At 45.2% G+C, this 66,250-nt stretch overlaps 1 protein-coding gene across 2 annotated transcripts; it reads right to left on the bottom strand.

The window, feature by feature from the left end:
• Positions 1-36,567: 36,567 nt before the first annotated feature.
• LOC126534436 (cystatin-2-like) lies at positions 36,568-52,168 on the bottom strand. 2 transcript variants are annotated; one of them, XM_050181713.3, is made up of 4 exons: positions 52,062-52,168; positions 47,180-47,404; positions 39,600-39,704; positions 36,568-36,776 (listed from the first exon to the last, which is right to left on the bottom strand). In XM_050181713.3, the coding sequence occupies exons 2-4, from the start codon at positions 47,396-47,398 to the stop codon at positions 36,678-36,680; spliced, it is 423 nt and encodes a 140-aa protein (XP_050037670.2). In that variant the 5' UTR covers positions 47,399-47,404; positions 52,062-52,168; the 3' UTR covers positions 36,568-36,677. The 2 variants fall into 2 exon arrangements, with proteins under 2 accessions (XP_050037670.2, XP_072145300.1); XM_072289199.1 differs by lacking the exon at positions 52,062-52,168 and having other exon boundaries at positions 47,180-47,990.
• Positions 52,169-66,250: the final 14,082 nt, after the last annotated feature.

The raw sequence follows: 66,250 nt of genomic DNA, 5'->3' as shown, positions 1-66,250 counted from the left end.
TCTGGGTTGTCCGGTTGGACAAGGACGCCGCAAAGACTGAAGACTTGGCTTCCGCCTTAGGAAAGGAGGCTCATGTGCTGCTAGTCTCCCGGCCCCCCCCCTTCCGTTAACCCCAGCAAAACCTTTGAATAAAGTTTTCTCTCTCTGTCTCTTTCTCTATCTGGTACATGGGGTTCTCAAATACGGCCCCCTGTGATTTACTTTTGGCATGTCCAGACTGATCGCAAACCTAGGTTATTTAGTTAGGTCTTTCATCCTATTGGACAGTCTGTTCGTTCATTGATCCCTTTCATTTGGTGCGTACCGTACCAGGTTGATGTCAAAGTTACCCAAAGCTTCCATTCATCCGCGGCTTTAAGCTTCCTCTAGATGCTAGGGGCAACCTGCTTGTTAATGTTGTTATTGAAACAGCGTACTGTAATTGCAAACAGTGCTTCGTTATAATTTGCACGGTTTCTAATGCTTAGGAAAATTTCAGCATATTCCATTTCAATCATTTATTAGATAATGAACTCCTTTAAGATGTCACTCTATAAGTGTCCTTTTGGAGTCTACTTTGCTCTGTGCAGTGGCAAACGTTTTACTATAAACAGAATACAGTCTGTTGCACACATAGGGAAAAACTTGGAGAGCATTGCATGTGCTGCGGCGAGCGCTGGAGTTGGGTCGCAGCAGTACCTCGTGCAGGCGCCGACGCTCGAGGCGCGGAATATCTGCGTCGTGTGCTGCGGTGGCTCACGGCTGGCCACATTGTCGGGAAGCGTGCTTCGGTCAAGGGCAGTGAGCCGATTTTATCGTAACTGCGGCGACTGAGCCGATATTATTTACTAAGCATCGTGCGACGCCAGCCTCAGAGCCTGCAGTGGCGATAATGGAGTTCCGCAAACTTCATTTGACACCATGCCTCGTTTGTACTTTCGATAGGCCGGGGCACTGATTGTGTGCACGTATATTTCGTCACTGTGTGGGGTACCGTAATAGGCAGTGAAAGAAAGACATACCAAAATGTGTGCGTAACGCGCTCAGTCTTTATTTGACTCGAAAGGAAATCAAAGCACTCAACAATGATAACTACGGGAGTCAAACACGGTGAAACAAACGGATACAAAAAAATGAATGTTTCAGGTCAAGACAATGAGCAGGAAGTGATTCTTCTAGACAATAGTTCATTACACCAGACAGATCCTGCCCGCCGGAGGGGATGTGGACGAACTTCACTATCTCCTCATGTCCCCAGCGCCGGCGATGACAGCGCTAATTCAGGAGTACCGTGAAGTGTAGTCTCACTACGTCAGTGATGTGTTCATTCGGAGCACGTCTCACTCGCTGACGATGGTAGACCGAAGCCTATACACGGACGACTGATAGAGAGGATGGTGTGCCAGCGATACTTTCAACGAGCCCCATACATGCTCTATGATGTTGAGGTCCAGTGATTGGGGCGACCACTCCAGGACAGGGACGGCGCGCTCTTCAAGGAGTTATTTTACAACACGAGCAGTGTGGATCGGCGACCTATCGTCTTGGAATATATGGTATCATTCAGGGAACACACCGTCAAGAATGAACGTAATCAGTATATGATCAATGAACTTGCCTTCAAGGCGTATCAATTGGCGTCGAACTACGCTTAGTAAAGAGCATCGGCTCAGTTCACGCAGTAACGATGAAGTCCGCGCACTGCCTCTGACAGTAGCACGCTGCCCGTCAATGCGGCCAGAGAGTACCACCGTAGGAGACGATGCACATGATGACTCCGGACCTTGAGCGTCTGCGCCTGCGCGAGCTGCTGCCGCAGCCAGACTCCAGCCGCCGGCTCATCGTGATGCAATGCACTCCGAATTTACCCTAATTGTGAAACAGTCAGTACAGCCTATAGCTTCCCTCTGCTAATGAGTTGCTGACGCCAGCAGTCATTTTAGCGCGGATCTGTTAGGCGCTCCTGTTAGCGTCGGCGTCCTACCTAGACGGCGCAACCGAGCGAACGAGAACAGCAAACGACGAAAGCGAACAGGAGCACAGCGAGAAAGAATAATGCGCCACGAGGAAAGCGTAGATAGAGGCCACAGTGAAAGCATGAGGCGGAGAAGGAGCGGAGGGCAGGCGGCATGCGCATACGCTGAGTTGGCGGCGGCCGCAGTCACGGGAGATGGAAATAATAGGAGGGAGCATGCCGGCAATGCCATTGAATGCGTTGTGGCAGCCCAACTAGTGATAAATCATCGTGTCCTGCGGTAGGTTTTAGTACTCCCTGTTGATTATTTTTCGATACATCTTCGAAACCATTTCAAGCTCTTCAAATAAACAAAGACATGGCTACCACAAAGGTTCTTTCGCTTAAGGCCACGCTCAAGTTTCTGGATTGTGGCATCGAATCGCAGTGTTGTCCTATGCGTGTCCGTAGGGCGAGCAGCATTAGAGTGAATGCCTCTGAAACACGTCGGAAGTTGAAAGAACATGTTGCACGCCTCTCCAAAAGGTGCGCGGTGTTGCTGTACTGCTGACTGCTTTTGCGGCAAGTGTGCGCTGCGGTTCGTATTACAGTAAATTGCGTAATAATGTCTTTTGTCATTTCAGAAGTTAAGCACGCATATCGCTCACTTATAGAGGGAGGCTAAGAACTCTTGTGTAAGTTGGTCAGTTCTTGTGTGAGGGAAAAAGCAAACTTTAGTTTGAGTTGGAGTGCACCTTTTTCTTTCATTCGCCGATACACTCTCAAAAGCAGAGCCGGTATCGCAGGAGTGATATAGCCCATTTACTCTTCAAAGGGTTGTTTTACTGTGGCAAAATATCGAGTGGAGTCAAATGCATTGTTCACTCGATTAGCAAGGAGAGAGTGAAATGCGCTTTTCGCTCTGCCGTTCTGAGAGACTTGAATGCCTGTTCTACTCTTCCGGCAATAGAGAACAAAACGTAGCGTAAGCTTGTGCTTCAACTGTAGTAGGCTGGCACCGAACACGGCGATGCATCACTCACGCAGGCTGAGCAAAGAAGACACCGTTTTACTTCTAACAGGCAGCCACAGATCGAAGGAACGCGGAGCCAGATCAGTACTTTTTCGCTCGGAGTCGCCCCACCGCGCGCGCACAAAACGTCGCGGAAGAGCACAGCACCGTAGAAAGGTGATTCATTCAGCGAGCAGCAACTAAGGCCATCCAGGGGATGTCTTGTGTCAGCCGTCTCGCATCGCCGCAAAAAGAGGACAGTCGTTCGTCATCCGTTGGATATAGCAAGAAATTCTCCAAGGTAAGTAAATTCTAGCTTACGTGCACATCCTGCATATATGACATGCTATCGCCAGGAAGACGTCACGGCGCTTCACCTACGCGATTGACAATGGACTAGGCAAGCGCGCTGTGTCTCTCGATGTCAATCGAAAAAGCCAGTCGTTGCGGCAACTTCATGTGAGTTCATCACTTGCCGCTATTCGTAAGATCTCTGAAAATCGCAAACGCTGCGAGCACCTTAGTATGCTCAGTAACACCTGAGGCGAGAGGACGCTTAAAATGGGTTGTTCACCAGCCCATGATTCCGAACTTATGCGGAGCGTGCTTAGCATGCGTTATGTGTGTTTAAATTTCTTCAGTTTAGCAGTCTGCTGTCTACGGAATGCTGATGAAATAAGGAGTCACATAACAGGTGTACTTTTTCTGGCGGCATGATTTCGTTATAAATGAGCCGTGCATTTGACGGCGTCTTTCGCTCATGAGTAATCTGCTACCGCTGAAGTTACGTGCAGCGCCATTGCTAGTTAGAAAGTTTGCCGCAGGCTTTCAGTTGCATGCTGCAAAATGTCAGCTGGGCGCGTCATCCTGAACTTACTCAAAAGGCACGATCAATTTATGTTTTATGCTCAATAAAGTATAAACCCCATGCAAGCGAGCTTGCGCGGGACAGCGTCAAGCGATGCGATGGGGATGGCGGTCGCGTTCACTCGTCGCCTAAAAGTCGTACTCCGTGCGAGGGACGATATTGTGCGACGTCTCGCCGGTGTTCCCGCTATGAGGGCTGCGTACTTGCGTCGAAACTAGCGTGACGCGTGCCTTAGTAAGTTAAGTTGATGTATTTTACCGTAAAAAGCAGCTTAAAATATTTCTGGAGGACTTGCATTAGGTTCTTATCCTTGCACGTAGAAAAATTCAAGCGTTTGCTCGTTCCATGCGACAATCTGTAGTACTTGATTGATGTACATCCAGTTCCGGCTTCGCGCTTTTGGCTAGTCGCTCATAGCACATACGGGCGACGAGCGACGAATTCTAGATTTCTAGAACCAAGCGATCTCTTCAAGCGACGGCTCGTTTTGTCGCTCGAAGCCATCGCTCATTGGCGTTGCGCACAAAATCGCTTTCCTGGGGTTTAGCCCTCAGAATGAACTGTTTTTGTTCATGTACTGAAATGGTCTGATTGTCGCATTTTATGTCTCCGGTGGCGGTTTTCCAGCAAGGTGCAAATCTGAAAGGGTGCTTATGTGTACAAAATCAGTCTATTGTCAAGCAGCGCGTTATGCATCGACATCGAATATAATGGTTCCTCGGTGGAATTACAATTCCAGAGGCGCTATCCATACGATTACTGTTTTGGACAAAGCCTGTGCATTTGCTAGTATGAGTTGGCGTTTCAGGGTTATGTCATATGGACAGTTAAATCCCCTTTCCTCTCGCGGTTGCAAGCGTGATGTGTGCATTTTGCTACTGCATGGTAGATCAAAATCTGTTTAATATGTTCAGTGGATAAATAAAATATCAAAATAAAACGTTGCTTTAATTCTGTGTTACCAGTCGTCTGTCGTACACAAAAGAAAGAGTTGGTCTAATAAACTAATAACTGCGATCTAACTGCAACTTTGGCATGCCCTCAAGAATGTAAAATTTTATATTTCATACTGCAGCAGTAGTCGAGTCAGTCAAAAATGAGCTTCATTGCGCACCTCACAAACGAAAATAAGTCATGCTTTTTAGTAAGCTTATATGCAGGCCACGCTGAACAGTTTCTTGTTAGTATTGAACTGTGGGTAAGCTTGCCATAAGCTTGCCCACACACGTAAGCTTGCCGGACAGGCCGCCATTGGAATATGAACCTGGCAACGTTTAACGCTAGAACGTTATCTAGTGAGGCGATTCTAGCAGTGCTATTGGAGGAATTAGAGGGCAGTAAATGGGATATAATAGGGCTCAGTGAAGTTAGGAGGCCAAAAGAAGCATATACAGTGCTAAAAAGCAGGCACTTCCTGTGCTACCGGGGCTTAGCGGAGAGACGAGAACTAGGAATCGGATTCCTGAATAATAAGAATATACCTGGTAAAATACAGGAATTCTATAGCATTACCGAAAGGGTGGCAGGTCTTGCTGTGAAACTTAATAAGAGGTACAAAGTGAAGGTTGTATAGGTCTACACCCCTACATCAAGTCATGATGACCAGGAAGACGAAAGCTTCTATGAAGACGTGGAATCGGCGATGGGTAGAGTGAAAACAAAATACACTATACTAATGGGCGACTTTAATGCCAAGGTAGGCAAGAAGCAAGCTGGAGACAAGGCAGTGGGGGAATATGGCATAGGCACTAGGAATAGCAGGGGAGAGTTATTAGTAGAGTTTGCGGAACAGAATAATATGCGGATAATGAATACCTTCTTCCGCAAGCGGGATAGCTGAAAGTGGACGTGGAGGAGCCCGAACGGCGAGACTAGAAATGAAATAGACTTCATACTCTGCGCTAACCCTGGCAATATACATGATGTGGACGTGCTCGGCAAGGTGCGCTGCAGTGACCACAGGATGGTAAGAACTCGAATCAGCCTAGACCTGAGGAGGGAACGGAAGAAACTGGTGCATAAGAAGCCGATCAATGAGTTAGCGGTAAGAGGGAAAATAGAGGAATTCCAGATCAAGCTACAGATCAGGTATTCGGCTTTAACTCAGGAAGAGGACCTTAATGTTGAAGCAATGAACGATAATATTGTGGGCATCATTAAGGAGTGTGCAATGGAAGTCGGAGGTAACTCCGTTAAGCAGGATACCAGTAAACTATCGCAGGAGACGAAAGATGGGATCAAGAAACGCCAATGTATGAAAGCTTCTAACCCTACAGCTAGAATAGAACTGGCAGAACTTTCGAAGTTAATCAACAAGCGTAAGACAGCTGACATAAGGAAGTATAATACGGACAGAATTGAACATGCTCTCAGGAACGGAGGAAGTCTAAAAGCAGTGAAGTTGAAACTAGGAATTGGCAAGAATCAGATGTATGCTTTAAGAGACGAAGCCGGCAATATCATTACTAATATGGATGAGATAGTTCAAATGGCTGAGGAGTTCTATAGAGATTTATACAGTACCAGTGGCACCCACGACGATAATAGAAGAGAAAATAGTCTAGAGGAATTCGAAATCCTACAGGTAACACCGGAAGAAGTAAAGAAAGCCTTGGGAGATATGCAAAGAGGGAAGGCAGCGGGGGAGGATCAGGTAACAGCAGATTTGTTGAAGGATGGTGGACAGATTGTTCTAGAGAAACTGGCCACCCTGTATACGAAATGCCTCATGACCTCGAGCGTAGCGGAATGTTGGAAGAACGCTAACATAATCCTAATCCATAAGAAAGGGGACGCCAAAGACTTGAAAAATTATAGACCGATCAGCTTACTGTCAGTTGCCTACAAAGTATTTACTAAGGTAATCGCAAACAGAATCAGGAACACCTTAGACTTCTGTCAACCAAAGGACCAGGCAGGATTCCGTAAAGGCTAGTGAACAATAGACCATATTCACACTATCAATCAGGTGATAGAGAATTGTGCGGAATATAACCAACCCTTATATATAGCTTTCATTGATTATGAAAAAGCGTTTGATTCTGTCGAAATCTCAGCAGTCATGGAGACATTACGGAACGAGGGTGTAGACGAGCCGTATGTAAAAATACTGAAAGATATTTATAGCGGCTCCACAGCCACCGAAGTTCTCCATAAAGAAAGCAACAAAATCCCAATAAAGAAAGGCGTCAGGCAGGGACATACAATCTCTCCAATGCTACTCACAGCGTGTTTACAGGAGGTATTCAGAGACCTGGATTGGGAAGAATTGGGGATAAAAGTTAGTGGAGAATACCTTAGTAACTTGCGATTCGCTGATGACATTGCCTTGCTTAGTAACTCAGGGGACCAATTGCAATGCATGCTCACTGACCTGGAGAGGCAAAGCAGAAGAGTGGGTCTAAAAATTAATCTGCAGGAAACTAAAGTAATGTTTAACAGTCTCGGAAGAGAACAGCAATTTATAATAGGTAGCGAGGCACTGGAAGTGGTAAGGGAATACATCTACTTAGGGCAGGTAGTGACGGCGGATCCGGATCATGAGATGGAAATAATCAGAAGAATAAGAATGGGCTGGGGTGCGTTTGGCAGGCATTCTCAGATCATGAACAGCAGGTTGCCATTATCCCTCAAGAGAAAAGTGTATAATAGCTGTGTCTTACCAGTACTCACCTACGGGGCAGAAACCTGGAGGCTTACGAAAAGGGTTCTACTCAAATTGAGGACGACGCAACGAGCTATGGAAAGAAGAATGATAGGTGTAACGTTAAGGGATAAGAAAAGAGCAGATTGGGTGAGGGAACAAAAACGAGTTAATGACATCTTAGTTGAAATCAAGAAGAAGAAATGGGCATGGGCAGGACATGTAATGAGGAGGGAAGATAACCGATGGTCATTAAGGGTTACGGACTGGATTTCAATGGAAGGGAAGCGTAGCAGGGGGCAGCAGAAAGTTAGGTGGGCGAATGAGATTATGAATTTTGCGGGGACGACATGGCCACAATGAGTACATGATCGGGGTTGTTGGAGAAGTATGGGAGAGGCCTTTGCCCTGCAGCATCTCCCAATGATCCCACAATGACCGATATTCACATCTCACAATGAGCGATATTGCATTTAATAATACGGGTAATACATTGGTGCTGAACGAGGGTGAACTGTCGGTTATTCCTTTTGTCTTTAAATCTAAAAGTTGAAGTTAGTTTAGCAGTTGACTGTTGCAGTCATTTAGGTGTTTCGTGTGCACTTCAGTAGGAAGACTAAGAGCTGTGACTTTCTTTCAGTGCCGCGACCTTATTTCTTGACTGTCTTGATGTTGTTTTACAATATGCCCTTGTGCTGAATTTTGCGGACGATACTTTTCAGGCGCCCGGTTCATATAACGCAAGGCCACTGCAAGGACACAAGGATGTCAAAGAGCCAGCCCAGCGCGACTCCGCATAGTGCAGAGGAACGCCCACCAAAGAATCACAATAGATTTTCATTTCAATTTGGACGCGAGAACTAGAACATGGGTATATTTGGTGTACAATTTCTCTAAATGTCAACAAAACTTTTAAAATACAGAATGTCACAGCAAGATGAAAATTATCAATTGCTCTGGGTAGTCATCTTAACATGGTATATTTATGTAATGTCTCTGATGGGAAAGTCAAGACGAGATATGCTCTCTGGAGACAAACACGTAGGAGCAAGTGTCATTGAAAAACTAGAAATGTGTTTAAAAAAAGCTGATTACTTTTGTGAGAAGTGACTGCTCCTTTGTATTGCCTCTCAAAATATATATCCATGTGATAAAAAAAAATAGAGGTACAATACAATTGCATACTTGCTCAGCTACATAATATGCACTTGCAATGAGCATGGGGCCTGTGTTCACTATAAAGAGCAACAGCTCATGCTTGGTTAGGTGCTTAGATAATTTAACTGCATATGAATGCGAGGGTTGCAAATACAAACCACTGTCATTGAGTATTTTAAATGCTGACATGAAGCAGACATTTCCATGTCTTCCCTTTGATCTAATTTTACACATCATTTTAGATGTTTAGCTCCCTATTAGGTTCTAGAAAAGGGAAGCATTGGGGGAACAATATCCCAGGTTGAAGAAGTCGTTATCGTTTACCTGCATGCTCACGAAACCAGTTCATTAGAACCGCTTGTATCAGCCGAAGCAAAAGCAAGAAGCAATTAAGGCCTTTAACTGTGTACACCCTAGTGTGCACCTTACGTCTTTGAAGCCACATAATCGATCTCATTTGATAATTAGTTTATAAATGTAAAATTGTGGTTTCCCCTTCTGTGAAATAGTTATATGATAGCTTCGGGCAGTTATTTGATATTTTGATTTGGGTGACTCAATCTATTGTGCAACCAAGTATGCTAGAGGAGGCAAAGATTTGTTCGCTGCATAGAACAGAGCATTTGAGTGTAACACTTGTTCATCAATTGACATATGTGAACATATGGTGCTAATCAAACAAAAGACCCTTAGTTTGATGGATTCTGCAGACGTAATATTTATAAGTCAAAATAAAATAAAAGATATTGCCGCAGGTGGTAAATTTCTGGACTTAAGATGGAGTGCACAGTGAAGCGATGTATTCAACTTCCCAGGCACATATGTACTTTTTTTTAGACAAAGGTAAGATCCTGTGAAGCGTAAAAAGTTTTCTTACTTGATCGCATCTTGACCGCTTCAGCAGGAAAAAAAAAGCTTTGGTTTGAGGCAGCTGGCTCATTGTGCAAGTATAGGCATAGCCACATGCAAAATCAACGTGCATTGAAGGGATATGTGAAACAGGATCGTGCCTTTCCCAATTTATGATTTGCTTCTTTGGTTGTCTGTTTCGCGCTCTTCCCTGCCTGCACTTATGTCGCCTTTGATGTATCATTTTCATCACATCTGATTTGTAGTTCATATCTGCAGCCATGCTTTACTTTATTTAGACTGCATTTTCAACCAGTCACAATAATTGATCATGTAATTATGCAGGCTGCTCCTCAGAAGTGCTGCATTCTTACCGTAATGGGAATGAAATGCTACCATATATGACAAGAAATTTGATGCGCAAGATATTAGTGCCAATGCTCCTTTATTGCCAATGCTACACACTAGTAAATATTGTAAATTTAATTTTATTTATTTGTCGTAAAGTGGAACGGATCAATTTCAACAGCACCAGGAAACTACATTCGTGAAGAGGCCAACAGTTACAAAATATGATAGGCATCTGTACCGCTTTGAGACCGGGCAGGATATTGTTGCAGAACCACGAAAAAACGCGCTTTGAAAAAATGGGGTGCAGCCCCTGCATGAATAACTTTATATGAAATATAAGCAAATATAGCTAGATTTGCGGCCTTACACGAGAATGCAACACATTTGTAAATGCACTGTACTCTCATTCAGAAACATCCATACGCTGTAGAGGACGTTACAAAATGAGCCGCTGTCTTCGAATATGGAACACAAATAATGCTCCTTGCAAAATTTATCTACGTTACCAGCCCTATGCTTGGCAGCTCATCTGGTAACCTCGTCCATATAAGTGTATACGTTTTGTGCAAGAAATGCGTTCTCTGGCCAGTAATGAGGCGTATTTTTCTCTTCCGTCGTATTGACAATAATTTGTGAGTTTGCAGACGTTTGTTCTATGTTTAACTTTCCATTGGATACATTATTTTTGAGAAGGTCGAGCCATCGGATATAAAGGGTATTTCTACACTGTAATACTGATGAAACTTTAGAGAATACAGCTATGTTTTATTGCAAGATAAGTGGTAAAGTTCATGGGCATCATTGTAACTTGATTTTATGTGTTTGGCAGTATGTTTCTCAAATCATTATTCACTTTGTCAGATCAATAACGATGTTGACCGTTTAAGGAAGAAACTTTCATTTAAGTAACTCGGCGACTCCAGATTACGTGCAGATCACCAAGCATAGGTTCACGAGCGGCCTATGAAGGAATCAAATATTCCCACATGTAAATGTTGCGAATCCCTTCTTACGTGACCATGACTCAACATCGTGCTTTCACAATGGGAATATCACTAGCACTCTGTCGTGAAAGAGTACAAGCGCTCTGTTGTGGGGAGTAGGAACACTCGGTTTGGAGGGGTAGAAGTACTCAGTTTGGAGAAGCAGGAGTACTCGGTCTAGGGGAGCACTATTACCCTTCTGGGGAGAGTACTAGCACTCGGCGGAAGAGTACTAGCACTCCTTTGGGGTGGAGTAATTAAACTCTGTGAGGAGGAGTTATTCCACTCAATCTCAAAGGGAGTCGATTTACTATCGAAAACAGAGTGAAATATGGGGTAAGCAGATACTCCCTCGAAGAAAGAACTCGAAACTTTCTTTCTTTTTAGAGTGTACATGGTATGTTTAACCCGCCGTGGTTGCTTAGTGGCCATGGTGTTAGGCTACTAAGCATCAGATCGCGGGATCGAATCCCGACCACGGCGGCCGCATTTTGACGGGGACAAAATGCAGAACCACTTGTGCACTTAGGTTTAAGTGCACGTTGAAGAAATTCGGCTGGTGCAAATTATTCTGGAGTCCTCCACTGCGGTGCGCCTCATAATGCGATTGTGGTTTTGGCACGTAAATCACCATAATTTTTTTGTATTAAGATCTTATGTGTCCGATGACCTACCGCTTGTTCGTGTTCGCAGTACGCAGTGTTCGAAGCAGGGCCTATGCTTGGGAACGCAGCGGAGACTGCATGACCCGGCCGCATGTGGATCTGAAACGCCAAAAGCTGGAACAAGCGTTGTTTGCAGTTGCTCCCGCTTTTTTTTGGGATCAGATAAATTGACAACGCATCGCGTTTCACGAGAGAAGAGCATAGCACCTACAGAGCATATGCAACTCACCGTTTCTTGCGGAAGTGAGCGTCATCTGAGGCAATAAGATCCACCGAGTTTGGGCTGCAAGGATAACTCTCCTACCGCAATGCGATCAATCGCATGCATGCAAATCCTCATGCGTAAGATGCCACTTATCTATCGACAATGCAAATGTATAATGCTCGCATAACAGGGCAAAGTACACACGGGCAAAGCCTCGGTCACAAATGTGCTGAATATATATTGCTTATTATCCCTCACAACGGTCTGTTTACTTTGGCCGAAGTATATATAACGTGTAGCCTAAACCCGCTGACGTTGGACTGTGCACCTCTCACATCTCGCGCAAAGTGCGGAACATATGCCTTGCGGGAAACGACCGAAGCGTAACAAGCATTCAGAGAAAAAACTGAACAGACATACAGGCAGAGCATGTCAGCAGCCATGGAGGCTTCCATTTGAGTAGCTAGCAGCGGCCGGCCGAGCGCACACCGAATAAACGCTACCGGTAACCAAACGGGCCCACAAATCTTGAATTTCCTCCGTGATCTCGACACAAGAGGTGACGTGTTGCGCCACCACTGTGGCTTCACAGAGCGTTCGCTTGTCAATGCTGGCTGCGTGACGTAATGCTCCCTCCTATCTTTTTTCTTCCTCCATGGCCACAGCCGCCGCAGCCACGGGGCCGATCTTAACTGCGCTTCCGAAGAGGATCTGAGGGGGGTGGGTGGCGGGTAGCATGAGTAGGGGATTGCTACGCTCGTCCGTGGCGTCGTGACTCTGCGGCACCAGCTTGTGTGACGGGGATCACTACTTCTGCCAGAGGTGACGGCGAGTGGCTCCTTGTGTGACGCTCTTTTAGGTATTGTCGCCTCTGCCACTTGTGGCACGATTTCCACGCGATGAAGTGCCACTCTCATCGTTGGTGGAAGGAAAGCGTGTGAAGAAGAGTGTAGGGTCGCCAAAGACGGGGAACGCTGGCTACGATATGGAGCCAGAGTAAGGCCCGTCGTCTGCATAGAAACAAATTGCCCTTCTCACTGCGTTCTCTTCATAACATATACTGTGTACCTATACAATCATAGTACGAAATGATGACACTTGAAATGAACACACGTATAAAGCTGCGCTCAAATGGGTGGTATTTTTTCTCTATATTATGAGCTTGCCAAGAACAGCGGTCAGCTGCGGGGCTCATGGTGGCCTATTTTGTTTCCACCTGCAGCTGCCGCAATATTATGAGGACTCTATAGAACACGCGAGCATGCTCAACTAAGCAGCACGTTCACAAAACCCAAGTAGTCTTGATCAGTAATCCGCAGTGCTAACGTAACGAATGCAAGCAAGAGTGTCAGGCTGAAATCGAAGAGCCATCTCGGTAGGGAGATATAATTCGCGCTCCACGTGTACATATATCTATTGAAAACGCATGCGCATGGGAACCAACGAAAGAGCTGCGATAAGAAGTGCAACTTCACTTCAAGACAAGGAGCGAGAACTATTCGCTAACAAAAGGAGCAACCGATTCTTAAACGTTTTTAAAGGGAAGCTTTATTTGCCTCTTCCTTCGTCTTCCCCACTGCTGCTGTTCATGCTGCTACTGTTGGGACACCGCCTCGGGGGATGGTTCAGACCGTGTGTATACATGTCAGGAGCGAGACAAAAACGAAAGACGAGGCGAAAAGCTCGTTTGGATCCCACCGTATCGAATGTGCGCAATATGTTCTGGAGGCCGCTGCGCATCGTCACATTAGTGTTTTGACAGGTGTAATTATTCGTGACGCCCCTCAACAGCGTTGCAGAAAGTACAGCGCTTGATTTTCTACTAACGTGCGAGCCAAGAGGGGACGTAGACAGAACAGAGGAGAGGAGGGGGGAGAAAAGGCAGTTGCGATACAATGGGGGCGGGGATAGGGAAAGGGTGGACTGAGAAGGCAAGAAAGCGCTACTGCTATACACACGACAGTGGCTGGGGGGAAGCTGGATAAAGGTTAGCTCAAGGCGCGGTACAGTGCATTTCTTCTATTTCTGAGAAATAAACACCGTGCAAATATCTCAAGCGGAAAACTTACGCATGGCGTGCAGGAGCAGAGCCGTATTAATTAAAGCGCACCGCAGAGTACAGATGGCGCTACGGAAGTAGTCGCACCTAAAATCAACACTTCTGTGACCGCCGCGGTTGATTTGTGGCAATGGCATTGCACGAGGTCGCGGATCCGATCCCGATCGCGGCAGACGCATTTCGAGGGGGCTGAAATAGAAAACGCACGTGAACTTGCATTTTGCATAGGTTAAATAACACCACGGTGTTAAAAGTAATCCGGAGTTCAGCGCCACGGCGTACCTCATAATCCGATTGTGGGTTGGTACGATCATCCCCTTAATCCAATTTAAGTTTAATACTTTTGTAACGATGCGATGTGCCACGTGAGGTAATGACAATGCGCAACCCTTTCCGAGGTTATTAAATACGGCGCACAACACCTCAAACAAACACCTCTCCTTGTGTGCTCTTTGTACTACTCAGACAAGCAGAAGTGGTGGATGCATCGTAACGCTTAACTATAACGCATCACTCTCGTGCTATAAGCGTTGCAGAAATTAAACTTCCGCCACAAACCACACGGCTAAGTATCGTCTGTCAAAGCAACCACCACAGAAAGCTTAGCTTACATCGAGAAACGTGGAATCTGCATAATTTTTTTCTCATTTCTATTTAAGCAACCGTCTTCTCCAACATGTTAGGGTCACGGCAATGATGAGGATGTATAGCATTCTACTACTCGACTTTCCATGCGCAACAAACACAAACACTGGCTTCAAGAAGAGCGGCGTTTAATTGGTTGGCATCGGTCGTTTTCACTTGCTAAGGTGTTAGGCCCTTGGAGTTTATCATGGAGTTACGAAAACATTTCAACGGTCGTGTAAGGACGCCAAAGTTTTTGAGAAACTCTATCTTAATGCCTTTTGCCTCATTCGTGCATTTAAAACATATGCATGCGCAGACAACCATGGACTTGGTTTCAATATAGAGCTTCCTAAAACGGACTTTCAGTCGTAGTGTGTTAGGGGTTCTTACTTTTTGTTGAAGCACTGCACGCGTTTGCAGTTATTTAAGTTTTGTATGCCATATCAGCAATGCAGCGCAATAGAGCTGGTGCCGCCTGCAAATAAGTGTGAGTCCTTGAATTACCCAATTCGTGGACTTACACTTAGTTTATCTTTATCCTATATTATCAGTGAAACGCAAAAGGATAGCCACCGCCAGCAAATGGCGACACCAATTCCTATGTTTATTTTTTATTGGCCAGCTGCCTATTACAAAAGCTCACGTACTACTAGGCGCCGTGTGCCAAAAGGATGTCCCGCATTTGCCAACATGGCCCTGAGTGCCGCTAGCTAACTCTCCCAGTGTCAAATCACGTACACACGAACGAAGTGTTGCATAAAAGCAACAGTCACTGCCATAGCTAAATAGGCAAGGCTACGCACGTTTGGTGCATAGCATGATGCTTCGGCGAGGGGTTTTCCGTCCACAATCACCTCATGCTACTTCATCACTTCATCTTGATTTACATAATTGCAGTATGTACGCAACTATGGAGGTAACTGAGTGGTAAAGAAAAAAAGAAAAGCCGTGCTGAACACTGTTGCGGCATCATTGAAGGCATTGTCGTCCGCTCTCAAACACCGATAATTTACAACAATAGGAAGAACGGTGATGTGAGTGCGGGTCATGACGAAAACGGGGGCGGTGCACCCACTGCATTTACCTAGGGAGCAATCGTGAATAAATGTGAAGGAAATGAGCAGTTAGAAACCCGCACACGCTGAGAATCAGGCGTCCTATGTCATGATGCGATAGCCGGAAGACATAGCGCCCCAAATACCACAGTAGGTCACGCTCATTTGTCTCTCGTTACCTGCCCGCAGTTTCTGTTACGTTGCAGATAGTTACGGAATCAAGAGTAACACGATCGGGAATTCTTTAGCAAGAACACGAGTCGGCCATAGTGGATACCACCTCATCCTAATACCACCTACGTTATTTGAAGCTCGGCTCCAGATGGCTTTCTCAAACTTTCCTTCTGGCGTTCGCAAGTGCAAGCTTTGATCTAGACGTCGGCAGCATCTACTAATCCCATCTGGTCCATTAGTGGCAGCCTGCGTAGAACGTGGAAGACTACATGCCATTAAGTCATTGTCCGCAGAGTCTTGACACGCGGGTAGGACCGAATAAAAAATTGAGTGGGCACCTGGCACACAGCCAGGCGCAACAAAATTTGCGTTTCGAGCTTTCCTGGCTCCTGACAATATGACTGCGATTGTTTGAGCCCTACGGCTATAGATACTAACAAATGACAAATAAAAGGCGGTATCCACACGTCGTCGTGCTTACTACTCACCGACTTCATTCGATGATAAACATGGGCGAAAAATCACTTTTAGCATGGAAGAAAGTTTATATGTACCGGGTGCGCAAAGCATACATTAAAAATTTTTAATGATTCATAAAGGTCAAATGTCATAATATCATGAAATATAACATTTTGTACAGTGAAGCTGGCGTGCCGTTGAGAAATTCTTCATTTCTTTCGCGTCTTTAGCTAAACAATTCACAGTTAAAAGTCTTAAATCCGCCTGTGGTTTTCCGCCTGCGCGTTAGTCAGGTAGCGGTGCAGTGGACTGTATCGTTACTGAGACGCAAATTTCCAGCAACACGAATACGAGAAAGGAATTGTCGTAATTGAAGGCTTAAATGTAATCGGAAGACGCAATAATTATTTTACTAAAAAATAATTCTTCAGTAATAAATTTAGCGAGGCGAATCTCTGCCTTTGGCGTCGCCGTGATATTCCGTGTAAACACCATCGCCGCCTCCTGCGCTCTATGCGCGAGTGAAAGCGTGCGAGGGGAGCCGATCACCGCGGCTCAATCTCGCTCTCGCGAATAGGAGGACAGCGTGGACGAAGCGTGCAGTTTCTCGTCGTGCGCGAGGCAGCCAACGTTGGAAGGCACCGGGCACAAGGGAGAGAGGGGGCACGGCGTTCTACTCTGGCTGCTGTAACCGCTATGTGGGGGTTGAGTGCGGTTGCGCGGCAGTATCTTCAGAGCGATCTGCGTTGGGGGCAAAGTCTAGGCGAGTCGACGGCTCGTAGCTTTGAGCATACTGCCTGTTCTCCGTGCTAAGTTTGCGTTGCAGCTATACTCATCATGAAGCTTACTTCGCTCCTTGCAGCTACCACGCTTTCCCGCACCAGCGTTTCGACAACCAGTGTCCGCGGTCATTGAGTGTGATGTGTTCATGTTTGCTGTGCACGCTGACACCATTCTCGTTAATTTCGTTATCAAGCGAGTCTTTAGAAGTTGATACGGCTCATAAAAGTGCTGTCCTTACTTCGTATGGCTATGAGCTGATTTGCTATCGCAATAGATGCTTCGCCCTTCTGGTGAAACTGCAACTATTTAGGCGAAATATTTAAAGGGTTCGTTGCAATGGCTATACCGTAAGAAAGCGGCGTCGGGTCCTGTGTGGCGTGGCATAAAAAATGTTATTCAGGCCCGTCAAGTCGCGCTAGTTTCCTAGACCGAAGCGGGCGTCTCCCTTGTCAGGAGCGGCTCGCAGCCCTGTAAGCGAGCAAAGATGGAATAGCAGAATATGAAAAAAAAAGGATTGAATGAAAGAACGCAAGAAAGGGAGAAAGGAAGGAGGCAAAGTATGAAAAAAAAAGAGAAATACGGAAAGAAAGCGAGAACGAAACAAACAACCTAAGAACCTTTGGATAGAGCATTAGGGGCCCGCAGGTGTGCTTGATAAGAACGACCTGCAGGCCACTAGGCTTACTTGACACTGCAGTTCGTTATGTCTTGCAAGAATTCTGACAGCTCCGAAAGTATTATTTAATGCATCGCCACGTGTGTAGTAGGCCTGCGCCTTCACGTGTTACAGGCGTGTACCATGCTCCCGATAATAAAGCGAAGCCTTCTTTGCCCGTTCGCCTTTCGCTGCTGCTGCTGCTGCTGCTGCTGCTGCTGCTGCTGCTGCTGCTGCTGCTGCTGCTGCTGCTGCTGCTGCTGCTGCTGCTGTGCTCTTACACGCTGGCCGCGCTGAGAGTAGTAGAGGCGCACGGCGCGTACGCCGGCCGTGTCAGGACGGGGTTGAGACATGGTCATGTAACAAAAGATAAAAGGCACGTACTGTCCGTATTTTGTTTCATGAAATTTGTTTGTGAGCGGTCATCCTCATAATTCTGAGGAATAGCTTGGTAAAAAATACAAAGCAACGTATGCGCCACGGGGAAGGCCTGCGTGGCTGTGGCACCGAAAAATTACTCGTCGAGCGACGGCCGCGGCGTTCACTATGGATTTTCCGGGACAGGGGCCCCTTAACGCTATCCCGTTATTACGCGACAGGAGTGTGGCACAAAGGAAAGCGGACCCGAGAAGCCCGTGTCAATATTCAGGTACCATAGCATGTGCACAATTCCCTCTTGACGCCGTAACCAGGCGTGACACCTCACAAATGCAGTGCAGGCGCTGCCGCACTTGTCTCTGCGCTAACCCGCAACATCAAGGACGGTAGATACAGGAGCTGGGGATAATGTTAAAGAAGAAATAGAGAGACTAAGAGAAAGGAGGCAGTTTTGTGAGCTACAATGCTACAACCAAGAATGCTGCCAAAGCGTGCACTTAGTGCCTAGGGTACGAATATCGCATAAAGCTTCGAACCGAGTAGACAAGGTAACATTGTATATCAAGTCACGACTCTCGTATGCCGTCAATACATAACCGGCAAGTAACGTCAATGAGCGCAAATAGCAGACAAAACTTCACTTACACTGATTCCCATATTGCGTGGTATCTGCATTTTCCTAAATATTTTTTTTTCTTTACAACTTCTGTCACCCCGGGCTCAATAAATGGTTTATGGCTTATACAGGATATATATTCTTGATAATGCGATTGGCAATGACAGGGTGCCCAGTAATTTTCATATGCTGTCGATCTGGCGATGCCTCTGACAGCTTTCGCGCCAACTTTGTTTACTGAGTAGTTAATGACTTAGCGGTTAGAGTATCGCGCTGCTGTGGTGAGGCAAGCGCGTTCAAAAGCAGTCGTCGTGTGAACTTAGGTTACGGCTATGTGACCCTGCGTAAGTGCTGCTCATCAGTTTACTCGTTTCGCACCAACCTCTGTTACTTGAAGCGGGTCCATGATCCTTGTCCTGATGGGTAGCTCATCGGGCTGCTGTTTTAATAGAAGAAGGCTCGTAACAAACCATTATACTCTCGTGGTTCACTGGGTATGTGGCAGTAGCTATACACTGCTCTTCAGTGAATATCCTCAATGCCAATTTGGGTCACGGAGTATGAGCCGTTGCGAATGCGCTACTTCTCAATGAATATATTATACGCCAATTTGGGTTAGCGGGTACACGCCATTGGGTATCTACTGCTGTTCAATGAACATAGTTGACGCTAACCTAAATATTTCTCAGCAACTTTGACTCATCATTCACTGCGGGACTAATGACCTGACCCGCAACACCGGTTACAACCCAACTGAGGCCGTGAACGACTGGCACACCAACAGCACGAAACGCGGAAATCACCCTGATAACCGTACTTGCCAGGATCACAAACAAGCACAGGCCACGTATTAAGCAATCAGATATATTCCTAGTTCAAGCACTACGGATACGCAAACTCAATGATTTTCTTCCGGGCATTGGACACCAAAACGAAAACGTCGATGTCATCCACCACGCTGAAATACACCAGGACCCCGACATTATCCTCGCCTAGGACAGACCATAGCCCAATTTATATGGCGTCAACGTAATAGCTAACAACGTAAAGTACATGCTCAGAAACTAATTTAAGCCAACGCAACCAACAACACCAGTAAAGCCCCCATGCAGCTTAGCTACAACACAGGAACACACGCCTGAAATCATCTACACCAGCTCGTTCGCACGTTCCATCGAAGTTAGAACACGAAACGCCTCTACACAAACGGTGGACGAGGAAGCAATACCACGTGAACAACGCCCTCACATACAGAAGCGCAGAGCCACCTGCTAAGCGTTCACCCAAACAGCTACATATTCTAATAAGCTGACACATACACAGAAATACATCAGTGCAGGCCTCGACAAACAAACAAAACGAAAGGAGTCGCCACCCAAGGATGTTTCACCCCGGAGGTGTGCCCGAACCAAACAGAAAAGACTACCAGGTGCTTCGGGTAGCACACGCAACAACCAATTTCGCCCTTTCCTACAATCGCCCAATATCGCGGCCAGATAAAAAAATCACAAATTTCACATAAATGTTTACGCTAGCTGAAAAAAACACAGGGAAATCCCAAAAGGCCTTAAAATAAATCGTATATGTGACCCCGGCGCTTCCCCCTCCAGGCTATTATTGAATTGGAACTCTGCCCTGCAAAATGCATCGCATTCTTTATTTGACATTCTTGACGAACACTGCTAGGAACAACTTACAAGAATCACTAATAAGCTCGACAGCATAAATTTGTCTGAACAGGAAGAAAGAGAATTTGAGCAATTCGTAGGGAAGCAAACTGTGGAGGAGAAACTACTCGCACTAGGAAGGTATTGGAGCTGCCGATACACCAAAGAAAACTTCTATGACCCCTGCAGCACACAGTTCCACCGATTGTGTACCAGCCAACGTCCAGGGCACCACAGCAACGTAGCAGACGCCTCCAATAGTTTAAATACCGATAAAGTCGATACCTCAAACCTAGTTTAGCGTTTTGTCCGAAGAACAACGCAATAAATCAATATAACCTCAATGAAGATATTCTCACGCGGATGTTGCGAGTACAGAAAGACTATATTTACAATATAATATATTGGCTGAGTCAGAGTTGTTAATATGGCTGACCACCAACAACCCGCAGCAGCCTGTGCCTCCGATCTTTTTCGTCCTCTTTCTTCTTTCATGCTTCCGTAGCAGGACTTGCGGGTGGCGAAGCGCTGTCTCGGTGCATGGTAGGCTAGGAATTGCGAGCGAAGTATGGCTTCAGACGCGAAACGTGCACGATGTCAACAGGCGTCTGACTTGAAGATGCATCAAAGTGTAGCGGCGAAATCTCGTAATTTGCCTCGTTAACTTGGCGTAGGACATCATAAGGCCCTGTGTAGTGAGAGAGAAGCATCTGGGAGAGGCCAATCCGACGACATGGTAACCAGAGGAGCACCCAAACACCTGGCGCGAACTTAACATCGCGATGGCAGCGGTTGTAACGCTTTTGTTGTATATGCTGCGAGGCTAATAAAGGAGATCGGGCATCTTTACTTGCCATGTGAGCGCGATCGATGACTTCACGAGCGTACTCAGTCGCAACACGTGGCACAGAGGGGAGGATGGTGTCAAACAGCAATGTGGGATCGCGACCATACAAGCAATAAAAGGGCGAATGTCCTGCGGTGTCATGTCGGTACGAGTTATACGCGAACGTCACGTAAGCAAGCGTGGTGTCCCAGTCGCGGTGATCCTTGGAGACGTACATCGACAGCATCTGGGTGATTGTCCGGTTGAGACGTTCCGTATGACCGTTCGTTTGTGGGTGGTAGGCGGTGGACAGCTTGTGCCCAGTCGCACAAGAGCGGAGGAGGTGATCGACAACTCCAAATAAGAACGAGCTGCCGCGGTCTGTAAGTCACCGTCCAGGTGCACCGTGGTGGAGGATTACGTCGTGGAGGAGAAATTCGGCGACGTCTGTGGCGCAACTAGTCGGCAACGCCTTTGTTATTGCGTAGCGTGTCGCATAATCAGTAGCGACGGCGATCCACATGCCCCTCTAGTCGTAGTCGGAAAAGGGCCAAGCAGGTCAAGGCCGACGCGAAAGAATGGTTCAGAGAGAAGTTCAGTTTGATGCAGTCGTCCAACAGGTGCCAGAGGAGGCTTCTTACGGCGCTGACACTATTCTCAAGTTGTGACATAACGACGCACGGAACTGTAGAGACCCGGCCAGAAGAAGCGGCGTCGTACGTGGTAGTGAGTATGCAAAACTCCAAGGTGTCCCGCAGTCGGTTCATCGTGAAGTTACTCGAGAACGACGGATCGCCGATGACGAGGAAGGATAAGGAGCAACTCAGGGCTATCAGGGTTAATATTGTGGAGGTAGAGGATGCCGTCGTGCACCACGAACACGCGGCACGTGCTGTTGGTGTAGCCAGATTGCACTCCGGCGATGATGGACTCTAAGGAAGCGTCGCGTTGTTGTTCAGTGCGCATGTTGGTCAGGTCACTCAAAGCCATCATGCAGGTCACCGGATCATGCCCACCAGGATCGGGAGGATGCACGGGCTGACGCGAGAGGCGGTCAGTGTCCCCGTGGAGGCGTCCAGTCTTGTAATGGACACTAATTGAAAATTTATCGAGCCGCAAAGCCCAGCTACCAAGCCATCCAGTCGGGTCCCTAAGGGAAGACAGCCGGCAGATGTCGTGATGGTTTGTGAAGACCCCTAAACGTGCGGCCGTACAAATACGGCCGGAACTTGGCCACAGCCCAAACCAAAGCCAAGCACTCCCGCTCGTTGATGGAGTAATTTTTCTCGGCAGGTGACAACAGCCGGTTGGCGTAAGCTATCACACACTCGGTATCATTCGGTTGTTGGGCGAAAACAGCGCCGATACCATGGCGGCTTGCATCAGTGTGGACTTCGGTCGGTGCTGATGGATCAAAGTGGACAAGTATGGGAGGGGTGGTCACAAAGCCGATGAGAGCAGCGAACGCGTGAGCGTCCTCCGGGCCCCATGAGAATGGCGTGTGCTTGTTTAGAAGATCTGTCAAAGGCCGAGCAACATCGGCGAAGTTTTTGACGAAACGACGAAAGTAAGAACACAGGCAGACGAAGCAGCGCACGTCTGAAGCAGAACGTGGCACAAGAAAACTGCGCACCATGCGAACATTTTCCGGATATGATTGGACATCGGATGCATCAACGAGGTGTCCCAACAAGGTGATCTGATGGCAGGCCGCTTCCATCTTTCCGGCAATATTACAGCCGGTTGTTTTGCCAAATAACTCCGTCAACATCTGTGTGCACTGGCCACAGCTGGTTAGCTCCTCTTCGTGGTTTTCGTACCACACCTTTGCCGTGCCTCTTAAGTAGAACAACAGGTTAGCTAGCATTAGTGTTGGGCCCCATCTGGTAATTCCACGCACGCGTTCCTACATAACCACCCACTCTTCGACGCCTGCACCATCTGTCCCACAGAAAGTTCCAGGATCCTTGGGTTGTGCAACCACAACCGAAGGTGTCAGCGATGTAGCTGGCGACGGTGACGTTGGAGGTGGCAACGACGTTGATCCCGCGTGCTCACCGTCATTCATGGTGCACACGGTAATATGATGTCCACTGTGGAGGTCCGTTTCCAGCAGTGGTACCCCGCACCTACCACCAACATATTGCGCGGATGTTGCGAGTATAGAAAGACTATATTTACAATATATATACAGGCTGATTCAGATTAGTTAAGATGGATGGCCACCAACAACACGCAGCAGCCAGCGTCTCCGATCTTCTTCGTCCTCTCTCTTCTTTCATCCTTCCCTAACAATAAAACAGAGTTTTCAACAGGCATGCGGAACAAGGAATTATTTTGCGAGAGGCCAGACATAGGCAAACAGGGTATAGGCTCTCTTAGACCACCTAGCACGTAGACACCGGAAGCCGAACAGTGTCCAGACCTTGATTTATAGATAAAGCTAATCTCAAAATAAATTCTACAGTCAAGAAGGCATTGCCGCAAGCGGGAAAAATATCCGTCGCCCGTTCACTATCAAATGCTCAAAAAACTTGATGAAAAAAAAAAACATCGTGATAAAACCAGCAGAAAAAATCTATCTTTTATTCTTTTCGGAACGGGGCGGCCTGGGCTATAAGAAAAAAAGTTCGGTCTTGTTCGGCATATTATTGCATCTTTAACGTGTACACTTCACTTTTGAAACAGTGGCTTTTCGCGGTTTTGTGACGTCGAGTGACAGACAGGTGAAGTGGGTGCAGCCCGAAAAGTATTGACCAATAGCCGAGGGCTAATGTCGAAAAGGCGTCGAATCAGAAATAACTATTTTAGTTTTTTGGTCACATCTTGCATAAACTTAACTCTTATGGTATAACCGGTCCTGCGCTAACATTCTTAAAAAACTATTTACTTGATCGGCCATACACAGTACATGCAGCAAATACTTTCTCAGTAACAAAATGTATTAACCAAGGTGTACCACAGGGATCGGTTCTGGGCCCTTTGCTTTTCCTTTTATATATTAATGATCTTCCGGATTCTCTTAACTCCACCGACTACGTTCATTGCATTTTATACGCAGATGACACAACCATATCTTCATGTGACAAATCTGTTACTACTCTTACTTCTAAGTAAAATATTGCATTAAGTAACATTATAAAATGGTGTAGCAACAATTACTTAGTTCTTAATCCCTTAAAAACTAAATTTATGTTATTCAAAAGTGCTCAAAGGGCCTTAACTTCTATTTCTGAAGTAAAGCTTAGAATTCATTCAATTCCCGTTAGCACCGATGTCACTTTTCTTGGCATACATCTTGACCCTAACCTTACATTTCGCTCTCACTTCCAACATCTCAAGCACAAGACTGCGTTTGGTATACGTGCATTAATCAAAGCTCGCCCTTTTTTTCTCGTGAGGCTCTGCTAGCGTTGTATTATGCATTCATTCATAGTCACATTAATTACGGCATTGTTTCATGGGGCAACACGTACGCTTGTCACTTATAAACAATTCAACATATCCAAAATCAGTCAATACGCATTATCACTTCTAGCTCCATGCAATCCAATGCCTCTTTGTTACTTCGCGCGTATAATATCTTGCCTATTAATAATTTGTTCCAGTTTAACACACTCGTCTTACTCCATAAGTTGCTTCATAATAACCTTACGTTTCCGTTCATTGCAACTGACCTTTTGCAGAATAAAAATATGACCAGATTTGCGGCTAACAACAATTTCTTGTTACGGCAAAAAAACATCTTCCTTCGCTGCAATTTCTCTTTGGAATGAATTACCATCAACCATAAAATCCTGTACTTGTCTTGCAATTTTTAAAAATCACCTTAAGCATCATATCCTGCGATAACTTAACTACGATCTGGTGTTGTACCTTCGATTTTATATCACATGTCATTTCTTGTATTTCATTCATGCTTTCTTCCGACTTTCTTCTATAACGTGCTTTTTCGTGTTTGATTGTAAATGACATGTCTAATGATGTATTTAATATGTAGATGTTGTTTATAATACGCTAATTTGCTGACTCTTTATATCACTATCAATGTTGTTATTACTAACCGAGGGTCCCACTACAGTTCTTTCACTTTGGGACCCTCGTCTGTATATTTGTCATGTAATTACTTCTTTTTTTTTGGAACCAATAAATCTGAATCTGAATCTGAATCTGAATCATTCTGTATACGTCATATCACATAGTGAGCTATCGCGTTTCTCGTGACGTCGCGGGACAGACAGGCGAAGTGGGGTCGCGCAAAAATGTTTTGACCAGTGGTGGAGGGTTGATTGCAGAATCGGAATAGAAGAACTTGGAATAGCTTAACGTTATGGCGCCCCAGATTATGCAACATCTTTAGGCCTACTTGCGTTCCATATTTGCTGAATGGGAAGGCGATGTATATATCACGTATAACGGCATTTACATCGGTTACTGCGTTGGGCCTGTGTGTTGTGCGACATTTATTTGGCTACTGGTGACATAAAGCTAAAAAAGAAAACACCTTGGAAAGTGCTCAAGTCACTAGAGTTTTCAAATCCGTGAGGAATTTTAAGCGGTTCTAAACTGTGTAGAGAATTTTTTTTTATTCAGCCATGGTCCAGTATTATGGCGCCATTTTCTAAATGAAATTATTACATACACATAATCTATCCATCAGCGGTATTATTACGTTTTACACCTTGGTGCATATCTACCTATCTATCTACCTCTGATCATGTATTGGGGTGTTATGAACCAAGCAGCAACAAACGTGTGCTTCACTACCAATCGCCACATTCAAAGTTGGTGAAGAGTGTGATTGTCTTCTCTTGCTTTCTAACGCACTACAAAACATGGTGTCATCAAAAATATGAAACCAGCTTCACAAACCAGATAAGCCGCCTCAGTAGTTCCGGGTACTCTTCGAAGCTCTTGATATCAGGTTTAGAATGCTTACTAAAGAATACAATAATAGCGAGTGGAGCTATGTGCAGACACAAGGACTGTGAATACAAGCTGGTCACACGTCACGTGCACTCAATGTCCCACAATCTGTGAATGATAGGCCATAGGGTCAGAAGTAATGTGGCATTTTCGGAACCTGTTCTTTTCTAAGGCCTGTGCAAAAGGTGAAAGGCACAAAAAATGGAACGAACTCCTGCTCCATCAACAACCGAAAGCCCTATGTCACTTGCGCAGAGAGGTCTAGGGAAGACACGGGGAAGGAAGGAGATGGAAATTCAAGACGATGCGCAATACAACAAGGTAAAAGATGGAACCAATGTTTCAACAAGTGGACTTGGTTTGGTAAACACCTTGAAAAAGACAAGTCCACTTGTCGAAGTGCTGGCTCCCGCTTCTGCCTTGTTCTCTTTTTTCTCATCGTAGTTCCTAAAGTCCTTCGGTCTTGTAACAACGTATACATTTGGCAAACAGGCAGGTGCTTGAGGACAATTGAGCACAACTGAGGGCAATTATCACTGCACTGCTAAAGATTCAGATCCTTTAGCCTCTCATTGCAGGGATAGTGGCAGTAAACACGTGCTGAATAAACGAAAATTGATGGCAGGGAACACAAAGCGAAAACTGAATTCTTGAAGCAATGAAAATGACAGACAGAAAGAGAGTTGTGCCACCACTATCAGTATCATTCTCAGACAAAGCGCACCGCATCCTTGGATTTCGATTATTTTTAGAGGGGGAATCGAACGAATTTGATCTTCGTTTTCTTTTAATTTTGTACTCGGGAGCCTTGTTCATACATCAATGCCCTCAGAGCGCGTGCGCTTCTCAGACGACATTACGAAAGGTGGGTGTTTGAGCAATAAAGTAGTCGTTGTAGTACACCGGCCCGCTTATGTTTTTCCTTGTGTGCGTGAACGTGCCAGATTTATGCGCGCCACTTCAATATCATGTCCTGTACAAAGTATTTTTTTTTCAGCGTTTAACACGTAGCCCTCGAAATAATAACGTGCCAAGTTATTTCGCGCCTACACATTGCGACACCAGTAGCCCCAAAGGTATATGAAAGATCTAATTCCCCAATTTGCATTCTGTCATGGGGTGGACGTGCAGCGTTGAAAACGAAGGGTGAAAGCAATAGCGTCGACGACGAAGGCGTGAGCTTGAGCGTGCAATGACGCCAGGAATCGGTAAAAAATAGAAGAATCTCGGGAGAGCGTCGTGGCGCGACCGTGGAACGCGGGAACGGCCCCATTTTGAGAGAGTGAGGCGAGGAAATAAGTCAGCAGCGGCTCCGGGCTCCAGCCTATGGCTGGTGCTCCTGAGCCTATAGCTGAACGTTTGAAGCTCGGCTACGTCTCCGAGACGACCAGCAATACATGAACCAGTCTCTACAATCTTGGACTTTCCCTAGTCAGCGTACCTGCCCGTCGTGCCACTTCCTCTCGCCGCGTGGCTCCAGATGTACGGTACCAAAGCAGTGTCCATGTCGTCGAATGCACCATACCGGCCAAGAGCTAAGAGCCAACGGCATGCCGGCCCAGAGCTATATGGTGATGCGTGAACTTCGAATAACTAATTATGTAGCTTGCAGATAAGTTATTGACTCGATGCTTGGAAGTTTCTTGATTTACGTTTTTTGCAAGATATATATCGTTGAACTGTTATAATGCATGGTTGTTAGCGTGTAACAGAGAGCATATGTTTCCTCTTTCTTTTCCAACTTGATCTCTATTGAACGTTGCCAGCCTACACAGGCAAAAATATACAGCGTGGCACATTCCTGCGTGTAAATTCATTAAGGAGAACGCTAATGGTTACGAAAAACGCTAACCGCAATAATACTCCTGGACAATTCACAGGGCAGCCTTGACCAGGAAGCCAATATGTCACAAATCTTCCTAAATTCTTTGGCCCCTCTCATTTTAACCAATGAATCACCACTTGATACCACCTTGCAGTTTCTCTATATTTGGCATACGTTTTTTTAATATGCAGGTGAGGCTTTTATTCTACTGTGAATCAAACGTCTGATAGCATACAATTCTTTATACTGGTAGCTGCTTATGCGTGGTATCGTTAACCTATGCTTAAGATATGCTGTTCAAAATCTTGTTGTCATTCTGCCGAAAGCGGTCTGCCGTAACATGCAGTGCGTCAGATCTCGGCTAATACCCAACGCCGGTTCTCGTCTCAGTCGAAAGCAACGTGTTAAATAAAGCACGGAACCCAGGTCGCATCGCGGCAGGCACATCCAGTGAGCAGGAATTACTAAAAAATACCGAGGAGAGATTTATAGAATCGAAGTCATTACAAGCGTATGTTATCGTACAATATGGATATATATATATTTTAGTTACAAAAGTAATGATCTAGATAATATTGTCAAAATGTTAGACAGCGACAGGCGCATTGAGACCTGATCGATGAAGCAGGTTAAGTGACTGTTTGTCACCGTCCCATTTCAATAAAGGTGCCACTAAACAGTACTATTATGACCGGTATGATCACCAGGAACGAAAAGGAGCTGGTGGTCATTTCGTGTCTACATAAGATTCCCCGGGACTAGAGAAGGTGGCCAATCAACTCGGTGCACCGGAAGACCTCTACTGTTTATGTTGAATGATGCGGAATATCCAAAGCCGGTAGGGTGGCAAATGAAGCACCAGCACCTGCCGTGCTTGACGGCCGTGGAGAAGTTGTCAATGGAATACCACTGCCATGTGGCGCAAACTACACCGTTCAGACAGACTGATGTGTAAATGGTTGGTAAAGAGAGCAAAAATAAAAAGTTCACTTGCGAGTCGTTATGTCATGCAACGAGTTTGGTCTCCGTTTGCATAAGTTTCATCATCATCATCATCATCGTCGTCGTCATCGTCATCATCATCATTATCAGCCTAGTTACGTCCACTGCGGAGCAAAGGCCTTTCCCATATCTCTCCAACTACCGTGGTCATGTACTGATAGGGGCCATATTTTCCCTGCAAGCTTCTTAATGTCATCTTCCCACCTAACTTTCTGCCGCCCCCTGCTACGCTTCCCTTCCCTTGGAATCCAGTCGGTAACCCTAATGACCATCGGTTATCTTCTCTCCTCATTACGTGTCCTGCGCAGGCCCCATTTCTTTTTCTTAATTTCAACTAAGACGTCATTAACTCGCGTTTGTTCCCTCACCCAATCTACTATTTTCTTATCCCTTAACGTTACACCCATCCTTCTTCTTTCCATAGCTCGTTGCGTCGTTTTCAATTTAATTAGAGTCCTTTTCGTAAACCTCCAGGTTTCTGCCCCGTACCTGAGTTCTGGTAAGACACAGCTGTTATACACTTTTCTCTTGAGGGATAATGGCAACCTGCTGTTTGGATAATGGCAACCTGCATGCTGGTCGACGGATCTAGAGACTCATGGTAGTGACCACCTCCCCACTTACGTTCACTTTAGCTGGTTTCGCCGTTCCGCCTCACGTTGCATTCGTCAAACAGACTAAATTTTATTTAAGACTTCTGTCGACACCGCCTGTCAGAGTATGACATCTCCATCCGAAATAGAGGACATCATTGCCTCTACCCTGCGGGACAAAACCAGAGCCGTCAGCATACCGAGGCATAGATCATCGGTCGACACACAATACAATTGTGTGGCGACGGATTGCACCCTTCGTGCAATCCGTCGCCATGCGGAACGGCGATACAGAAGAACAAAGTCACCGTCAGATCTTTCGAGCAGTCGCCCAGCTCAACGACATGTTCTTCGACATCTGGAGAAGCTTCACAGACAGCGTTGGGGGGCATTCTGTGGATCCCTAGATCCAAGAAGGCCTCTATCTAAGATCTGGCGGGTCATACGAAGTCTCCAGACAACTCCACAACAAAGACACCCATTCCGTGCGGTGGCTCTAGATCAACGCCGGAGCGAATTGGAGGTAGCAGAGGACTACTGTAAACTCATTGTGGACGCATCTATTGCAGTGACTTCATCCCTTTTCACCATCGCGCCCCCGTCACCTGATGAGCGACTCGAAGTACCACTTACGATGCAAGAGCTTGACGCTGCGATTTCGGTTTCTCGACGCTCATCGGCACCAGGACCAGACGGAATCACATACGCTGCACTCTGCCATCTTGGCACCGAATCACGACGTCTTCTTCTATATTATTAAAATACGACGTGGGAGACAGGAAATGTTCCAGATTGTTGGAAATGCAGTCGCGTTGTAGCGTTGCTTAAACCGGGGAAGTGCCCTAACGAGCTTTCCTCCTACAGACCGATCGCCTTAGCCAGTTGCGTCGGCAAAGTAATGGAAAGAATGGTCTTGGTCAAGGCTGGAATGGTTTCTAGAGAGAAATAATTGCTTTCCTGATTTTATGCACGGATTTAGAAGAGGCCGTTCTTCCATTGACGGTGTTATCGACTTGGTCTCCACTGTTGAACAGGAACGAAGTCGCCATCGGTTAGTTGGAGCTGTTTTTCTGGATATTAAGGGTGCATACGACAATGTACTCCACTAAGCAATCCTTGATGCACTGGAAGATTTAGACGTCGGTGGCCGGCTATATGCATGAATTGTCAGGTACCTCAGTGGCCGCACGGTGTACATGTCGACAAGTGATGGCGATGACGCACAGTACCATATACATCGAGGTGTTCCACAAGGGGAAGTTCTCAGTCCAACTCTTTTCAATGTTGCATTGATTGGCCTTGCATCCGAACTTCCTAGCACGGTGAAGATTAGCGCATATGCGGACGACATATGCATATGGACAGCTGGAGCCACCCGTCCCCAAATGCGTGCTAGGCTTCAACGTGCAGTGACAATCACAGTTAAGTATCTGAGGCTTCAAGGCCTCGAACTCTCAACAGAAAAATGTTCCGTGATTACATTCACACGAAAGCAAATGACCAGGTATCCGATAGTCGTTAACGGAGTAGTGATACCTACCGTTACACACCACAGATTCCTTGGCTTAGTCATAGACCGGGGATTATCTTGGTCAAGACATCTCGCCGCACCGAAGTCAAACCTGAAGAGTTTTGTTCACGTCCTTCGCGTCGTTGCAGGAACAAGATGGGGCCCCTCGGAGTCATCATTACTCCAATTGTACCAAGCGCTATTCGTAGGGTATATACGGTACAGCATTCCGGCGCTCTCAAGCATGGGACTTAGCAATGTGCGCACGCTGGAGAGCATTCAAGCTCAAGCATTGCGCAAATATTTAGGCCTCCCACGATGCACGTCAACCAATGGAACAATAGCGGAAGCCCGTGCTTCTCCTATTGGAGTATACTTGCTCTGCGAGCCCCTTCGAATGTACCTTCGCGTGTTGACCCGACACAGACACCATCCTCTGTCATCGCTCCCTGCCACCCACCTAGGTTCCAGCTTTTGAAGGACTATATCGCGCCATCAGAGTGTTTTGCCGTCAAGTATTTCTCCCGCCTGCATTACGAGAATACCCCCGTTGGTTCTGCCTAAACCTTTCGTTACATCGCAGATCCCTGGAATTACTAAAAAGTCATCCGTTGCATCTATTGGCCTCAGGCAACTCACCCTGTTGCACATTTCTGCAAAGTACGGAGATACTGTACACGTGTATACCGATGGCTCTATCACACCATATGCTTCCCCTGCAGCCTTCGTCATTCCACATATGATCATCGCTCGGCGGTTTAAACTAGACCATAGCTCAACATCAACTGCCGCAGAACTTGTTGCTATCCGGGAGGCACTTCGACTTCTCTCCGAGCAGCCTCCTCAGGCATGGACGATATTCTGCGATTGCAAGCCAGCACTTCAAACGATTGACACTCTCCTCAGACGGCGCCCGTAATATTCGATGGCCATAGCAATTACAGAGCGTCTCGACCGCGCAACTAGAAATGGCCACAATGTTCCCTTTCATTGGATACCCTCACACTGAGGCCTGATCGGGAACGAACAGGCAGACGCTGAAGCGAAAATTGTTTGAGATATTGCTTGTGAAGTACGCATTCCGTTCTCACGAACAGACACAAACACCCTACTTCGACGCGTAAACCGTAACTCTAAGTTAGAACACTGGACCCAACCAGATCAACGACACAAGCGATTACACAAATGGGACCAAGAAATGAAATTTCGTATGCCTTAGAAGCTCAAAAGAAGCCACACGAGCTTGGTGCACCATCGCATTCACCAACCATTATAGACATATGATAAGTGCCAGTGATACTAGCCCAAACTGTGAATGCTGTGAGGTACCAGAAACACTTGAACATATATTTTGTGTGTCCCGCGTACGCGCAACGACAGCAACTAATCTCTTCCATTGAAAAGATCCATGAGAGACCGCTATCAGACGAGTTTCTTTTAGGTCCTTGGCCTAATGAAAACAGCGCAGCCCTAGTAACAAGAGCCGCTATAGCTTTTCTCCAAGCCACTGGGCTGGACGCGCGGCATTAGAGATGCCACAACTATGTGAATTTGTATATACGCATCTCTTCGTTATACCATCACCATTCATCAGCCATTTCCCTCCCCGTCCCTCTTCCCAGTGTAGAGCAGCAGGCCAGAGCAAGTTATAGCTCAGGCCAACCTCTCTGCCTTTCTGTAAATATATTTCTCTCTGTCTCTCTCTCTCTCTCTCTCTCTTAGTTTTCTGCAGATACATTTTTAGACCCACCCTTCTGCTTTGCCACTACAGGTCAGTGAGCATGCATTGCAATTGGTCCCCTGAGTTAATAACCAAGGCAATATCATCAGCGAATCGCAAGTTACTAAGGTATTCTCCATTAACCCTTATCCCAAATTCTTCCCAATCCAGGTTTCTGAATACCTCCTGTAAACACGCTGTGAATAGCATTGGCAAGATCGTATCTCCCTGGCTGACGCCTTTCTTTATTGGGATTTTATTGCTTTCTTTATGGATGACTACGGTGACTGTGGCGCCGCTATAGATATCTTTCAGAATTTTTACATACTGCTCGTCTACCCCTTGATTTCGTAATGCCTCCATAACTGCTGAGGTTGAGACTGATACAAACGCTTTCTCTTAATCAGTGAAAGCTATATATAAATGTTGGTTATGTTCCGCACATTTGTCTATCACCTGATTGATAATATGAGTATGGTCTGTTGTTGAGTAGCCTTTACGAAATCCTGCCTGGTCCTTTGGTTGACAGAAATCTAAGGTGCTCCTGATTCTATTTGTGATTAGCTTAGTAAATACTTTGTAGCCAACAGACAGTAAGCTGATCGGTCTATAATTTTTCAAGTCGTTGGCGTCCCCTTTGTAATGGATTAAGATTATGTTGGCGTTCTTCGAGGATTCCGGTACGCTCTAGGTCATGACGCAATTGCGTAAATAGGGTGGCCAGTTTCTCTAGAACAATCTGACCACCATCCTTCAACAAATCTGCTGTTACCTGGTCCTCCCCAGCTGACTTCCCCCTTGACATAGCTCCCAAGGCTTTCTTCACTTCTTCAGGCGTTACTTGTGGGATGTCAAATTCGTCTAGGCTATTCTCTCCATTTTCGTCGTGGGTGCTACTGTTATTGTATACATTTCTATAGAACCCCTCAGCCGCCTGAACTATCTCATCCAATTAGTAATGATATTACTGGCTTTGTCTCTTAAGGAATACATCTGATTCTTGCCTATTCCTAGTTTCTTCTTCACTGCTTTTTGGCTTCCTCCATTCCTGAGAGCATGTTCAATTCTATCCACAATATACTTCCTTATGTCAGCTGTCATACGCTTGTTGATTAACTTCGAAAGTTCTGCCAGTTCTATTCTAGCTGTAGGGTTAGAGGCTTTAATACATTGGCCTTTCATGCTCAGATCTTTCGTCTCCTGCGATAGCTTACTGGTGTCCTGTCTAACGAAGCTACCACCAACTTCTATTGCACGCTCCTTAATGATGCCCACAAGATTGTCGTTCATTGCTTCAACACTAAGGGCCTCTTCCTGAGTTAAAGTCGAATACCGGCTCTGTAGCTTGATCCGGAATTCCTCTATTTTCCCTCTTACCGCTAACTCATGGATCGGCTTCTTATGTACCAGTTTCTTACGTTTCTTCCGTTCCCTCCTCAGGTCTAGGCTAATTCAAGTTCTTAAGCGTTCCTTAACCAGATCTTTCGTTTCTTGCGATGGCTTACTGGTGTCCTGTCTAACGAAGTTACCACCGACTTCTATTGCACACTCCTTAATGGGCACCATTAAGGGGGGTGAAAAGGTAAATGCACCCGTGAAATAATAGAGGTAATAGCCAAATTTGGCCGCCGCCTATCTTTTGCCGCCTATCTGGATCGCGCGAAAAATCCCGACAGCTCGCACGCCGGCGCATCAAGAACCAGCGAAGAACCGACAGCCGTCGCTAAAATCTTAGACGATGCTAGTGGAATACCAGCCCGCTTACCGTGTTTGGGTTTAGACTTCCAGACCTCTACGTGGACTCAGCAAGAAACTGTAGCGGTGCTATTTCGGACCCTGCAAGATTATCCGACGTGTTGGCGCACTAGAATATGAGGTCGTGCGACAGGGCAATTTATAATCACAGCGGCACTGCAAACGATTTGAAACGGTCCACATGAAGCGTGTTAAGCCCTTTTACACCCGCCGACTTACTTTGTTATTTTGTCGTTTCTTTACTACGCGTTTTTTTAGTTTTGCACTTTTGTGTTTGTTTGCAGATCGGGACAATGCTTTTTAAGCTTTTGACGGACAATGCTTTTGCCATATGTAGGCAGACAGGCAGGCAATTAAGTTTATTGAAGCCTGAGGAGCGACTTCGAAACCCCCCTGAGGTTCAGGAGCCGCCGCGGGCCGCTATCACGTCGGGATGCGCAGGCGGTGCGTGACCGCCGCACCTCGGGCCCTCTATACGGTCCGTAGCAGAGCAGTGAGGCTGGTGTTCGTCAGACCCTCCTCGCACTCTTCTTCCGTGGTGAGGTGATCGTGGTACCGAAAAGAGGGCACCGCCAGGGCATGTGTTCTAAAGTGCAGACAGGAACTCCGCAAACCCGGACAATAGGGCTCGAATGAGTCCGCGTACCTGCTGACCCTCACTAGGCAGGGATAGGACGTGTACCTATTTATCTTTCACCGGTGACCACTTTTCACCGGCTAAGAAACGCAGGTGTTGATGTTTGCCAAACTGACGAAGATCCTCCGCACACAGCAATGACGTGCCCCCCTTCAGACGACGCCTGGAAGGAACGAACGCACCGACCAAAGACCAGCCACACGTCAACGCGAAGCAGCCGTGATCCAACGCCAAGACCTAACTGTAACTAAAGACAAAGAACCACCGAACTCGACGTGCTTCTCTACAGTCACGCAGTCACCGCTTTAATGGACAGATGAGCAGACAACTCCGTGATGAGTGGGGCATCGGCGCCCAGTTGAAGAAAGTTGTGACTGCATCGGAATTCTCTCAAATTAGGACAGCTGGAGGACACCTAATAACGCCGACTGGAATCTGCACGGCAAGACCGGACCTTCACAGCAGTTCCACCAAATGTCACGTAGTAGTGACGGTGAACAATATAGCGTCAAATCTGTGAGGGAAGAAACTCGCATTTATTGGGGGTACTTGTGCCCCCAAAAGCAAGTTACACTCAAAGCGGAGCGACAGCGGCAATCGCGGTCAGCGATCGTCGAAATATGATCTGCGGGGCAATGCATCGGCTTCTATACATGAGCCATCGGAGGTACTAGAATAATCGCAGGTGCCCACGTGTCTTTCAAACATTTCTACACAATTCATGTTGTGCGTACTGCCTCAATACACATCATACGTGTCAATGCATATGTATTTGTGTGTCTGAAGGAATTATCCGGTGTTTTAAAGTTTGTAAATTGAGTTCTTGGTCGTCTAAATCGCCGTCTTGATGAACGCCGTAAACGTGGCGAAATGGCAAATTTAGGTGTGTTTTTTTTGCTTCTATACGTGCTCCAGGACTATCAGTGTATATATATATATATATATATATATCGCACGCGAAATGCGAAGGTTTTGGGTTCGGTTCCCACCTGCGGCAAGTTGTTTTTTCATCCACTTTAATTTCCATTAATTTATCGTTTCATTATGCCATTTATTAAGCACAAGTAATTTCCCCTATGTTGTGCTTGGTGTCAGTGTTTTGATTTCTTATTCTTATGATATGACTAACAAAAATCAGGCCCCTCGGCTAACCCCCTTTCTTTTCGTTTATATATATATATATATATATATATATATATATATATATATATATATATTGTTGGTTATATTTGCCTGAGTGCCTTTCTGTGTCCAAATCTTTAAGTCCCAACCAGCGCTTATATTTTAAAGTTTTACTTTCGCCTAGCCCATCTTTCCTCGTTAGGAAAGGAACAATCCTCAGCGATGAGACCATTTCAACTTCGGTAGTAATAGGGTAAAGAGGTTCACTACCTTAGTTGAGAAGCTGGGATGCCTACTATAAATACAGCGCTGTAGTTCAGTGTTCAATTGGCCCAAAAATCTACAAGTTCGGCAAGCACTGGATTCTTCAATATTTCAGAGCACAAAATTACCACATTATATTCTTGATTTTATTTTGAGAAACATCTGAAAATATCAGTGCACTGTAAGCAATACAGATGCAGTTGCATGAACAGACGAATGCTATATGGAAAAATCCACGAACACCACGAGCATTTTATGAACCATTTATTTGAAGCTCACGCGGTATGTTTGAATGCAATCTTTCATAAAAGTTAGTATACTCGCAGTATATGAAGAACAGGCAACTTGTGTCAGTTCCTATGCGGTAGCAGTAGAGCCCTCGCAGGTGAATGAGTTCAATGAGCGCTCGTTCTTCAAAGAAACAGTGATATGCGCAGTGCAGACGTCCTTGACAGTCTGGAAAGAAAAGATAAACGCACAATAGGACGCACGGCAAGTTTTGTTTTGCTTTAAACATGTCCTTCAGACTTAGAAAGTAATTGCGTAGCTGATGTGCGTTGCGTTTGCGAACAAGGCTTCGAATCGCATAGACGTCTTCATCCTAATTGTATCTGTCTAGGTACCTAACTTCCTACTAAGACATCTGTCACCAACCTGGCTCAGTTATTTGAGGATATCGGCTTCCAATCTGACACAGAACCATGCACTGTCCTAGACGCATTACGCGCAGACCACTTTGCCTTCGAGATTGCCATCTTTTTAAATGGCACCAAACTATTTTCTTGCGAGCGAGGCAACAGTTTGTGACAAATTACCATAATAGACAAGCAGAAACAGGCATTGCCAGCAGTCACGTGCCATTCAGGCGTTTCAGTTTATCCAATAGGTTGAGGCCATGACGAGTGGGAACTGTGAAATTCCAATAGGGCTAGTGCTCAATAGGTTCAAGTGGCAGAGTCTACAACCCAGTATTCGGCGCGTAATTTCATTAGTACATCCAAACATTCTGCACACTATCATAACCAGCCAATCCTTACGCAACGCAAGCGTGTTTGACAGTAAACGTCTGCAGTCACACCACCTCCAATGTGGCGTGCCTAGTTTTCAACATGCGCCCGCTGCACTGCAATGTACGGGAAGGATTCGAGATTGAGGGAGACTAGCGAAGAGCCAGGCAATGTTAAAAGCTCGCTAAGCCTACTATTATTGAAGTACTGCCATAAGTTGACACGGAGAGTCGGATGGGAGCGTACCGACGTTATTGAATTCAGCTTCAGTCAATAATTGTGACCTAATACGATTTGATATAACTATCACGTAGAACAATGTTAAGATGAAAAAAATAACATGAGATAATATTTGTTTTCTGGAGTGAAATATGGTTGCGAATTTTTAAAGTCATCATTACGTCGTTAAAAACCTCGCGAACTTCGTACTCCACATCGGAGCCACTCGATGAACAGGAGGGTTAAATGATGAAGCGTCATTTGACAAACATATTAAAGTTGTTTAGTTTGCAATAGAGTGGTTTAGGGAGTAATTCTAGAATAGAGAAGACATCAAAAGGCAATCCATGACGTGCTATGCGCTCGTGTTCTGATACTTTCATAATTGACAATGAATGACATGTTCGGGATGAATATTTCGTCCGTGATTGACCTGAAATATGCACGTGGTCTATTGAAGTGATGGACTTACCACGACTGTCTGTAAAAAGTAGGCTGCATGGCCACTCTGTAGGAATAGTTCAAGAACTTCGATAGAAGCCTTAAAATGTGCTCCGTGTCAAATTTGGCTAAGCTTAATGATGACGGTGATAAGTGTTGTTTAAATTGCCAAAAATGTATTAATTTCCTGTGGCTCTGCTGGTCAAAATTTCGCTTTAGAGAGTATTAGGAGAAGGCTACGTTAATAAATATAGTTGATGAATGATGGTCCCCACTTCATCTATTGTTCTCTCTTTATTAAAAGCATACCTACATCGCCATAAAACCATTATCTAGGTGACCACTAAGCATGACTAATATTATCAAAAATAATTTTGATCAGATTTACTCATATACATATTAAACACTGCAATATTAGTAATAATAATTAGCTAAATAGTGTGAACCAATAGTTGGTAAACAAACTAGGCATGGACAGTTGTTATTAAGGACCGATATGAATGCATCAAAAATAATAATTCGTTGATACATATATCCAAATCATTACCTAAATTTTATATTGTCCCGCTTTTTGAGAAAAAGGCGTAGTAAGAAGCACTTCTTCTGCAGTTATAGGCTGAATTTTCAGTGGTGTAGTTTAGTTGTTATAGGTATCAGTCATTTATTTGTTAGTCCATCTATATGGCCATGGTAGTTTAGAATTAGTTTTAGGCAGCGTTTGCCTGAGGCTATGCTTCGGCCCACGAACACGTAGCAGATCCCAATATAAAGTGGCCTTCATTTCTAAAACGCTAGTCTACGGGCTGTAAATATTACAATGAAATCTTAGTTCTTGGTTCGGCATTGTTTCCAGTGTATGAATGAGATAATCTTGCTAAGGATCTCATATTACACAGGCGTAATCATGTTTTGCCCTGACATGTAAAAAGTATGTTTTCTTAACTTCGCACCTTGTCTGTTTGAAATTTCCCCAAATAAAATGTAGCACCCAACGAGTTCCCAACGAGTTCTTGCTATCAGATTGTTAATCTGTTTATTCCAATTAAGTTAATCGAGAAAATCGACTCATAGGCACTTGGATTTACTCTGTATGTCGACGAGCGTGCTGTGATGTTATATTGGTGCGGGAATTTGAATAATGTTCTTCAAGACCTGCTCAACTGGACTTTTAATATTTAAAATATTGTTCCAATTTACACCAGTGTGCCTTCTTGTATAATCAGTTTGGAATGTACCTATATCACTGTCAGCAATAATTGCTCTTTTTATGACACAGTCGTCACCAAGCGATTTGGTAGGTAATGCAGTTATGACACATTTGTTCTTGTTAAACTGGTGACTGGGTTGTTTACAATTCTAAGGATAGGGCTATACATGAATAAAAGCGTGAAACCTGGAAATAAAAAAATCAAGAGCGCAAATAGTCACCGTTTTAAAAGCGTTACTCTTGTCTTCGTTGCATGCCTCTTCGTTTACGCGAATAAGACAAATTCCTGCTGAGGCACTATACTTGCTGACTCAAGCAAAGTTGTTTCGATAAATTTTTGTTTAATTGCGTGAGCGCTACTGTGGATGTTTTGCCTTATCATTGTCAAGCAGGCAAAGCGCTTACCTCTCGGGACTTGGGTACACATGTGGTCTTGCTGTAAGCTTCCGTAACTCTGCAGGTCGATTCAGTTATATTGAACTTGATGCGGTAATTCGTACCAGCTACCGTCTGTAATATAAAGCATACAAAAATGTGACAGAGATCAGCCTTCCAAAGCACACTTTACAGGTAATGAAAGCGTAAATGCAGTGATTAATGCAGAAAACAGAATATCATACGAATTGGTTTTTGAACATTCGTGAAAACGATCGCATGCCGCATTACAATTGCTGCGTGAATAATGGGAGGACCCATAGTAGGCAAAAATTGCAAGCACAAAAAGTAAGAATAACCAACTTGGGCTTCTATGCTTAATGCTTTGAAGATGCAGACAAAAAATTTACGGAGACACAGCAGATTGAGGCGTGGCACCCAAACACAAGGTTCCCGCCAGCACGCAGAAGCTCATATCCGAACAACGAGAGCATACGTGAAACGTATAATGATTTCATTAGTTAGGAAAGAACGACAGGCGGTGTTCTCTGACAGAATGAAAGAAAATATGAGTCGGTACTCTGGAGCGGGGTTTGATACACAGTACAACTTTATGCCCAAAAAAGGAGTAAGTAGGGTGTTCCGACTGAAAAATTCCTAGGGATTTACTAATAGACAAGTACGAGGGATGTCGGGGAAGTAAATTTCATCATTTTTGCGACAGACAAGATGAAACACCAGGTGAAACAATCGCTGTAAGTATCCACGCTCGTTGCTGCTTCAACGAGGAAAGCAGAGTCAGCGGAAGAGGAATGACGCATGCGCAGAGCGAGCGCCGAACAAGAGTGAAGCAGCAGACATACGTGCCCGAGGTTATTCGAGTACAAATCACGATGACAGACAGATGTGCACGGACAAGGTGGTCGCCAGTAGAAATACGTGCTGTTATCCGGTATGAGTGGGTGCGTGGGGCTTCTGTACCCATCATTCACGAACGCTTACAGATAGTGTAGGACATAGATAGAGGACATAGTTTAACCAGATTGGTTTCATCATACTGATGGCTCGCTACGAAAAGTGTCTCAATGCTCTTGGCGAGTATGTGGAAAAGTAGTGCATGGTGTGTAGTTTATGTCGTAACGGTGTATATTCTTTGGGGGGGGGGCAATACAGTATTTGTGGGGAAATAAATGACGAATCCGTCTTTCCGGACGCCCCTGCTATATTCGAACTATGCGCATAGTGAACGGTATTAGGTTGAAATATTGCTGAGCGAAAATAAAGTGCCTTCCTACGCGCGTTCTATTCGCCTATTTTTCTTTGTTTGGATACAATGCATAGCGAAATAAAAGACAAATACTTCTTTTGTAGATCGGATGCGTAAGAAATGCAGAAAGGCTGATTTGAAGCCAAAGAAGTTTGGCAGCACGTTGCACTCTCTGTAACACTTGAATGTGAAAGCCTTCTGCGCAGTTGGTAATGCATAAACTTATATATATATATGACAACAGGCTAAGCGCATAGTATAAGTTCCCTACTAGAAATGAAATATACTTCATACTCTGCGCCAACCCTGGCAACCTACAACATGTGGACGTGCTCGGCAAGGTGCGCCGCAGTGACCATAGGATGGTAAAAACTCTAATTAGTCTAGACTTGAGGAGGGAACGGAAGAAATTGGTACATAAGAAGCCGATCAATGAGTTAGCGGAAAGAGGGAGAATAGAGGAATTCCGGATCAAACTGCAGAACAGGTATACGGCTTTACCTCAGGAAGAGAACCTTAGTGTTGAAGCAATGAATGGCAATATTATGGGCATCATTAAGGAGTGTGCAGTAAAAGTCGGTGGTAACTTCGTTAGACAGGGTACCGGCAAGCTATTGCCGGACACGAAGGATCTGATTAGGAAACGCCAATGTATGAGAGCCTCTAGCCCTACAGCTAGAATATAACTGGCACAATTTTCCAAATTATTCAACAAACGTAAGCAAGCTGACATAAGGAAGTATAATATGGTTAGAATCCTCAGGAACGGAGGAAGCCTAAACGCCGTGCAGAAGAAACTAGGAATAGGCATTAATCAGATGTATGCGTTAAGAGGCAAAGCCGGCAATATCATTACTAATATGGATGAGATAGTTCAAGTGGCTCAGGAGTTCTATACATATTTATACAGTACCAGCGGCACCCACGACGATATTGGAAGAGAGAATATTCTAGAGGAATTTGACATCCCACAAGTAACGCCAAAGAAGTAAAGAAAGCCTTGGGAGCTATGCAAAGGGGGAAGGCAGCTGGGGAGGATCAAGTAACAGCAGATTTGTTGAAGGATGGCGGGCAAATTGTGCTAAAAATCTGGCCACCCTTTTATAGGCAATGCCTCATGACCTCGAGTGTACCGGAATGTTGAAAGAACACCAATATAATCCTAATCCATAAGAAAGGGGACTCCAAAGTCTTGAAAAATTATACACCGATTAGCTTACTGTCCGTTGCCTACAAAGTATTTACTAAGGTAATCACAAAAAGAATCAGGAACACCTTAGACTCCTGTCAACAAAAGGACCAGACAGGATTTTCTAAAGGCGACTCAACAACAGACCATATTCACACTATCAATCAGGTGATAGAAAAATGTGCAGAACATAAGCAACCCTTATATATAGCTTTCATTGATTACGAGAAAGCGTTTGATTCAGTCGAAACCTCAGCAGTCAGGCAGGCATTACGGAATCAGGGTGTAGACTAGCCGCATGTAAAAATACTGAATTATATCTATAGCGATCCACAGCCACCGTAGTCGTCCACAAAGAAAGAAACAAAATCCCAATAAAGAAGGTCGTCTGGCAGGGAGATGCAATCTCTCCAATGCTATTAACAGCGTGTTTACAGGAGGTATCAGAGACCTGGATTTGTAAGAATTGGGGATAAGAGTTAAGGGAGAATACCTTAGTAACTTGCACTTCACTGATGATATTGCCTTGCTTAGTAACTCAGGGGACCAATTGCAATGCGTGCTCACTGACCTGGATAGGCAAAGCAGAAGGGTGGGTCTAATGTTTAACAGTCTCGGAAGAAAACAACAGTTTACGATAGGTAGGGAGGGACTGGAAGTGGTAAGGGAATGCAACTACTCAAGGCAGGTAGTGACCGCGGATCCGGATCATGAGGCTGAAATAATCAGAAGAATAAGAATGGACTCGGGCGCATTTGGCAGGCATTCTCAGATCAAGAACACCAGGCTGCCATTATCCCTCAAGAGAAAAGTGTACAACAGCTTTGTCTTACCAGTACTCACGTATGGGGCAGAAACCTGGAGGCTTACGAAAAGGGTTCTACTTAAATTGAGGACGACGCAACTAGCTATGGAAAGAAGAATGATGGGTGTAACGTAAAGGGAGAAGAAAAGAGCAGATTGGGCGAGGGAACAAACGCGAGTTAATGACATCTTAGTTGAAATCAAGAAATAGAAATTGGCATGAACAGGACATGTAAAGAGGAGGGAAGATAACCTATGGTCTTTAAGGGTTACGGTTAAGGGTTCCAAGGGAAGGGAAGCGTAGCAGGGGGAGGCAGAAAGTTAGGTGGGCGGATGTGATTAAGAAGTTTGCAGGGAAAACATGGGCACAATTAATTAGCGCATCACCGAAGTAGTTGGAGAAGTATGAGAGTGGGCGTATGCAGCGGGCGTAACCAGGCTGTTGACCATGATGTTGATAATAATGATGATGTTGAAACTTATACAAACGGAGACCAGGCCTGTTGCATGACATAACGAGTCGCAGGAAGAAGTAAACGTGTGGCGCTTTTAGGTCGACCTTCTCAACGACACATTCGAGCACTTAATGAACTACCTAAAGCGGCAGCAGGTTTGTCGGCACTAAGATTTACAAATGAGTAACGCAAGCCGAATAGAACTACGATGCATCCTCTCTGCACTGTAAAGCAGCGCTTGCATTCGAACGCCTTGCTGCCGCCGCTTCGCACGTCGTACCTCTTTTCTCGCTTGGCCATAATGCTCGGCCATAGCGTACTTCTGAGACCTACCGCGCAATCCGTGAGCGCCCAGGTAAGCGTCCTTTGTCGCCGCCTCTCTCACGCTCCAGACGACAGTCGCCATAACCGCCGTTGTCACCGCGTGGCGTCAGCTACGCAAGACCGCCTTATCAGTCTGCTCGCGCGGCCCGTTCTCATCTTGACCCAACCCAAACCCGACCCTCGCTCGAGGAAGGTTACGTGTTTTTCAGTCAGGGCAGGCCGCTCCTTCCTTCACCACAAGCTCCTCGCTCGCACAATGTCACGTGGGATTTCGCACCACTTCTCGTGCCTACCGTTTTTCGCCAAGGTCACCAGGCAACCAGCCACTTAAAAGGCGACTTCAACGCTTTTTTATCCCTATTAGGATGCTGTCATCTTAAAATGGTATTGATGGTCCTGTAAGCAGTAGGGTGGTTTAAATTTGCTTAGAACTTCATCAATGCTTTAAAATAACCAATAAACGAGATACCGAAACAGGTAGCTGTGTCGTGTGACGTCACGATGAGTGAATGACGTCAGGTCCTACACTACCATAATGTAAACCCGCAGAACGAGTGCTAAACACGCAGTACACGTGGCGCTAACACCAAAGAGGCGAAGCTGCTCACGTCTCCTGTTGACACAGGGAGCTTTTAGAGAGTTTCCAAACTAGACAGCCGACGGCCCTTGCGAAACGTCCGCAGCTGGTAATAAGTCATATTCGTCAACGCAGTCAACATCTGGACATTTATGTCACTCATAAGTGACAAAGCAATTAGTCGTCCCGACGCCGTTGGTAGCGATGAGAAAACACGTTAGCCAGGCGAGCCGCTTTGCAGAGACGATTGCAGCGGCGGCTGCGCTGACTGCTTGCGAGCCAAAATCACAGCAACGATTTACTATATCGCACAGCGTTTGATAACATGCACATTTCGCGGTAACCTTATGAGTTATGTCATGCCAGAAACAGATTTTAGCCGATTTTTGTGCTGCCGTCCGCGGAGAAAGAGGTCATCATCACGACCAGGGAAGAAAAAAGAGACACCAGGACGATCAGTGTGGCGAGACACATGCTCGCAGGGCCCGACCCGGCAGCAGCAGAAGCTCGTGACGTAGCGTTTTCTCGGTTGTTTACATGTCGCGAGGTGCTACGTCTTGCGGTTGGCAGCGCACACCTATATTAAAATTGATTTCAAATATGCTCTAATCTGTATTCGCCGTTGATATTTGGAGACTATCTGTGTGTGCCCACATAAATCGGCCTCACACGTTCACTCGACTTCGAAATTTTGTGTCCTTACTCCTTTAGCATCAGTGGACATCCAGAAGTCACCGGAGTTGCCCCTTAAGGCTTTCGCCCTAAACCGTCTGACGAAAGGCAGGCACGCCATCCGTGCACCCACACGACAGCCACGTTCGGGTGATTGAGATATCTACGCCTATGTATACTGTGCGTTAAGAAATTTACTTGATGTGCACTTGCACTACGTGCACAATCCAAGTCCTGCAAATATTTTATTATTAGCAGACATGGTGGTAAGTCCACAGGAACACAATGTAACATTCCTGAGGACCATGCCAGGGGGACGTGGAGGAAGGAAAGCGAAGGAGAGGCCCCGACCACTACGGAGGTTTTGGAGAAAGTTTGGCAGAAGTCACGTGCTGTGTTTCGCAAAGGAGCACTGGGATGGGTACCCCAAACGTCGACTTTGCCATAGCAACCGCGCTCCTGAAGCTCTTGCTGCTGCTTTTGGCCTCTTAAAGCGAGGTAACTTTTTTCAGCCCGTATCTTTCTCACAACACATTCTGCTCAGGGCACAAGCTGACTTTGGAGCATGGTGTGCAAGCTTCAAAATTGTGTTATGGAGTATGAGTGTGTGTGAGCCAGCAACGGAGACACTCAAGGATTGACGGCGTGGCTTTTTGTCGTCTTCTTCAACGTTCCACGAAAAAAAAACATAGGAAAGCGTCTGATTCACTAGATACATTATAGAAGTTTGGGAGGCATGGCTTGCGGGCGAGGGTCGGGAGAGCCATTAGGCTGTTATGGACCAAGCCCAGCGAGCCGCTCGTGCCAGTGGGGTCCTGGATTAGGGGCCCCAACCATGGTGGCTTATTTCATTTACATTCAAGAAAGTTTTTACTCCCTCACTCACTCGTACGCTTTGTTCCGATGCGCATCAGCAGCACATCCTACAGGAGGCCCGCAGCAATACAAGTTCAAACTCTCGCTCATCTGCTCCGGCGAGCAGGATGGAGGAGCAAAGGGAGATGGCGCACCAACGTGGCTCCATTTGCGGCTTTAGAAACGCGACCTCAGGGCGTCTACTATTTTGTTTCTTTCTTCTGTGCAATGGGATAAGCCGTTCATACGAACTCGACATAATACGTTTTTGATATTTAGTCGCTCTTGTCGCAGTAGGAAAACACGCAGAATGCTTTACTGCGGCTATTAAAAAGAACCCACCTGAAACATTTTAATCTAGTGCCCCCTGAAATATTACGTATATTCATTGTAACTTTTATGCAATAACATTATTAATAAAAATACAGTTGTTAAATCATCGCGTTGCGTTATTTTATTAGGAATCTTGCATAATGCCGCCTACTCCATTGCAACAAATAATCGTCAGTTATGATTCCATCTGGTTCAAATACCCTTAGGATACTAGAACACTTGTTTACAGGATGACCAAAATATGCTTAGCACCCATTTACCACCCTTATCACTTTTTTTCATCATGCGGTAATTTTTTAGCCTACGTGTTTATAAAGCGTTGTTGTGGGCAGAATCGCTGCCTAGATATGTTTATTGAAGTTTATAAACAACAAACAATATTTATAGCCATTTTTAGCATTGTTGTTGTAAAAAGGTATTGAGTGAGAAGACATCTCTTGTAAGATAAAGCAGGTAGACAACTTTTACTGAATCTAAAGGCAGACGAAGTGCGTCTCGTTATCCAGACGAGTCCTATTAGTTATTGTAGTGGCAGTGTCTAAGCAACTGCCCGATTATCCTCTCTAATGAAGACTTTTCATCCTTATTTATAGACACCATCATAAGTGATGGTTACGGATTTGTATTCTCTTAGCAAAAGGAATGCTGACTTTTTCATTCTTCCGTCCCCAGCGCGATATATTTAATTGGTAGGAAGTTCTCATGTTGCTCGTTTTTATCGCTCTACCTTTACTTTTCGCTTGGTATAATATTTTGCGACTGGGTGAGAAATGTGTACTGGTTATCATTGCTCAAAATCTGTCTTTTGTGTCGGCTGGTCATTAGAGGTTTTAGTCAGCGATAGTTGAGTTTGATATATAGTTTTTTTTAATGAAGGCCGATATAAATATGCTGAAAATAGAGCAATATGTGCCGTAAAGCTAGAACAAGTATATGTAGAGACTTGAGAACAGCTGATACTTTCCTATATTCAAAGAAACTTATCTATGACACTGCATCAGCAATACTCGGCTTTCATAGTTATTTGCTCTATGTCACGTTGAACACTTACACATCCATCTAGATGTTTCTGCAAACAGGTGGAACGACGTTCAGCATCGTGTACCTTAGTGCATTAAGGTGCGGAATACATACCTGGCTCTCGACGTCGACAAGCCCGAGCACGGTGTCGTAAAACTGCCTGTTTCCAACTTGCTTGGAGATAGCAAAGTGTGCCAACTCCTCGTAGATTGCGTCATCGCCCACGTTATGCTTCTGCCAGCCACCAAGCACGGGTATTTGCCCTTCGCTGCACGCAATGATGGCCGACAGAGCCACCAGGAGCCCAAAGAAAGTGACGGTTGACGAAGTCATGGCTTCCTGCATTTGTTATTTGAGTAGTTAATTGCTTCAAATATGTTAACTTTTTGTTGAAATCGAATTTTTACAATGGGGGGTCTATTCGCTTTTCGAAGCGTGTGCAATTATGTATTGAGCAATACTCGTTTGTTGTGTAGCCTACACCCATACACTTCTTCGACGTAACGAGGAACCTGACGCTATCGTGGCATGGCGATGGTGCAAACTCAATGGTGGTAATTGGTTCTGGTACATGCGACGTGGTATGAATTGAGCACGCAGTTTTTTATAAGGCAGCAGGGGAATGGCGTGCGGGTTGTCTGCTTCGGAGCTATAGCGCGGGTGCACCGTGTGTGCGTGATGTGTTCGCTGTGCAGTAGTTTGTGTTACTCTGCAAAACGTCAGTCGACATCCGCTTCTAACTCTTACACCTGGCTTCCGGAAGCCCCCATTCAGAGACCTTGTCCGGAAGCCAGTTGGATCCGCCGACCGAACGCCGCCCAATCTGAGAAAACTAAGTGGCGGAACGAAATCTTTTTTCTGATATTGTAACAAATATCGGCCACCTATTTGTCTGCTCGCGCTTCCTCACGACTGCGAGTAGCTCTCCACCGAAGGTACCACCAGGATAGCCCGGACGTGAACGCTGGAATATCAGAAAAAAATTATAGAATCCGGTGAAATAAAACAGTGCGGATTACGAGTCATCAGCCCAACTTTTTGGTTCAATATGTGCGACGTGATGTGTGTATCACTTTTATGCAGCAGCCATTTTGTTGCCACCTAGAAATGCACCGAACCAGCCATTCTGGAAATGGGTCACATTAGTAGTTCTGGTATTATGGCGCACCATTTGTCAGAAGTATTCATAAATTAGTGAGACACTGAATGCTAATTTCTTTATACAAAGTAGTTCCTTAGATAGTATCCTTTGCATTAAGAAACTCACGCTTATGTATCAATTAGTTTTTTTGTAACAGCTTATTTTATGTTTAGCGAACGGGTGAATGAACTCCACGTGCTTTAACAGGGGGTTAAATACCAACTGCGCAAAACCTTTTTGTTGTCACACAAGCTTCTCAGGAGCTGTTGTAGTCTCTATTTTGTTATGGAACGAAGAAACAATAACTAAAGAGGAGCACAAGGTTTAGTCTCTACTCGTAGTAAGAAACCCGTCGTGGGTTTAGTGGCTGTGTTGTTGGGCTGCTAAGCAAGATGTCGTGCGACCGAATCCCTATGACGGCATTTCGATGGTTCGAAAACAGCCGTGCACTTCGATTTAGGTGCACGTTAAAGAACCGCAAGTGGTCCAAGTTTGCGGAGTCCCCGACTACGCCGTGCCTCATAATGAGATCGTGGTTTTGTTATACGCAAAACCCGATAATTAATTTTCCTATATTTTTACTGTTACTAAGCAAAAATGAGGTCTACAGAAGTTCCTCAGTGGCGCAAAATAATCAAAGAATGCCCCTACAATGTTTGCCAGAAACCTTGAAAGGCTAAGCCCGCGAAAGTTTTCAGTCAACTTAAAAACTAAACGCCCTGGGCAGTATTGAGATAACCCCTTGGGCTACCCACAGACAGCCCACTATTTGTGGTGGTCACGAATACTTGTTGAAGAAAATTCGTGTGGGATGCTCTTCAGCGTATTTGTCTAATCATGCCCTTTAAAATACTGTAATATCCTAATAACACCCTCGGCAGCAATTTTAGACAGGTAAACAAAGAGATGACAACGGCCCGAGGTACGGCGAACGTGGGTGATGCGGTACAGCATGGTTATTTTGTTTAGTCTGAGATGCCTGGACTGATACAACCGTGTGCGCTACAAGGCAACCTATTTTATTGAAGACATATCACAAAGTCGCCGCCGAATCCTTTCGTGAAAATGTTTAAGCATGCTAATGTAAACGTTTTGGCTTTATTTTTATTTTTTCACAGATAGTCATGAACCATCGTGCCTTTAGCATTAAAGAGGCGATCAACTTTCTATTTCGTTTCGATGGTTGTAGCTTTACTTATAAGGAGGGCCCTGGTCAACGAACATGACTAAACCAAATGAAAAATTGTTGCTGAAGCTTTGGAAAGGGCAAAAGGAGATGTCACTTTTGCAATGTTATAACAATCCTTACGATAGATGCAAGTTGTTGCTACCAGTCCGACGTTTAGAGAAAGTGACAAAGCGCTGAATGCAAATGTTATGGTTCATTTACAGCAATATAATTTTTAAATTTAGCTTTAGTTGCCCTGAATTTTTTATACAGATCTTGCTACACACTTTCCTGTTCAATGTCGAATCTTTCGCATTGTATGACGGTTCATGCAGTAACTGCCCAACACATCGCGCATTAACCTAAATGGGTAACTTTAGTGGGTAATTTGCTCTGTGATTGTGTTTTACTTAATTTAAACCCTTTAAAAACCTTCATTTCTATTCTAAGGCACGTCTTGTCTATGATGACGCGTTACCAAGTCAGCGCCAACTTGCCTTATGCAATTAGGTTCCACTTCTAAGAAGGGTTTTTGTATAGCTGAACAAAAACATGATACCATCTCTCTGCTTAGAATTCTGCTTCATACCATCTGTCGTCTAGCGCCAATATACATGAGTTAATCCAAGCCGCGCATTTTAAAACACAGCGCAGCCTCCTAATCCATTCATACTGACATCTTTCAAATGTGTGGTAACTGTGCGCTCGGATAAAACACCTCAATAAAGCTCATTTCTGGAGTGCAAATGACACTGACAAAAGAAATATCAATGGCGGAATTATTTGACGAAGAGAAATGATGATGCGACTTTATGATGCCAAATTAACACCGCGGTTTGTTTATCTTTTCTATGGGACATTCAATAAAGTGTTGTAGTATGCAATGAACTACTGCAGCAAACAGCTGCAATAGTGGTACACACTTTTGTTTACGCCAAGCCGTATCTTCTCGGCGAAGCACTTGTCGGCAGCATTGTATTTTTACTAATAGCTTTCAGGGCTTGTGCTAACCGTAGGTGTTGTAGCTATTTTTCTATGCTGCCCTTTAAGTCGCAAAATTAAGTCCATATTGCCCGTCATGGTTAAATTTGTAGGAGTGATTGCTCTGCCAGATTTTTCTCCCAACATACGTCAAAATAAACTTCAGAATTGTATTAACATACATATAATGCATTATTATATGAAGTGGCGCAATGTTTCTGTACTGTGAAATTTTCTGTTAGGTAGCAAATTTTGCGCAAACAAAATAACCTTCTCGGAGGGAAAACCACAAATATTTGAGGACGATGCCACAATTTCAGGTGTGTGTGAGACAGAGTTAAAAATTTAGTTTCACTACTATACCAAGAAACCTTTTTTTTTTCATGTACCTATAAAAAAAGAACTTCAATTTGCTATTCAAATGCATGTAAAACATAGAACGTCTCTCAAAAGGCAAACAATCTATGACATGAAAAATACTTGAACCATCTGGGGAAGAAAAACCATTATAAAACAGAATTATAAAGCAGGTTTTGCATTTCCTAGTTATTATTTCCTACAGTAGGTACCGGAATTTGTTTAGTAGTAGGAATTAAGGCAGGACGTTTGCAAATATATATCTCCGCAGTAAAAATAGATATCTAACTTCGTTGAGTAAACTGCTTGTATTATAAATATTGAACGAGACACATTATTTATGTAAGCTTAAGGCTTACGTCAACTTGTCAGAATGCATAACAATGTTTTGTACAAGCCCTACTCACAATTTATTGGCAGAAATCTGATCCGGTATAAATAAAATCACATCACTTTCGTCCCCATTACGTGTCTTTTGAATTGGTTAAGGCAAGGGGGAGACGACGAGGACTCAAGAAAAACACAAACGACAGGACCGGCGCCACTCACAACTAAGTGTATTTCCGCAACAAGCCTGCCTTATCTAGGTTAATCAAGCCGAATCGGCTTCATCGGTTGGCTGATTGGGCTTGATTAACCTCCCTAAGGCCGGCTTGTTGCGAAAAAAACCTAGTTGTGAGTGGCGCCGGTCCTGTCGTTCGTGTTCTTCTACAGTCCTGGTCTTCTGCGCCTTGCCTTTACTAATTCAAGCATGAACCAACTAGCCCAAGCAAGAGTTTTACGTGTGTTTTGTAGGCAACGTATAGACGAGTGTGATATGTGTATTTATTTATTACTTAATTAAACTGTTGCACACGTCACACTCGAGTAATGTTTTTCAATATTCAGGTTGTTTGTAAAAAATATTATGGCACAATTAAGAAATATGCTTCCTAAACAGCAGATATTTTTGTTTAAAGTTCAACACACTTCACTACACTTTCATTGTTGCATATCGAGGATACCAGTGTCTTCTTTGGCATTTATTTAGATAGAAGCTTTTAACGTAAGCTAAAACTTCCTCTTTGTTGGTTGTTACTTTTGAAACAGCTTAGTTACACGTATGCCGGTCTACATCTATCGCTGGATGCAGCCTGCCCCTGCTTTCACCGCGTAATACAATGGGTCTCTGAAGAGGGACAGGGCAGTGAATTTCTGGAAGTGCGCTTGAAACTTAGCGCAGAAAAATCGTCGTTGGGGCTGTCGATATTTGATGTGATGGTATGGTAGAAGCGAGAGAGTCAGCTCGAATTGTGAAAATCTGATAAAAACCTTTCATCAAAGGCAGAATATGGATATTTGTTCCTCACCGTGCGTTCCAGAGTCACTGGCAGAAGAAGGGTTTCTACTGAGCGGACGCAGTAGGGTGCAAGCGATAGACAAGTGTCCTCGAGAATGGTCCTCAGAGGTACATCGCAGCCTTTGAGTTCGCTAAGCTAATATACTACGGCGCCATGTCTGTTTTCTTTTTTTCTCTTTGATTGTTGAGGGAGAAAGAAGCGGTTAGGAAACTGCCTGCAAAACCGGATAGGAAGCGACGCCAGAGTTTAATGTGCCTCTTTACAAACTCCATTACTTTTTTTTCTTCCTGCACTTTCTTCGCTTAGAACGACATAGTATCATGGCCAGCATGGTGCTTGGCTTACATCGTAAGTGGGAGGGTATCGAAGAGAGTGGCTCGATGATTATATTCGCAAGGTCAAGTGCCCGCCGCTTGTGTTTCGAACAGCTCGATGTCTCTTGTTTTCATTCGTCACACGTTGGCGCAACGACTCATCCAGTATTCATTCCATTCTATAAGACATATAAGATGAGGCGTAATTGCACCATACGTAACAATATCAATGTCGAAACTGTGCAATTGAGCAGACTATCAGCAGTTATTCGCGTTCAGAATTGGGATATATTCTTTGTTGGCTGAAGTTTGTTTGTTGTTTTCCTATGAAATTAAGGCAAGGCATTCCGTTATTTCAATCACCTTGTAGACGTCCCTCTTCAGAAGTAGATATATGCTCGAGAAGCGCTCGTTCTAATTTTGTTTAAAGCAATGTAATTCACCAATTATCTTCTTCGAGAGTGCATATATGCGTATTGCATAACGGGCACTTGTTATACATAGAGAAAATCATCTAGTACCTGTAAAACGTATTTCGAATAACGATTCATCTGAGCAGTACATTTTGTTCATATTTGCATTGTATCAGGGTTAACGACCATGTGTGGTGCAGAAATAGAGTGCCTGATTAGGCGTTTCTATAACAGGGCTTACTTCATCTTCCTATATTTCTACGTGAATGAGCTTTCTTGTTTTACTCCATAAGGATGGCTCATTGTCTGCTAAGTGATTTTAACCTGCGACAACATTCTTAGGAGCAGAACGCTTGCCATCGTTATCATCATCATCAGCCAATCTTATATTCACTGCCAGACGAAGGCCTCTCCCTGTGATCTCAAATTACACCTGTCCTGCAACAACCGGTTCCAGATAGCGCCTGCGAATTTCATAATTTCATCACCCACCTATTCTGCCGTCCTCAACTGTGCTTCCCTTCTGTTGGTACCTATTCTGTTGCTCTAATAGTCCACCGAATATCTAACCTACGCCTCAATCAGAATTTCGGCTGTCCTCGTTTGCTCTCTGACCCACACCGCTCTCTTCCTCTCTCTCTACGTTCCGCCTAACGTTACTCCTTTCATCGCTGTTGGCGCGGTCCTTAGCTTCAGCTTCTTTGTCGCGCTTCCACTTTCTGAAACATATGTTAGCACAAGTAGAATGCATTTTTTAGAAACCTTTCTTTTCAATGATAGTGGAAGCCTTCCAGTAAAGGTCTGACAATGTTTACCGCATGCACTCCAAGCTATTTTTATTCTTCTGTAAATTTCCGTCTCATTATTATGGTGTACTGAGAGTAACTGACCTACGTAAACATATCCTAGAGGCTGACTGGCGATCCTGAACTCTTGTTCTCTTGCGAGGCTATCCATCGTTATGTTTGTCTTCTGCATATTATTCTTTAAGCCACTCTTACATTCTCTGTTAAGGTCCTCAATTATTCGTTGTAAGCGGTTTCCTGTATTGCTGAACAGGACATTCTCATCTGCAAACCGAAGGTTGCTGAGCTATTTGCCATTGGTCCTCACTCCTAAGCCTTCTCAGTTTAATTGCTTGAAGACTTCTTCCAAGCTTGCAGTGAATAGCACTGGAGAGATTGCGCCCCTTGCCTGACCTCTTTCTTTATAGGTACCTTTCTACTTTTTTTGTGGAGAAATTAGGTAGCTGTGGAAATTCTGCAGATATTTGTCAAGATATTTACGTAAGTCTCCTTTACTCCTTGGTTACATAATGTCACTATGACTGCTGGTATCTCTACTGAATCAAATGCCTTTTCGTAATCTATGAAAGCCATGTAGAGAGGCTGATTCTACTCTGCAGATTTCTCGACTAGCTGATTCATGACATAAATGTAATTTAATGTACTGTATCTCCTTCCTGAAGCCAGCCTGTAATGTCGGTTGACTGAAGTCAAGTGTAGCCCTAATTCTATTAAAAATTATCTTGGGGAACATTTTTTAGAACACTGGTAGTAACCCAACGGGGCTAGAATTTTTCAATTGTTTAAGAAAATCTCCCACTTCGTGGGTTAGTATAATTTTGCCATTCTTCCGGTTCTATAGCGCCTTTGAAGTCGTGAGACATATTGTGTAAAGTTCCGCAAGCTTTTCAAGCATGATCTTTCTTCTATCTTTAATAAAGTCAACTGTTATTCCATCTTCTACTGCCCCTTTTCCCCGTTTCATGTCTTACAACGCCCTTCTAACTTCATAGGTAGGCATAGGAGAAGCCTCTGTAACCTTTTCATTACTATTTCGAATGGAGGTATCACAGATTCTCTGGCCTGCTATTAACAGCGCAAAATGTAGACAAGAGACGAGAGAAGAAGACACCACAAGCGCTGACTTTCAACAACGTTTATTTTGAAAGAAACACGGCTTCTTATAACCGTTGCCCACACGTGTCGCAGTCACGTGATCGCACATCATGTGAAACATACGCTTTCTTTCTTTTTTGCACTCAATATAGTGGTTGCACATGCAAAAGCACATGTGAAGCACATGTGCTTGCACATGTGAAGCCGTGTTTCTTTCAAAATAAACGTTCTTCAAAGTCGGCGCTTGTGGTGTCTTCTTGTCTCGTCTCTTGTCTACATTTTGCGCTTTTAATAGCAGGATGGAAAACCAACAAGCCCAAGCTGCTATTCTAGAGATTCTGTGGGTACTGCGCAGGTCAGTACAGAATTTTTTCATTGCTTCTAGTATATCCTCGAAATGGCTGGTTATTACCATGCTTATATTTTCGTGCATACATCTTAGCTTGTCCCAAGCGAAATTTTCTTTCCACTGATTTTATGCTGCGTCCATTTTTGTTGTTTAGTTAGTCTTTCTTACAATATAATTTAAAATAACTTTTATTTTGTTCTTGTTGATCAGTTTTGACAATTCCATGTATTCAACCTGATCTCTTGAGTTGGAAACTTTCATTCGCGGTCACTTTTTTATTAGACCCTTTGTTGCTTGGGAGAGCTTAGATATTAGTTGCCTTGGTACGTTGCCTCCCACTTCAATAGCGGCTTCCGAAGCCAGCTTAGTTGCGGTTTCAATCATTATCTCTATGTCTTATTGTCAAACGCTGCATATCTGTTTGCAAGTGGCAACCTGAATTTGTTTGCTGTGACCCTTAATGCGTTTAGGTTAAGCTGTTTCTTCTTAACCAATTTTACTCTGTCGCTCTTCGAATTACGGCAAATCCCAGCCCTCACTAACCTATGATCTCTGCACTTTACCCTACATAACACTTATACATCTCGCACTCTGCTGGGATTGGCAGAATGTATGAAATCAATCTCAATTCTTGTATCTCGATTAGGGCTTTTCCAGTCCAGATTTTCTCGCTCGCTTCCTGAAGAAGGTGTTAATTCATCATCATCATCATCATAATCATCATCATCATCATCCAGGTTACGCCCACTGCAGGCGAAGGCCTCTCCCATACTTCTCCAATTACCCCGGTCATGTACTGATTGTGGCCATGTTGTCCCTGCAAACTTCTTAATATCATCCGCCCACCTAACTTTCTGCCGCCCCCTGCTACGCTTCCCTTCCCTTGGAATCCAGTCCGTAACCCTTAATGACCATCGGTTATCTTCCCTCCTGCCATTACATGTCCTGCCCACGCCCATTTCCTTATTCTTAATTTCAACTAACATGTCATTAACTCGCGTTTGTTCCCCCACCCAATCTGCTCTTTTTTTATCCCTTAACGTTACACCTATCATTCTGCTTTCCATAGCTCAATTAACACGGCAAGCTGGGCGAGTTGGTGATTGAATATGTTCCTATGGGTGGGCAGCGCAACCCGGACGAAGGACTGCGCTCGTACTCTGTACTTCCTCTCGTCCTTCGTCCGAGTTGCGCTGCCCACCCATAGGAACATGTTCCATAGCTCGTTGCCTCATCCTCAATTTAGGTAGAACCCTTTTGGTAAGCTTCCAGGTTTCTGCCCCATACATGAGTACTGGTAAGACACAGCTGTCAAACACTTTTCTCTTGAGGGATAATGGCAACCTGCTGTTCATGTTAATTATCCGCAGCCTAATCCATTCCGCGAATCGCACCAACATCACTCCTCTGGTGTTTCTAGAATCGATGCAATATTTGGCAATTTCTTGTTCACCAGCCTGCTTTATCACCCCTTAGCATTAAAGTCGCGTGTTACTACAGTATACTAAATTTGCGGCTTTGTCATCGCTAATTCAACATATTCATAAAACTGATATACGTCATCATTGTGAATGGACGTCGTAGCTTAGGCTTGTAGTACCTTTAATCCATATCTCTTATGCAGCTTTATTGCGACTACTGCTTCGCTCTCATTATTGCTCTATAATTCGTCAATGTGGCCCGCTATGTCCTTATATATCTGGAGTCCCACTCCGTACTGCTTCTTGCCTGGAAGTCCTCTGTAGGGGAGGGCATGGCCAGTAGTCCGCACTGCATCAGCCTCAGCAGTTCTTTTAGCCTCGTTAAGGCCACTGATATGCTAAACAATGCCTGATTGTTCCTCAAAGGGGCCTGATAAGCTACCTTCACTCGGACCGTTCTGATGTTAAATGTAGCCAGGGTGAGAATGGGCTAAATTGTTTGTGCAACAACGATGCTACACCACAGGTACGCTAATCATACGAAGTGTGCAGATAAACGAGGTAAATAGGTGCATCGTTGAGGAAACGCGCTGTTTAGCGCACAATTTGAACGGAAGGAAGGGAGGCTACAGGACAAGCCTAGGCAGCTTCTCAGTTGCAGAGGAAAATATGCCCAGAGAAATGTATATTTGTTTTGTCAAATGAAAGGGTTTCAAGCAGTTCCGCTGTATTAATGCGATCCCACTCATCCGTCTCGGAAGCAAAAAAAAAAAATAAAAAGGAAGGTGCCAGCTAGTAAAACTCATCGGGTTAGCAACACAAATGTATCTCCGTGCTTCGATGCGTTGCACTGCATTCGCGCCATGAAAAATATATATGTATATATTTTCTCCATTTTGTAAAACAATGTATTTCCCTTCTGTTATTTTTTCATGATGACCCCTTAAAGTGTATTAGATAAGGGTCGTGTATAAAACAAATACGAAAGGTGTTTCACAAAAAATTCGTATACGTAATAGCTGGTACATACACGTACTCGCATTGCTTCACAGCAGTTGGCCAGTTTCCAAGCACAAATCAAGAGCTCTATCTCCTATTACTAACTTCCTTTTCTGCACTTTCCATATAGATATCTCAACGAGCGTTCTTGCATCCCTTTAGGTCATAACTTAACTTGAACGCAGTGATTGGAATGCGCGACTGCTGGCTGAGAAACAGAATGCCTCATGACTGAGCTATAAGAAGCCTACACCGCAAGACGAGAAAAATAAGTGAAGACCGATATGGTACTTACACAATAAAAGTTCTCTACCCATGCCAGGAAAAGTTTCGAGCTTGTTCTTGACATGGGGTGTTACATACCGGCATCCTTTGCCTCACGCTTGCCCCAAACAAGCCAGCGCCTTGTAGAATCTGGTAATACGGCTTAAAATAAGGCTCTGGTGCAAATAACTGTTTTGAACTAAATGCGCTCATTATTTCAGCACGCCGTATTGGCAATGGACTTCGAAATTCTTCTTCCTTTCGGCGTACCCTGTCAGTAGCCAAAACGGCTGTCCCGCGACTCAATCAAGCTGCTATCGCGCTGGTTAATCCTCATGCAATAACGTACACGTAGCGTCCTCAACTCAAACCATCTGAGTTTGAAAACTACCTAAATAATATTGTATAGACTTTCTTTCAAATATCACAAGTTTAGTCTTCCCCAAATCATGGTAACACGCATAGTGGTACTTTTCAAGTTTGCCCTCGAATATACTGCCAGGCCATGTGACATTTAACATCATGTAAAGAATAATACAGCAGACAGACTGCGATTTCATACGGCGAAACCAGTTAAAATACAAAGAAAAGTAGGGCACTTCCGAACTGTGGACTGATGTCTTGCTTATGCCTTGCTGTTATATTCAGTGACCTTGGGAAGCTGTACATGGGCAACAGCTTATGAACTTGGAGCATGATCTCCCTCGCCTGTTTGCCACCCTTCGTAGCAATGTAGATTCAGCATAGTATATTCTTGAGACACACGGTAAGAAATCGACATTATATTACATTTTTCATGTATATATGTTTACATTTCAGGTATTCTGCATTTCTATTGAAGGCCATGGCTTTGCATGGACCATGGTGCCGCAGAACTGCCTAGCCACGTTTGAGCATGTGTTCAAAACTGAAAAGGCAGGGCAGAAAAAAATTCCGAAGGCCTCGTGAAAAACTGAGCTAAGCAACACAAGTGATAGTTTTTGTAATGATTGGCGCAGCTATTGTGATGTCCTAACAAAGTTTTACAGCCTCTGTCTAGCTATATGGCTTTCGTAAAAGCTCATGAATCGGTTAACGGGAGAGACAGCGCGCGTCGTACCAGCTTGGCCAGTCAGCCTGCCTGTCACTTGCTTCCAATAACCTTTAGCAAAGATGTCTGGTTACCATAATAGGCAACATCTTATATTGTGAGAATTGATGCAAAATTCGATACCTTTGCGAGAGCTTTTCATTGTATGCTTTACTTCATCCGTAAATTTCGCGTATTTTGAACCTTATAGCCAAGGGATGAATAAAGAGAGACAAGGGAGACACTTCCTGCTTCCTTATGTGGGAATTACTGGGCTCCCTTGCCGGTAGTGCTGCTTTGCTTGTACCTCAACGTTCGCTGACATTACAGATATTGCATGCGTCGTGATTGGGAGGAGGCATAACATTGCTTTTACATTGGAAATTGAGTCGCTGCACTGCATCACAACGACAGCTTGTTGGGATTCGCTGTGACATACTTCCGAAGGAATATAAAACTACTGCAGAATAGGAACGCTGCCAGTGTAACCAGCTCGTAAGAGCGACATTCTTAAGCCTGTTCCACAAGCAAGCGATATTGGGACAGGAATGGCGTGGCGCCCCTCGCGTGAGCAAGCCTCCTTTCCCAATACCACTTTGCCGCGGGGCGCACGCTGCTGCGATCTTGATCGAAAAATTTCGAAACAAATTGCTAGTGGCGAGAGCAGCAACCAAGTTCGGAGCGCCTTGAGCAGTAACGCTAGGATCACGTGGGAAGGGCGTGGCCGAAACGTGAGCGGCACTGGGAGCCGGGGAAGCCGCACGAGAAGACGGTTCTAGCGGACGACATCTGTAGGAGACCACGTCCGCTGCTTGTTTGCAATATCTCGCGTGGTCTTCAACGAGGTGTTCGTCACTCAAGTTGTGCAGTGTCCACTTGTTTGGCATGATAAAATAAAGAGGCGAAAATGAAGGGAGCTTCTTTGAAAGTCGTCCATAGGCCTCTTGCATCCGTGTTCCCGAGATCGCGCTCACAGCCACGTGGTCGCTTGCATGTGAAACAGGCTTTAGGATTGTTCAATGACGATAACAAGAGCCGTTGACAGACGCTGACAAGCCCAGATCGCGGAAATACGAAGCACCCCATTGATCTTTTTCACGTCTCTAATTCTCAGTGTGTGTTGTTAGGAAAATATTTAAGGTGTCGCCCATAAAGAGCTAAAAGAGGCATAACTGTGAATTAAAAGTGCAAATAACCATTGAATGCACAATGTTATTTTGTTTTTGCCAGGTTTACAAGCGCGAAATTGGAGCACCAACTTAACACACAAAGGAATTGCGAAGCTGAAGCACGGCAATACATGGAACTGGGGAGTAAGACGCAGCTCTAGAATTCCGCTGAAACCAGCGGCTCACGGGCGCTTTCCACAAGCAACACTGTTCCTCTCATCGGCACGCGTCGCGCGAAAACGCACGTGAAATGAAGCTGCATCTTTGCGCCGCTCAGGCGCCGCGACTACCACCGCGTGGTCACTTGCGTGTGAAACAGGCTCCAGGATTGTTCAATGACGAGCGATGGTATAGCTACTCGACCTACCACTCTGCCATACCATATACCTGACACCTATTCCACAACCGACTCCTGCATATGTTAGAGATTCTCGAGGGACATCAAAAGGGATACCAGAATCAGAAACTGAAGCTGCACAAACGCATCACGATACTCAACCGCGATATCGAGCATACTGCGCATCAGCTCACCCGTCAGCAATGGTTGGTGTGGAACAACAAAACCTACATAAAACCTGGAATATCCTCCGCCACCTCCTGTATGATGACACCAGTAAAACTACAGAACGGCAGAATCTTCAGAAAGAACTACATATGGCGCCGCACTCCTATAATCAATTATTGCGGGACCTATCCGCCAAGTACATTGGCGCTCAAGCACCTCAACAGCAAGCTCCCTACACAGGAAAGGAGAACGCTGAGATGGATATCCCCTTTACCCCGGCGGAACTACAGGCAGCGCTTCGCATCTTAAGCCCAACTCCGCCCGCGGGGACCATTGTATTATTAATCGCCTTCTTCTCGACGCGGACAACTCCTCACTCGCCACTCTCCTGCATCACATCAATGCGGTGTGGTATTCGGGCTCTTTGCCGTCGTCGTAGCAGCATGCCAAACTTGTACTAATTCCCAAAGCGCGCGAACCCCTGCATTTAGACAATCGGCGCCCAATGTCCCTCACGTAATGTCTGGGGAACGTCATTGGAACACATTGTTCTTCAAACGCTTACTGTACACTTGGACAAGCATATCTATCACAGACCATGTTTGGCTTCCGCCCATGGCTACCAACGAAAAACATTATGCTTCAACTAAATCGCCAAATCATAGAACCTCATCAAGACCCCCAACTCGACCCACGGGCCATCTTTGGTTTCGATCTTGCAAAAGCTTTCGACAACGTCAAACGCAACGCGACATTGGAGGTGCTGCCACATTTTCACGTCAGCCGTAAGACATTTCGCTATATTGCAGATTTCTCATCTTGTCGTAGATACATCTATCTGTTGGGGAGCTGAAATCGGCCGTCATCTCACTAGGGACTAAGAGTTCACCGCAAGGGTCAGTGCTCTCGCCCATGCTCTTAAGCGTTGTCCTCGTCGGACTCCCGGAACGTCTCTCTTTCATTCCTCGCCTACATCAAATTTTCTGCGCAGACGACATCGTGCACTGGATGGCAGGAGGTAGCGATGGCAAAATTCAAGCAACCATACAAGCAGCCATAGTTACAGTTTCAACATATATTCAACCTCGAGGTTTTTCCTGCTCTCAGGAGAAATCCGAAGTCATCATACTCAAGCTTGCTCATTGGCACCTCTGGTCAGAACCGCACTCTCCATCCATTGACCTCGTAGCCAATGGAGCGCCTATTCCTCGCATTCCTATCCTCCGAGTCTACGGGCTTCGCATAAAGCAAAATGGCAAGTATACTGCAACGCTACATTATCTAAAATCTCATGCTACGCAGGTAGTTCGCCTTATTTCACCTATCGCTACCCGACATACTGGTATAAAAGATGACTACATTTTTGGGCGAGTCTGGGCCTTCATGCGCAGTAGCATAGTTATGCTGCCCCCTTCCTATGCATCTCACATTCTGGGAAACACAAGATTGATGTCATCATTAGGAAAATCTGAACGCGGAGACAAGCGAGAAAGAATAATGTGGGATGAGGAAAGTGGAGAAAGCGGCCACAATGAAAGCATGAGGCGGAGAAGTGGAGGACAGACGGCAAGCGCATGCGCTGAGTTGTCGGTGGCAAAAGCTGCCCATCTGCCCTTCCGAAAACCATGCGAGGGGGGGGGGCGCAGGTTAGCATGAATAGGGCAGTGCTACGCTCGTCCGCGGCGTCGTCACTCCCCGGTAGCAGCTGTGTGATGGGGATCGCTTCTGCTGCAAGGGATGACGGTGAGCGTCTCCAAGTACAGCTCGATGTGATAGTCTTTTAGGTGTTGTTACCTCTGAAACTGCTGGCACGATTTCCACACAAGGAAGGGCCACTGTCTTAGTTGGTGGGAGGAAAGTCACGCTTTCCTTCCACCAACTACGACAGTGGCCCTCAAATGGTTGGTAATTTGTTTCCCTATATTGTTACGTGAAGGAAGAGTTGGTAAGACGAGCAACAATTTACAGGTTGTATTTACAACAGCGGCTGCAGCGCTGACCGGTTAGATTAACAGCGCGAGCCCAGTTCTTTCTTCCTCTCCTTTTATCGACTGACGGCGCCCACGTGCCTCGTTCAAACAATGAAATATCTCACGCGTGTAGCAATATTATGAACCTGCCAACAGCGTTCAGCTGCGGGGCACATGATCGCTTGTTTGGTTTCCAACTGCAGCTACCGCAATATTATGAGGACTCTTATATGGAACATGCGAGCATGCACAACTAAGCAGCACGTTGACAGAACCCAAATAGTCTTGCATTATGGTGTCTGTCTTTCTGGCGGTAAAATATAACAATCACTCATGATCAGTAATCCAGAGTGGTAACGTAACCAATGCAAGCAAAAGGGTAATGCTGAAGTCGAAGAGCCATCTCGCTAGGAAGATATTATTCGCGCTGCACGCATGCAGATATCTATTGAAAACGCATGCTCATCGGAACCAATGAAAGACCCGCGATAGAAAGTAGAACGTCACTTCAAGGCAAGAAGCGAGAAAGTTTCACTAATAAAAGGAGCAACAGATTCCTAAATGTTTTTATAGTGAAGCTTTCTTTACCTCTTTTTTCGACATTCCCACTGATGCTGCTGCTGTTGCTGCTGCTGTATGGCACATCGCGTCGGGGGGAGGTTCAGAGCATGTGTATACATGACGGTAGCGATGCACAAACGAAAGACGAGGCGAAAAACTCGTTCGGACGCCACCGCGTTGAATGTGCGCAATGTGTTCTGGAGATCGCTCGGCGTCGCCACATTCGCCTCTTCACAGCTCTAATTATCCGTGACACTTCTCAAAAGCGTTGCAGAAACTGCAGCGCTTGACTTTCTACTAACGTAAGAGTCCAGAGGGGACGTAGACAAGACTGTAGAGTGGAGGGGGAGAAAAGGCAGTTGCGATACAAGAGGGGGGGATAGGGAAAGGGTGACCTAAGAAGGCAACCAAGCGCTACTGGTATAGACACGACAGTGGTTGCGGGGAAACTGGATAAACGTTATTGCAAGGCATCGTACAGTACATCTCTTCTATTTCTGAGAAATAAACACCATGCAAATATGTCAAGCGGACAACTTACGCACGGCGTACAGAAGCAGAGTCGCAATAACTAAAGTGCACTGCAGGGTACAGGCGGCGCTACGGAAGTGGTCGCACGTCAAATCAACACTTCTGATTTGCGGCTATTACATTGCTCGAGGTCGCGGATTTGATCCCGATCGCGGCAGCCGCATTTTGACGGGGGTAAATTGACAACGCACGCGAACGTGTATTTTAGCACAGGTTAAAGAACACCACAGTGTCAAAAGTAATCCGAAGTCCGCCACCACGGCGTACCTCATAACCCGATTGTAGGTTTCTGCAACAATGCGATGTGCCATATGAGATAACGACAATGCTCAACCCTGTCCGATGTTATGAAATACGGCGCACAACAACGACTCAAGCAAACACCTCTCCCTGTGTACTCTTTGTACTACGCAGACAAGCAGTGGCGCACTCATGGTGCCCCACTGCTTGGATAACTCACCATTTCCGTATTATAATAAGCGTTGCAGAAATTAGGTTTTCGCCGCGAACCACACGGCTAAATATCGTCAGTCAAAGCAACCAGCAGAGAAAGTTTTTCTTACATCTATTCGCGTGGAATCTGCATAATTCTGTTTTATTTCGAATTAAGCATTGTCTTCTCCGACATTTTAGGGTCACCACAATGGTGAGCTTAGCATTGTACTGTTCGGCTTTCCCAAGCGCATCACACACAGACAGGGCGTTGAACAAGATGCGCGTTTAATTGGTTGGCGTTGGCCTTTTTCACTTGCTAAGTTATTTGGCCCGCGGGCATCAAAAGTTTATCATCGAGTTATGACAACCTTTCAACGTTTTTTTCTGAAGACGCCAACATTTGTCAGAAATTTTGTCTTAAGGCCCTATGCCTCCTTCGTGCATTTGAAACATATGTATGCGCAGACAACCACGGAGTTCGTTTCAAATGAGAGCTTCTTAAAACTGACTTTCAATCTCAGTGTGTTAGGTGTTCTTAATTTTTATTGAAGTACTGCACGCGTTTGCAGGTTTTTAATTTTTGTATGCTGAATTATCAATCCAGCGCAGAAGAGGTGGTGCCGCCTCTAAATAAGGGTGAGTCCTTGAATTACCCAATGCCGTGCACTTACACTTACTTTATCTTTATCCTACATTATCAATCAAATGTATAAGAATAGCCGCCGCCAGCAAATGGCGATACCAATTCATTTGTTTATTTTTTCTTTGCCAGCTGCCTACAACAAAAGCTCACGTACTACTAGGCGCCGTGTGTCAAAAGGATGTCCCACATTTGCCAACGTGGCCTTGATCGCCGCTAGCTAACTCTCCCAGTGTCAAAGCACGTACACAGGAATGAAATGTTGTGTAAAAGCAACAGTCACTGCCATAGCTAAATAGGCGGAGCAACGCACGTGTGGCGCATAGCATGAGGCTTCGGCAAGGGGTTTTTCGTCCACTTACACTTCATGTTACGTCATCGCTTCATTTTAATTTACAGCATTGCCGTATGCACGCAGATATGGCAGCAACTGAGCGGTAAAGAAAACAAGAAAACCCGCGCTGGACACTGTTGCAATATCATTGAAGGCATTGTCGTCCGCTCTCAAACACCGATAATTTACAACAATAGCAAGAACGGTGATGTGAGTCCGGGTCATGAAGAAAACGGGGGCGGTACATCCACTACATTTACCTAGCGAGGAATCGCGAATAAATGTGAAGGAAATGAGCCGTTCGAAATGCGTACACGGTGAGAATCAGGCGTCCTATGTCATGATGCGATAGTCGGAAGACATAGCGCCCCAAACACGCGAGTAGGTCGCGCTCATTTGTCTCTCGTTACCTACCCGCAGTTTCTTTTCAGTCGCAGACAGGTACGCAAACAAGAGTAACACGGGCGGGAATTCTTTAGCAAGAACACCTGTCGACCATAGTCGATACCACCTCATCCGAATACTGCCTATACCTTATTTCAAGCTCGGCTCCAGCTGCCATTCTTAAACTTTCCTTCTTGCGTTCGCCACGTGCAAACTTTGACGTAGGCGTCGGCAGCATATACTAATCGCATCTAGCCCTTTAGTGACAGCCTGCGTAGAACGTGCAAGACTATATGCCATTAATTCATTGTGCGCAGGGCCTTGACATGTGGGTGACAGTGACAGTGACAAGAACTTTATTAGAGTGTCCTGAGGAACTCGATTGGGGGGACCGAAGGCTCCCCGATCAAGTTGTTGGCTCCGCCCACGACGGGACAGGGAGGTGGTGACTCTCCGCGACGTCGCGGGCCCTCTGGACGGCCTGTAGTTGGTTTGTGAAATACGAGCTCTTCAGCAAGGCGTCCCACTTGGACTTGCTATGAAAGTCGGAGCCCGCGTTGTACGGGCACAGCCAGAGCATGTGGTCGAAGGAGCAGCACGCGTGACCGCATTTGGAGCACGATTGCGGGAAGTTCGGGTCTATCCAACTCAGCGCTCTAGGGGTGAGGTAGGATCTCGTCTGTAAAAGTCTGAAAGTAACAGCCTGAGCCCTGTTCAGTTTCGGGCTGGGGGGAGGCAATTTTCTCCTGCTTTGTCTGTAATGTGATGTAATTTCATGAAAGGTCGTAAGATTATCTTTGAAGGGGCAATCCTGCGGGAGAGCCGGACCCTTATCTCGGGCGCGGTTCGTGAATTCACGCGCCAGGCAGTTGGCCCGCTCGTTAGGGTTGCAACCCGCTTGGTTAGTTACATCGTTCACGTGCGCCGGGAACCACGCTA

This window comes from Dermacentor andersoni, chromosome 7, assembly GCF_023375885.2.
Source record: "Dermacentor andersoni chromosome 7, qqDerAnde1_hic_scaffold, whole genome shotgun sequence".
NCBI lineage: Eukaryota > Metazoa > Arthropoda > Arachnida > Ixodida > Ixodidae > Dermacentor > Dermacentor andersoni.
The sequence above is the reverse complement of the archived record's forward strand: the minus strand, read 5'-3'. Positions and strand labels throughout refer to the sequence as shown.

What these genes read in the sequence shown, in the direction of transcription:
- LOC126534436 (XM_072289199.1), bottom strand. Translation starts at nt 47,410, where the DNA reads ATGCAGGAAGCCATGACTTCGTCAACCGTCACTTTCTTTGGGCTCCTG. An exon ending in TTGTCGACGTCGAGAGCCAG is followed by an intron (nt 39,705 to 47,179) that starts GTATGTATTCCG and finishes TTTATATTACAG; the next exon opens with ACGGTAGCTGGTACGAATTA. An exon ending in GTGTACCCAAGTCCCGAGAG is followed by an intron (nt 36,777 to 39,599) that starts GTAAGCGCTTTG and finishes TTTTCTTTCCAG; the next exon opens with ACTGTCAAGGACGTCTGCAC.